Here is a 72,089-nt window from a genome sequence, read left to right as displayed (position 1 = left end):
GGTTTAAATTTAGAGCTTTAAACTTAACTAGTGGCTGCGCCCCTAGCCTCTAAGGGCCTTGCCCTAATAGGTTTGATCAAACTAATTTTTCGTATTTTAGATTTTTTTTTTTGGGGGGGGGCAATTTTTTTTAGGGTGGGGGTTAGTCGACCCCACTATTTAAAGGGGTAGTTTCACGAAATGCATTTGAACTTAATTTAGTGAACTGCATATTTTTTGCTAGTTAATGGGTTAAACTATATTTATATGGCATATATTTGGAAAAATTTCAATTTTCTACCACGTAGTTTTGAAAATATCAAGACTTGAAAATCATCTTTTTGTGATATATGCAATTTAAAAAGACGATTTTCAAGTCTTGATATTTTAAAAACTACGTGGTAGAAAATTGAAATTCTTGCAATTATATGCCATATAAATGCAGTTTAACCAATTAACCAGGAAAAAATATGCGGTTCACTAAAGGGGTAGTTTCACGAAAGACATTTGAACTTAATTTAGTGAACCGCATATTTTTTGCTAGTTAATGGGTTAAACTATATTTATATGGCATATATTTGAAAGAATTTAAATTTTCTACCACGTAGTTTAGAAAATATCAAGACTTGAAAATCGTCTTTTTAAATTGCATATTAAGAGATATAAGTTTTCCGGAATTGTAATGTAGGGAGTAGATTTGAAATCTGCATCAAATTTTAAGGATTTTTTATAAAATTAGTTTTTTTTGTATAATTCTTTATCTAAAAGCGGAAATACAAATTAAGTTAATTAATTTTGGCATCTGTGATTGGTGGATTTAAAAAATCTGCGCTCTGATTGGATGTCGTACATCATTCAACCAATTAGAGCGCAGGTAGTTTAAAATCCACCTATCCTATTGGTCAAAATTAATTAACTTAAAATGTATTTTCGCTTTTAGATAAAGAATTTTACAAAAAACCAATTTTATAAAAAATCCTTAAAATTTGATGCAGATTTCAAATCTACTCCCTACATTAAAATTCCGGAAAACTTATATCTCCTATTGCATATATCACAAAAAAAAAACGATTTTCAAGTCTTGATATTTTCTAAACTACGTGGTAGAAAATTGAAATTCTTTTAAATATATGCCATATAAATATAATTTAACCCATTAACTAGCAAAAAATATGCGGTTCACTAAATTAAGTTCAAATGCATTTCGTGAAACTACCCCTTTTAGATTTAAAAAGAAAAATTTTATTTGGGGGGGGGGGATTTTTCATTCTTGGGGGGGGGGGGTGTACCATCCCCCAAGCAAATAGTTATAAACCTTCCCGGGACCTATTAGAAGCTACCCTGTCAAGCGGAACCCAATCAGTTCAGTGGTTAGCGGGATCTTTCGCTACAAACAAACAGACATCGTTCCACTTTGAGATATTAATATCAGTAAAAAAATTATTACTAATGCGATAATATGTATACATTGATCTAAACCGTGGCTGAAACACATTTCGTGTGAAAACTATCTCTTCAAATATATTGACTAGGAATATGTTTCGCACCTCTTTGATAAATAGATGGATTTTAACATTATTATAATTACAACAAAAGAAAATTAGGCGGCTACTTTCAATAAATAGAAATGAATTATGAAAATTAAGTAGCCTATTTAGCACAATACAAAAAAAAATTATTTTACTTAATTTACAAAGTTTGACCATTCTATGACTTCCTGAAAAAAATGTATTCTTCGTTTTTTTATGCTTTACCCTAGCGGTAAATAAACTAACTAATTTTACTACTACTATATTAACCCTTTCGTGACGAATGTAAATAATACTATTAATTAGGTTGTTCTACTATAACAAATCTTGTAATGCAACGGAGAATTGTCCCTTTCGTTTAAAATATTAAGTCATAATAAGCGTAGCAACTATAAAAACATTAACAGAAGGTTCGCATATGTTTTTTCAATCCATACAAATTTATATAATCTATATTTGTTAAGGTTTGTTAGTTCGACTGTCAGGTTCAGCTTCAGTTTTATGTCAGTCAAAGTATCTTTCTCTCTGTCAGTCAGCTATGTACTTGGGAAAATGTGATTTTCTCTGCTGCTATTAAAGATAGATTTCCAATACTAATTGGCTTTTAATATATATTTGATTTGCCCCGATTGGTCTGTCCGTCATTCTACAAAAATATAAAACATATGTGTAAGGTTTCGTGATTTTTATGTGGTTGGTCATCCTTGTTTCTACGATGTAAACGGAAAGTTTTCCCTTATCTTGGAATTATTTTCTATCATTACTTACCAACTTTTCTATCTTTTTTATTTTGTGTGTTCAAACAAGGATGGGTTCGTCTGATAAAAGAAAAACGACAAAAAAATATTTTACAGTATGGCTTTAATACTGATTATTATCCGCTGGATTATAACCGATTCTCAGCCATACTTAAAAATGATGAATAGCAAACAATTTTCAACGAATATTTTTTAAAAATATTAAATAAAAACCAGCTTTGTTAGCTAGGACCTTTGGCCCCTGGGGCTAACAAAACTTATTTCAATCTCATCATTTTTCATTTTGATATTTAATCTAAGCTGTCTATAATACGAAACGATAAATAACAATTCTTGTGATATTTTTTCTTTCTCTCTATAACCTTTTAAAGTTATCTTAAAGCATCTTAAAATTGCCATGTAAAGCGTCCATTCGCCCTATGGCTGCAGGGTTACCTAACAGGCAATCAACCTTTTAATTTAACGACCTTTGTATGTAAGTCATAACTTTTTATGGGCCAAGGCATTACCAACGATAACACGCGTCTAACTACCCTTTTTAAACGCCTTAAGTTTAACGTGGTGTACTCGACACCTCCCGACTGCAAGCCGACACGCTACCATTAGGCTAATGTTGCGGGTTACTACTATCATTACTGGCAGAAGATGTTTATTGTACCTCTAAAAAAATGTCGTCATACAATACAAATGACCAATAATAGGGCAATACACAGACTAATGGGAAGCCAGTACACATTTTAATTGACCAATGGTAGGCCAGTATGATGTCATTTTTGATAGGCACTATAAAAAGCTTGTTACTGACAGGCCAACTTACAAGAATACCTGAAGATTTGCCATGCTACGGAAAACCTTTGCTTCACCGTAATCCTTAAGAATAATGGATGAAAGTGTAAGGTTCATATTACCAGAGCTAGGAGACAGGTAAAATAACCCAAAAAAAACTCTGTAAATGTAAGGATGTCCTACTTGGCAACTCTGAATTCTGGTGAAAATTTAAATTGGTGGACACTACAGTAGTCATTTTCATATAAAATATGCAACATGTACCACACGTACGTCCAAGCTTTTCTTATTTGGGGTTAATATTTAAAAATAAAAATAAAAATTTGGGGGGGAGGGGATAATCATCCCAGAAATGTAAAGGATAAAAAGATCAAACTCGTGTAAAAGTATTGTAGTCGGCCCTGTTATGTTTTATACCTATGTTTAGCAGTCCTTCTGACCGTTAATAATCTTCAAACCTAATTTTTGTGATTTCTTATATTTTGGTTTAATTATACTGTATTACTACAAAATATAAAAAAAAAAACTAAGAAATAGGGGAAAAAAGTAGACAAAACCACAGTATTAAAGATTATATATTTATCTTTACAGGCATGGGCTGGATATAATACTTTTATCCAGGAATGATATGTGTTGGGGTTAGGCAAGGAGGACACTATGCAAATTTATCAAAGGTTTCAATAATTATATTTTAAGATGAGAAAAGTTCTTAATATCAAACTTAAGGCTTGACTTCTGAGACAGTAGTTTTATTATTATGCCGAATGACGTTTTGGATTCCTGACCCTGTGCCCAATCTAACCTAACCTATCATAGATTTAAACTATTTAGTTTAAACTGGAAACATTTAGCTAGTATAGATAGGCAATCAAAAATTTTCTGGGATGTTAATCCATAAAATCTGTTTCGCATAGACGTCCAAGGTGGGTGGAAGGGGTTTTACCCACCTCAAACTTTAAAAGTCCCTAATTTTAACCTCTCAAAATTTTAACAAATACATTACATTACCCCCTTACACCTCTGGAACTCTTCATTTTACCTCCATCATAAAAAGCTTAGACGTCCTTGGGTGCTCAGGCTATTCAGGTTAAAAGGTGGTTCACAGATATTTATTCCAAAATTCCAGAAATAAACCAAAAAGCTCCACTGTGATTGTATAAAGAATGGAGGTGGTGGGATTATTGATGGAGAAAAGGTTAATATTATACTTTTTATATAAACCACTATTCTCTCTCTCTCTCTCTCTGTGTGTCTTTCTCTTTCTTTATCTATTTATCTTTCCCTTTTTTCATCTCTCACTCTCTAATTCTTTATTTTATACCATTTTACAACTTTCTTACGTTTTTTCTTAATGTTTTCCTTAATTTGATGATCTATGTACTATGGTATAAAAAACCTCAATACTTGGAAGTTAACAGGATGGAATATGGAGGGATTTTAACATTTTCTTGAAAATGAAGTTATAAAAAATTCATTTTTTACCTGCTTAAGGTGTAAACATACATTAAAAAAGCAGTATAAAGAAAATTACTAAATTTACTTTATATTCTTTTTAAAATTACTTTAAAATTAATTTATCACTTATCAGATCTATAGTTATCAAAATACTAAGCTACAGACAAAACCTGACTACTTTGTATGATTTATTCCTTTTTTTTCTTTAAACATTTTAACCAGCTTATCAGGGAGGAAGGGGACATTGGGTTGTTTAATACACTAGTCCCCAAAATTCATAATAATGTTTTCTATTTCCTTGGCTCAACAACCTTAGGGACTTTTATTGCATTTTGATTGGTTGGTCTATTAAGTTGACTATCCAAACGTTTCAACCACTAAATTTTAATCTACAGAAGGATTAATTTTGTGTTTCACCATTGGGGATGTACATCAATTTATTGGCCATTGTCTTATCCCTTAAGATCCCTTCTTGCTTATATTATTTTTCCCCGTGTTTGAGAAATCTGAGTAAAGCTTTTGCTTGTAAAAACAAACATACAGACAATCCCATGTAAATCAGGGATAGATGGATAGGACTATTGTAAATAAGTTGCAATTTGACCCATTCCTCACCCTAGTTTGCTTTTTTATTTTAAAAATCGCATATACATTTCTTGTCTTTTTGAGAATTTTTGAGGGAAAAGACAACAACCTGATAGCAAATTGATTTATATTTCCGACGCTATTGGCGTTTATTCAAAGTCCCAATTGAAAGTCGACACAGGGTCCCCACCACGTGTGTAGAATTAGAGCTCGTGGCCCTATTCTCTTAATTTAATATAGTCTCTATAATTTTAAAAGATTTTTTATGAGGACTAATCTTTTGTTTATTGTTCTATTCCTGCAATTTAGTATTTAAGAAGATAATTGCACTTCAAATAATCTACATATCTTTCTTCCCCATTATAGCATTGGCTACTAAATGCTTAATATTACACAGAGCAATTTAAAATGTTTAAATTATTATCTATTGTCGTATCCCTTTCTCCCTGAGTGTAAATAAAACTAAATGATAATTATCTTATTTAGTTTGTCAAAGTTAATCCAAACAAATGCTGGATTTCCCTCAAACAGAAAGTGGACCACAGAACAACTTTTTTAAAGAAAATATTTTTAAAGATTGGGTTAGGTTAAGTAGGAACCCCGCACCCTGACAAAACTGGTAGATTGTGTCGTTATGCAATTTCAAATGTTTACTGAAAATAATAGCCTAAAACCATCACAGGACCTATATAATAAGTTTACTAAGAAAGAGAACACATTCGGTTCAATAGTTGTTTAGAATTTAAGCTTCTGTCAAAGAAACCTTTATAACTTTTATATAATAGGATTATTTTTGTCGACAATATTGATTTTCTGAAAGTGGTTTTGACTGACAATTTATCGACCAAAGAACATTATTAAGACAATATAGGCAACATACATACTTACATAGATTGGTGTAAAGTAACTAGGTGTTGGAAGCCGCGACTAAGCCTTAAATCTAAAGCTGTTGGGATGCTTTGAATTTTTTTTTAAAGGGAATGTACACGTCAAGTGAAATTTAGAAATCCATGGCAAGAACTTTTGTAGCCTTTTTTTGTAGGCTACCTTACAATTTTGACTTTTCCTCCTTTTTGTAAGTCCCTAAAAATGCCCAGTAAGCTTAAACTGGGAAACCTCCAACTCCATAGTCTACTCCTGCCCAAAATGCTTGCTATCACTCAAACCAATCAACTCTAACAAACTGAAACTCAAACACCAAACCAATTTAAACATTATCATTTTAATTGTGTAGTTAGTCTTTTTAATGTTAGTTATAAATATTTTATATGTATAACTGCTAACCCTTAACCTACTAACACGTATCTAATTTATCTTCTTTTTGTATTTTACTTATATATGATGTATGATTATTGCTGTAAAACGAATAAATCATTTTGACAACAACAACAAAGGGAATGCCATTTATGGGTCATGATTAGATTTCCAGCTGATTTTAAAATTGCAAAAGGTTAATTTCCATGAGGCTTGCAGGCGGCTTCTGAGCCCTGTCAATAACTACAGAATTACATTTTGAATTTAGATCATAGGGGGTAGGAGGCTATGCTCCACTTTTCAATTAAGGGAATGATTGTACCCAGTAATTTGTTTAATGTTTAATTTGTGTTTTATAATTAAATTAAAACTAGATGCTCTTAAGTACTGCATAAAATATTTACAGAAATTTATATGACATGGATGATGCACCATATTTTTATGTACTCTGATAAAGTACTAATTTTCCACTGCCATAATATCACTAAATGTATAAGTATAGATGTATAATCCAAACAACTACCTGGATACAGTGTTGGGAACCTTTTCCGTCCGCTAACAAATTGCTTTCTGCTCTTTTGTAGCGTCTTGGCTGTGTTAATATTTCCGACGCATTTGGCTGATATTTTAAGACCCGATTAAAAGTCGGTGCAGGGTCCACGGGGTGGGGACATACAGTTATTTAACCCCTTCCCCCTCTATAGTTTTACTATGATATACACGTATGTCCTAATTTTGACAGAATACCTCTGTCAAAAATGTTTACTAGTCTGTATTCTGTAGTGACCAGATGCGTGGGTGTACATCCGTGTGTCAAATAAGATATCGGACATTACTTTCAAAGAGGGTATTGGTTGGTTATGGGCAAGTTTTAAGCTATTCCTCAAACAAAAGCAATCTGTAAAATAAATTATGAAGGTAAATAAGAAAAACTATTGAAGCATGGATAAGGATTAAACTTTTACGAATATTCAAATACATAGAATAATCATAGTTCTATTCTAATTTCAATTATCAAAAATTTTATTTTTAAGACGAGCGACTTTGCCCCCTGGAGGCCTCCAGGGGCACTTGAGGGCAGGGAGGAAAGTCGACCCTCCACCTTATGTTATAAACCTTTTCAGGACCTATGAGCTATGAGCTTCAATCTGAAAGAGAACCATATCGGTTGATCGGTTAGTGATCCTTCAGTACAGACAGACAAACATCCTGTTACTTTTAGGATTTAATGGGGTGTAAAAAAAATTTAGACTTTATGTAAAGTTTATGCGAGTTATCCCCCCCCCAAACCAACCAAAAAAAGTGCTGAAAAAGAAATAAAACTAACATGATTCTAATGGATTGAAATTTCTGAATATTTATCTTCCATTCTTGATAAGAATCTGCATTCTTTGGTCTATGTGGTTCAGTTCGGTTGCTCCTTATTGGTTTGCGGTTATTTTACACAGAAAACTTATTAATAGAACTTTCACAATATGTGTTTTTATGTCATAGAATACTAACTTAAAATGATGATGGAATATTTATCAGGTACTTTATAATTATCACTAGTGGTTTTGCCTCTAGCATCTAGAAGGGAAGGGTAGAAAAAAAACCTAAAACCATCCCAGGACTTATGTGAAGCTTCCCTAAATTGGAAAACCAAATCGGTTCATTAGTTTCAAGCTACAGACAAAAAAAAAACCTTACTACTTTAGATTAAAGGGTAAAGATTATTTCGTCTGGGTTTGGTTGCTTCTTTTTAGTTTGCAGTTATTTTACATAGAAAATTTATTAATAGAACTTTCACAACGCACCTTCCATAACAAAGAATAATTACTTGAAAGAAGACTAAAATTCAGGTACTTTGTATGATTGCCACAAAAGATTATTTTGATTGGGTTTGGTTACTCCTTCTTGGTTATTTTACAGAGAAAACTTATAAATAGAAATTTTAAAAAATATAAACTTAATTTTTACAGTGTACAATTTATGTCATAGAATACTCACTTCAAAATTTTTACAAAGTTCTATTAGGTAGATTATATAATTGCCATAGAAGATTATTTCAGATTTGGTTGTTTCTTGGTTTAGGGTTATTTTCATGGAAAAATCAGGTAACCAAACCTTTCTTTTCTACCTATTATGAACTCTACCTTTTTTCTATGTTGGTAAAAGTATTCTGAGCTGGTAATTATGTAACCAAACCATTCTGTTCTACCTACTGTGAACTATAATAATTATTCTATGTTGGTATAAGTATGTCTAAGCTGCTAATTATGTAATCAAACCATACTGTTCTACTTAATAAGCACTCTAATAATTATTCAATGTTGGTTTAGGTATGTCTAAGCTGCTAGTTATACCCAATCCTTTCTGTTCTACCTACTGTGAACTCTAATAATTATTTTAAGTTGTTATAAATATGTCTAAGCTGGTAATTATGTAACCAAACCATTCTGTTCTACCTACCTTGCACTCTAACTATTATGAACTCTACCTTTTTTCTATGTTGGTAAAAGTATTCTAAGCTGGTAATTATGTAACCAAACCATTCTGTTCTACCTACTGTGAACTCTAATAATTATTCTATGTTGGTATAAGTATGTCTAAGCTGGTAATTATGTAACCAAACCATTCTGTTCTACCTACCTTGCACTCTAACTATTATTCTATGTTGGTAAACGTATGTCTAAGCTGCTTATTATGTAACCAAAGCATTCTGTTCTACCTACTGTGATCTCTAACTATTATTTTATGATGGTATAAGTAAGTCTAAGCTGCTAATTATGTAACCAAACACGTCTTTACAATATTTTTGCCAGTATTTGTGTTTTGGCAGTCAACAACTGTTTTCAATTTGATGTTGGCTCTTGTAGATTTTTATGTTTTTTTTATGTTTTGCTATGATTTTTAATGATATTTAAAGTTCTAAGCAAATTTTGTGAAATCAATTAATTGCATCTCTAAGCACTTCTAGTTCTAAAATATCCTTACAATATTTTTGTAAGATTGGGATAAATTAATTCTTAAACCCCTAGATTTCCAGTATGGCTTCGAAACCGATTAATATCCGCTGGATTATGATTAACTGGTTCTCATCCGCACTGAAAAATCATGCATAGTAACGTAGCGTAGACAATTTTCTACTAATAGTAAAATGAAAAATCATAAGATTATTACAAGTTTTAATCTTATAATTTTTCATTTTAAATCCGCGGAAAGCTGTCTATAAGACGATTCGATAAATAACTATATCTCCTATCGAACTGGCAGTTGCAGCCCTAGCATAAAGTGGTTCTCTGTTTGGACACAAAAATAGTCTAAATCTATATCAAGACCTAAATCTAACAGTGAATTGACTAAAAGCATCATAGGACTTTTTTACATTAGGTTCAATAGCTAGAGATATCTTAACGGGATATAATAGAATATTTGCACCATTACGTTTTTTTGGGGAGGGGGGAGGAATATTCTAGGAGCAGTTGTTCTATCCCTGCTTCTATGAGTAAAAAATCAAAGTATGAAAAAACTGCGAGTAAAAGTAATATTTGTCCGCTAAATGTATTTAAAATAGCCTTCATATAATCTACATATATGTATGCAATCGATATATTATTAATCGGATGTTGCATCAGATTTTTATATACTCTAATAAATTGATGATTGCAACTGGCTAGAATAACGATACCCCTCATCAACCCCCCTTTACCCCTGCTACTGGTTGAAGGAACTGACAATGAGGTCCATATTCACAAATGACAAATGAAGACAAATTTTCCCATGTCAATATATCCACGTATATCCTATATCCATTATGTATACATGTAAGCATAGTTAAGCACATTAGACCATGTAGAAATATTAAATACTCTATAAAATTTAGAATCTTCCTAAATATATATTTTGTGTGAGCAATGGCAATATTTTTTGGGTGGGAGGTGTCTTACTACTGGAGAAAATAGCTTCAAACCTTTGTATGACCAGTGCAGGTATTCCCTAAAAAGCATTCTAGCAGTTATGCGAGTTTTCAAGCTTTATCCGAACAGACAAACATACACATAGACTCCGTTCTACTTATAGACAAGCTATACAAAGATGTCAAACATTTTATTGTATCTGAAATTAACTTTTTGGTTGTAGCTATTAAATTCATAATGCCTACACGTTTAGAGAATCATCATCAAATATTATATTACTCTGGAACAGCTAATTATAATTGCAATATAAATTAAATCATCGTGCTTTCACACAATCCTTTACCTAACCTTAAAGGGTCCTATCCCAATAGAATACTATCGCTGCGTAATATATATATATTGTTTTCGTAACCTAACCTAACCTAAAAAAATCATCCAAAAAAAAAATTTCAACAAAAGTTCGTTTCTGGTGCAGATGCAAAACAAAGGAAATCAGCCAACTCTTTTAAATCATTTTAAGTCATGAATTTATACACTTACGTCGACTTAAACTTATGGCTAGTATTTCAAGATGTTACGGAAAGTGTCACGTGTGACGTCATAAAAATACGTTTAAATCCATCTCTTTATTAGGGGTTTCCTTTCCCGCTTTTCCTTTTATCCTTCCTTTTTAGACGTATTTTTATGACGTCACACATGACACTTTCCGTATTTCAGTAAATTAACGCAAGGATAAAACAAGTGAGGGGATCAACACCTCTAAGCTACGTCTTTATTTTGACGTGCAACTATTTTTCAACGCTTTTTTGCAAGCTATGTAATTATCGCATACATGTATGTTTTTAAAAAACAGCAACATTTTGAAATCAATTACGAAACCTATACGTGGTATTTAGCTGTCGTTGGGGGGCAAATTTCTTATCTGCCCCCACGTATCTTTTTGATTTATTTCGATTGTTGGCTATATGTCCTTGAAGAAAACCTTTTAAATAGATATTAAGGGTGTAAACCAGTGGCGTGCTCAGCAATTTGCCAATGGGGTATGAGCCTAAGGAAGTAAGAAAAAGAATGGCTGTTTTTGATAACCTAATGTCTTGGGGTGATGTTGATATCCCCCGTAGCCACTCGCAGGCCCGTGTTTTTTTATTATCATACTAAAACCTTATTCGCTTTCATGCAAAAAACATGTTGTCCTTATTCTTAGCTATTTAATTTGCTTTTATAAAATTTGCTTATATGAATAAACATCTAGCATATACTAACTAGACTTTAGTGTAAAATATTCATAAAAAGATTTATCTACAGTTTGTGGACAAAATTACTAAATATATCTAGATTTAGTATCTAGTTTTTTTTAAAGTGAATCTTTTGCACATAAATTATTTTTAACGCTTGTCGAAGCTATTTATAGTGCCTATGAAAAACGTCGTTATATGATACAAATGACTAATGATAGGCCAATGTACTTTTTAATTGACCAATGTTAGGCCATTATGACGTCATTTTTTTCAAACAAAAAAAAATCTATAAAAAGCTTCCTAGATCTATTTTTTTTTAAATTGAATCTTTTACAATTTAAAAATTTTTAACATTCGTCATAAAAGGTTGCTTTAAGTCTTTTTTTCATTAAACGAATTTATAAAATGTTTTGAAATGAATTAATGTTTCTCCCAATAAATAAAGTGTTATGTTTGAAAACTGTAAGGATCATTCAGGATGAAATAATGGATATAGAATACGTGGATATTAAGACAGGGGATGAGATGTGGTAAAGTCATAGGGGTGTGGGATAGGGTGTATTGTTATGATATCCAGCTGGAAGAAACATCAGGATGTGCAAAAAACTCATACAATATCCACGTATAATATATCCATTGATACAATTCATCATTGTATGATAAAGTATAGTATAACGAAAGACATACATACATTTAAGACATGTAGAAAATTTTCGCCTGGAAAAAAATTAGTTCATGATTTTGTTGTAAATTATTCTATATAAGTATGTATATATTTACAAAGTATGTCAGAAATATGTTCATTTTTAAATCAGGGATTGGACTACTAAACTGGTAGCCAAAGTTTATAAAATGCATGGTATTATGTTAAATACCTCCCCCCCCCCCCCCTCCATTTAAAAAAATGATTAATACATGTAATTTTTTTGGATTAACACAATAATTTTAATACTTTTTTATTCTTTCTTAGATCATCTGATTTTGAGAATATTGATTCCTAGAACAACAAGGTACAATATAATAAGCGAACCATCTCCATGATCAAGTCCTTATAATATAAATAAGTCCACAGTATCCTGTATTTAAGTAAATTTTTTTCTCATTTATATACAATTTTCCTTAGACTTCACTCTACAAGAGATTATGTTTTTTAGAGCTTCTCTTTCATAGATATTGTCATACTTGTTTCAATAGTCTTTGCGATTAAAACATGCCATTAAACAGTAATCATATGTAGAATTAGTTTTGGAGGACTTTTCTACAACAACAAAAAATGTTGTTGCATCTCTTTTGTCCCTGAAATTAGATTTATAAACTATATGCATGCTGCTGCATAATACTTTTTAACATTTTATGGTTTGCATAACATGGATATCTTTGAACTCATCTAACCTTTTGGAAACACTATGTGGAAATTAAAACAGTAGCTAACAATAGTGTGCACTGTAAAAAATAATCTAGGAATAATAGGTTCTATTAACTATAAAAAAAAACAGGGATCTAAAGAGATAAGCCAATGACCGATAAATTGGTGTACTTGCCCAATGTTGATAACTAAATTCTCTTTCTGTAGATTACAATAGCTGGTTTAAACGGTTGGACACTCAACTACATGAACCTAATTAATCAAAATTCAACAAAAGTCCCGAAATTTGTTAAGCAAACGAATAAAAAAAATGTTATTATCCAACTTTTGGGACTAGTGTGATAAACAGCCCAATGTCCCCTTATTTCTTGGATGAAAGGACAGTAATCTTTTTCATTTTCAAAAAGTTTAAGTTTTCATGAAAATCTTGCTTTTAATTTAAATTTTACACTACTTAATTTAAATTTGAAATATTTAGAGTGTTGTGTTGTTGGGAAAGATTAATGAGGGGATAAATTTCAATCTAAAATCAGATACAGTGTCAACACTCACTAGTTTCAAATTTAATAGCCGTTACAATAGAGATCATCTAGAGACACACTCTTTAAATCAGCCAAGAGGATAACAGTGAAAGATCAATCTGGCCATGTTATTAGTGGAAATGTGTACACATTTGGTACATAGAGGGCAATTTTTTTTTCCTAGTATAGTGTGAAGCATATGGCAAACTATATGATTTTTAAGTTTGACGGATTATGGGACCAGTTTGGCCATCTAGATAAATTATATCTATTGCCATTACTAAAATATTTTATTTTTTCACACAACACCAAATTTTACAATATTTATGAATTCTTTCATATTGTGTGTTTTACTTTTTCAGGAATTTAAAGGGATAAGACAAAGGTCGATAAGTATACATACATTCCTAATGATAAAACACTAAATTAACGATAAATTTATGTACTTTCCCAATGATAATAACTAAATTTCCTTTATGTAGATTACTATTAGTGGTTGAAACGTTTGGACACTCAACTTAACCAATAAAATTTCAATAAAGGTCCCCATAGTTGTAGAGTTGTTATCATAAAACTTTGGAGACTAGTGCAATTAATAGCCCAATGTCTCCTCCTTCCTAGTGTTTTTGGAATGGTAAGTCTAAAGAGAAACATCCAATAATAAAAGTTATACTTAAGGAATTGATATAGAATTTACGCGGATATTATGACAGGTGAAAAATTTGTTAATTTATCTAGTAGGAGGAGAGGAGATGAGGTAGAGGGGGTGGATGATATGTATTGCAATTTTAGCCACCTAAGAGTTTCACTTTATAAGAGTTCATGATAATCTGGTGAAAGATCCAAGTAATTATAAATCCATTACTATTGGTTACGGGCGAAAAGGATAGTTTTTACCTAAATGTCAGAGAAATATACTATAACTGTTATACATTATATTTTTCTTTTTTTGTGAGTTGTTACTATTAGTATATAGTAGTGGAGCTATTCTTCTACTAAATCATCCGTACGTCAGTCTGCCCGATAGACTAAACAAAATAGGAATTGATTTTTTGTGTATAGCTTCCCCTGAACCAGAAAAACAGCATAAGACCGACCGCAAGACTTAATTAGCCTAAAACCATTCTAGAAAGTATGGTGGTACCATCCCCCAAAATAGTTATAAACATTCTTAGGACCTATGAGAAGCTACTCTATAAAGGAGAAGCATATCGATTAGCGAGATCCTTCAGGATAGACAGACACAGATTCTGTTACCTTACCTCGTAATGGCGGGATTATCCTTTGATTTATAAGTGATCATCTAGTGAATCCAGAGCATCATCTGCTTGTAATGGGATGCGATACCCTAACACCCAAGGTTAAGTAACATTCAACAGACAACTAACCCTTTGATTGCACGACTTTTGTCTGAGATGTCCCAACTGTGAATAGTAATGAGTTGCGCATTCCCCCGTCTACAACTATTTAGGCCGCGCACCTGACATAGCTGCAGTAGGAAACATTTTTAACGTTTTAATATTCAAGAATTATTGCATATCTTAGCGGGTTTTTCATCCGAGTCTTAACTTGTGTTCATAAAGGGGCAGATAGCTTATCATACTGACTGTAAATATCAATATAATTATTTTGTTGCTGTGTTACCTACAGATATTATTATCCTTGTTATTATTATAATCTTCCTAATGATGTTATATGATAAATGATAATTGTTACAGGATACGAAAATAATATTTATACGGATAGGTAAATCTATATCCTATTATGTATGTATTGATGCTAAATGTATGTGTGTATGGTAAGATCTCGTGAACAGCTTGTTCCGTCACTCAACAATTATTAAGTTTGGTAATGGTTCACTTCTGATTTTATTCTATTTGGATTCTCTTGTATTTATTTAATCACTACCGGCTACGCCCCTATAGACCTATAGAGGTACTCGAGGAGAGAGGTGATTACTCTTGGGATAGTAAAGATATCATCCCCCAAAATGGTTATAAACCATCCCTGGACCTATGAGAAGGAGAACCATATCAGTTAAACTGTTAGCATTACTAGCTATAGTTATATAGTATTGCAATTTTAGTTAAAAATATAGGTTTGGGTAACTTGAAAGTAGATTCGTATTTGCAAATTTAAATTATCTATTTTTTTCTAAGCTTTATTTTACTAATCTAATGAATGGTTTAGAGGCATGTACTTGTGACAGTGGGGTGCTGATTCCAATTTAATTCTCCTACAACCCTCTAAAATAGTTTCACACCCCTTGCATTAAACAATAAAACACTAAAGGGGGGTGTAAAATTCCTTCGGCAAAACCCTGTGCACGAGCCTATTTACATGAAAATATTTTAGTTCTTTAGTTCGGAAAGTTAATTAAGCTTTAAAAGCACATTAAACACTGATGGGGTTGGGGAAGATTCCGGGGAGTGTAAAATTTTTGCCATTCCCTCGGCAAAACCCTGTGCACGCGCCTATTTAAAGGAATATATTTTAGTTCTTTAGTTTGGAAAGTTAATTAAGAGTTGAGCACAAAAAGTTAAACACAGCCGCAATACTTCACGAATAAAGAGTACTGGGAAACAGGAATAGATGGGATAGGACAATGGCCGATAAATTAATGTACATCCCCAATGAGAATACACAAAATTACCCCTTTTTAAAATTACAATTAATGGTTGAATTGTTTGGACACTCAACAAAAGGAAACAAGCAATCCAAATTCAATAGAAGTCCCAAAGGTTGTTAAGCCAACGTAAAAACATTTTTGACTAGTGCAAGAAACATCCCAATTCCTGCCCTCCCTGGGGATCTTTAGTGAAGAGACAATGGATGATAAATTGTGGTACATACTATTGATAAATCAAAATTACTACTTATATGAAGATAATAGATGAAAAGTGTACTAGTTTAAACCAACCGACCCATCAAGATTCAAATTTGTAAGCCAAGTAATGAATGTAGATGTTTTTTAAAACTTTGGGTAACAGTATAATTTACTTCCTTCACTGATAAACAAGGACAATTATGTCTATGAGTAGCTCAACAAAAATATTGTAAAAATTTAATAATATTTTTATTCTTAGAAATTAATGTCTATATGATTCTTTATTTTTAAGTGTATCTTAGTTTGCATGTTCGAATTAGTCTGTTTGGCATGTGTGTTACTTAGCAAATTTATAATTGATGTAGGCAATGGTGATTAACGGACTTGCATCGTCGTTGCTGCGCTACACGCAATTGTTCAGACAACTTTTATTGCTATCACTTTATTTCTGGTGCCAATATATTAAGAGCGCGTCACATAAATTGTCCTTGCTATATTTTTATTGTTCTCGATGATAATAAAAGGTTAAAAGCATCCATTTATTAATTGTATCATCTTTCTGAAATAGTATTTAAATAGCATTTAACTTTTATATTTTCGGCAATCCATCCACTCTTATCATAAAAGATTGATAATGACAAACCAAATGGTCAACAAAATCACAAAAAAACTCAATAATTCCGATGCTAAACTTTCCAATACTCTGTACAGGAATAATTATTTCCAGTATGACTTAGAAACTAATTAATATCCGCTGGATTAGAACTAGTTCTCAATCATACTGAAAAGTCATGTACAGCATCGTATTACAGAAAATTTTCTACGAATATTATATGAAAAATCAAACTTTTACCTGTTTTGTTTGCCCAGGCCTTCGGCCCCTAAGGGCTAACAGAACTCGTGTTAATCTTAGATTTTTTTATTTTAATATTCGCAGAAAGCTTCTATGATACGATGCAATAAAGAACTATTACGCATTTAAGTTGTGTACATTTTAGTTACCACACACCGTATAATATAGGATATGAATTATTTTAAAGATAAAATACTTTATGCGGCAGTTAGAAGTGTTTCACTCCTGCGGATAAAGGAACAGAAACATTTATAAAAATTTGCCCACTGACAGTTCTTTCAATAATCCACCATATATTTACAACCACCAACTGCATTCAAAACCCTGACACCTGCCCCTAGTCCCTGCTATTTTTAAAATAATGTAAATGAAAAAATAACCTAATTAAAATAAACCTTCAACACCTTAACTTAAGCTATTCTGATCTCATGGGTGCAATATCTTATAAAAGCTTCTCTGCAATTTGCGTTAAATGGATGAATTTTTGACAATATACACAGGATGTATTTAAAGCCTAGATGTATTATACAAGTTTTATTCATTTTGACAATAAAACAACTAGTTTCTTGATCCTATATCCCCACCAAGCCCAAGGCGCACCGTACCTCAACAACTAAAATTGAAATTCAAAACCGATAGTTTGCCAAATCGATTGCAATTGAGTGTAAGCATCAAAGTGTGCAAATTAAGTTGCGCAATTTTTTGGCAAGGACAATTGTGGCCATAATTATCACAGAAATAACTAACAAATTAGTCATTAAAGCAGTTTAAAGTATAAGAAAATTTAAATAAAAAAATTATCTCAATTTTATTATTTACTAAGTATATTTGCGATAACTTTTATTTAATGAAATCTTCCAATTTTTAACATGTACAAAACGGCGTGCTTAATTGCTTCAAGATCCATGTCAGATCTATATAGGAAATAAATGTCTATAAACGAGCTCAAGCTTTCCAAGGAATATTTGTTTAAAACTCATAGTGCTCCAACAATCCATAATAAACTCTCATTGCCCAGAACGATAAGACCCATTATTTTACTTTATTAAAAATAAATTCCTTTTTTTAATTTCATGTTGCTATTTACCTTATATCAATGTATTTAATTTCTAATCATAAAAAAGAAAATTTAAATTTATAATATAATAAATTTAAGAAAACTCTGTTTTAAAAGAATTCGATTGTGGCGACACTTTGTGTGTTCAAATATTAAACTAAAATTGTAATCATCATCATTAACCCTTTGGTGATGGTAATGTAAAGAAAAAAATATAATTTAAAAAATCTTTTTAAAATCATTTAGATTATTAAATATTTACTTTCTTTTAGATAGTAATGCCGGGTGAGGAAAATAGATTTATTGAGAAATAGATATGCATATAGAAAACTAGCCAATAGGGAGATAATTATATCGAGCCAACTCTAGTTTTCAATATTTGATTATTACAATTAAGAAGAAAAATAATTTTTTTTTTGGCAGATACTGAAATTGAGCAGGGATTTTAATGGATAAGGTAATGCACGACATATTGATTTTGCAATGGTGATAAACAAAATTACCTCTTCTGAAGATATAGGTCATATGTTAAAAAGTTTGACATTGCTAGTTTTAACCAACTAATCAACAAGTTAAAAGAAGTTTTAAGTCAAAGAATAAGAGAAAGTAATATCAATAAACATTTCTAGTTTTATAACTATTTTTGGGGAGGATACCACCAACCTCGCAAGGAAATAAACCCCTAGAAGAAAGAGATCCCACAAAAAGTTGTATACTTTTTCAAAACTGAAAATGAGTTGATGTCGACATATCCTAATCCTGTCAGTTTCAGTACTTCTGTTTTAACAAATTTGAGCAGCAAACATTATTTAGTGCATACGTTTTTAATGCACTTTTTCACTAAGAAATAGTTGAAAAATGATGCCTCTGTTGGAATCACAAATCACACATAGTATACACAAACAAATACTATCCGATGTTTTTAAAAAACTAGCGGTTGCGCACCCAGCCTCTAGGGCCTCTATATTTGTAGGGAAAGAGATGGAAAAAAATAGCATAAACTCATTCCAAGACTTAAAAATGAAAATGAAATAGCCTAAAACCCTCACATTACCTTTGTGAAGATGCTGTACGTATTGGTGCAAAAAATGGGGACAAATTTCAAATTGTTTTGGCGTGTGACGTCATACCCCCATCTCTTTTCTAGGGGGTTTCTTTCCTCCTTCCCTTTTCTTTCCCCTCACTTGTGACGTAAATAAACAGCCCCGTCAAATCAATTTAAAAATTGTCCCCATTTTTTGCACCAATACGTACAGCATCCTTTGTGAATCTTGCCTAAAATAGGGAACTCTTAAGCTTCAGACAAAAAAACATTACCTCTTTAAATATGATAGGATGTGTTTGTTCTGGGCTACTCTTTAATTTATGCAGGATTTTTAAAAGTTGTATTGAGGCAGAAAGTAAAATGCAAATGACTAGCATACAATAGCAAGCTTTGGTTTCCTTACTGAAATCGGAATAAATCATCAAAGGATATCTCTGATCGTTAATTTAAGTATTTTGAAGTCTCCTTCGATTTCAAGCTATGCATGATGATTCCTCGTACAATTTAGAAATCGTTGCATCTTTTTTTGACTATTTGGCACCATGTTAAAGGCTAAGAATCTCTCTGTCAAGTCTTTAAATGTAAGTATGTCCATGTTAAGCAGAAGTAGTTTTATTAATTAATAAATTTTCCACAACAAAATGAATAGCAACCATGGTTCGAAACCCTGCCAACAAGAAAATTAATTATTTAAGACAATCGAATGGAATAGGGGCGAAGCCAGCAATAAAATAAAGTACTTAACAATATAAAACATGTTATGTTGTAATTCAGTATCAGTAATAAATTATGAAAATGTATTACCATAAAAAACTTGAGATTATAAACTAATATTGTTGTTAGTTTTATGCAGAAATATAATAGGACAGTCAGAGTTTCCAACTTTTGTAATACCTTTTATGGTAGAGTACTTAGACTACGTTTAGTAATATTACTGGAAAAAGTTAGCGTTATCATTGTTTCAAGATGTGATAAGTCCATTTCAATTTGTAAGTCTTTATTCTATTTTTTTTAACGTAAGTGCCACTATTAATATAAATAAATTAATTGTTGATGTTCTCTTTATATTCAGGGATTATTGTAGGAAGAATTTAAGAAAACTAAATACTCCCTTTATTCTAAGTTTTTACAGTTCTTAAGTAGCAATGGATATAGAATATACGTGGATATAATGACAGGATAAAAATTATCGTCAACTTAGGTTGCTACAATCTTTTATTGGTCAGTTCATTCATCCAGAGTGAGGGGAGGAGATGGTAGTTTGGGTCGTTTTACTTTATTAGAGTACATGATAAGATCCAAGTAATAATAAATCCATTTGAGTAGATAAAAAAATATGGAATATTTTCTATCTTTAATTTGCGTGTCTCTGCACCCCTGCTTGATATCCTCGGATGTTGCAAAAAACGCATAATCATTAATTTCTCAATGCTTGTTAATAAATTCAGGATTCTGCAGGACGCAAAAAGTAATGATATAGAACAAGAACATTTATGTGCGAATAATCAAAATTATCTGATCCTTATTTAAAAGTAACCGACACTTCTTTACAGTGTAGCTTCTCATGGGTCCTGTGAAGGTTTATAGCTATTTTTGGGGATGGTACCAATGGCGCCACTGTTTAATTGACTTCCCTTTCAACAAAGGTGTCTACACTTATTATTGTTAAAACTACAATTTAAAGTGTTGGGAGGGAGGGATGGCGACTTTTCATGAAGATTCCTGTGATGATAAGATACCATTCTAATAGCGTACAAACAATTAAAACCCTCACTAAATCGTACCCATTACAGAAATCCCCATGCCAAGTTTGCTATTGATTAGACAATTTTAACATGCCTAATTCAAAGATAAAAGCTATCCGTTACGGAAGGACATACAGACCAACCTTTTCAAACGGAAATATTGGGGGGAAAATAGAATAACCACTCTAACCACCTTATTTCTTACTCTAACCAATTCTTCTGTACAATAATAAGTCCCTAAAGACAATCAACAAAAGAAAGTTTATTTTATCTCCTATTGTCCCATCCCTGTTTACCAAAAAATATACTCCAGTTGCTACTCAGGGATACAGGGAAAGGACAATGATGTTTAAATTAATCTCCCTGTAATTGCTATAAAGAATATTCTACTCTATAAAGAATATTCTATATGATAAGGGGGGGGGAGAAATAGCTTCATATTAGATTAAAGATTTAACGCCATTGTCCTTTCCCTCCCTGATCCCTCCAACAGATTACCTAGACACGACTTTAACCTCTTCAATTTATGTACATAAGTATAAATATCAGGGAGTAAGGGAGGGGACAATGGATCGAATATTCAATTTTTGGGAGTCTCAGACTTTGGGGACTGGCCTAAAGGGAATTTGCAAGAATTTAGCAGTTTCTGACTGAGTTTGGGGACTTGCGCATAGAATGCCGCTACTCGTTATGTATGTTTTGAATATTGCAGACGGGGAGAAGGGATAAGGGAAGTGGGGGCAAGGGAAATAAACACTCGTTGTGTTAGTTTGGAATGTAGCAGACGGGGAGAAGGGAGAAGGGAGGTGGGGGCAAGGGGCAAGGGAAATAAACAGAATAAAAAGGGGCAGTCATATTCTTGCTAGCAGCTGGCCGGGTCCAATAATCTTTTAATATAAAAATCACACCAAAAAACCTCTATATATTTCATCAAAAACAAGTTGTGATTTCACTTTACATGACGCTATGGAAATCTATTATTCAATTAACAATCCCTTTATAATTTCCTACAAATTTATTGGATTAAACTGGATTTCATGCCCTTTCTTTGATAACTCTTATATTGAATTAATTGCCCATTGTCCCCTCCCTTACTCCCTGATAAATATGCAAGGAAGTTCCGCAAATTTTAATGGACAGATTGATTCGCGCCATGTTTACCAATATTCACAACAAAACAATTGATGTAGAATATACTTGGATACTATGACATTGTCCTTATGATTACAGTAAAAGTTAGGAAAACTCATTCTACGCAATTTTAAGAATCAATATTTCCATTGAAAATTTGGTAAATATAAGATTTTCTGCCTTTATTAAAGCAAAAGATTTAAATACAATATCCTTTTTACATTAAGCGACCTCAGTTGAAAACTTTGAAGAAAAAAGAGATTGTTATTAACAAGAGCAACTAATTAAGAAGTGAATGCGATTCAAACAATTATAAGTAAATATTTTCCCTCAAATCTCTTTCCTTATTTCTCCCCTTCATATCCACTTCCCTTCAGCTACCTTAAAAAAACAAGTTTTACGCCAACTCTACGCCAAAAAGAATATTTCAATTTTTGGCAATTTCAAATGGAATTAAATGGCTGAATAGCAAGCAGCCCCTACTAATTATCATGCATAGTTTGGACTTCATGATAAAGGTCGTGCCATCAAAGGATTGATTGTTACTTTACCAAATTCCTAGGTTGTGTTAGACAAAAATATTGCTATTAGTAGAATTGACATTGTCCTAAACAATCATTTGTGACAGACAGAACAGTTGATCGGACGAACAAATTTCCTCTTTTATAGAATAGCTATGCTTTTTACGACCAAAAAAGATTACATACAATATCTTATAAAATTGATTCTTAAAATTAAATTTTAGTCTAGTTATATCTTTTTCCAGTAACGCTTCTAAACTGATCAATATCCGCTGGTTTAGAACTGGTTTTTAGCCTTACTGAATATGTTTAGCATCGGATTATAGACAATTTCAACAATTGTAAAAATAAAAATAATAAAATTATTTTAAGTTTTATTCTCATAATTTTTCATTTTAATGTCCGCGTTGAGCTCTGTAAACTATGATGCGATAAATATCTATTGCAGTTTCGTTTTCGCCCAAAAAGGGGTCAAAGAATAACCAACTAGGATAATATTAGATTGTTTGTATTCATAGTAGCCAGAAAAAAGGGCAATAAAGTTTAAACACAGGACTAGTCGGCCGCAGAATTTTCTGGCAGTTGGCGGTAGCTGCATATTATTAAAGTAAGAACTACTCTCTGTTACTAATTATGAAAACAAGCAGTGTAAGAAGTGTAAACAGTTGCAACAGCTAAAACTTAAGTGAAGTTTGGCGGTGGATTTCTGAATTTTAAATCTGTATAAAATTTTATTTAGTGGTGGATTAGCAGAATACAGATTCTACTTATTGTTTGTAGAAAAAAAAATAAGGATTACAACATACCTATGTAACTCAGCACAAAGAATCTTATATTAACAGACAAATTGATTTAAAGAGAAGATGTTCAATGGTCATAAATTAAGAATTTATTCTTATAAAAATCACGAAACTCTACATGCATGTCTTAAAGGATTATACTTCATGAATAGAGGACCAATTGACCAATCAAAATATATACTAAATGGTAATTTGTAAGCTTATCTTCACACAGAAATCAGCAGTCTATCTTAACCAGCAGCCGTGACGGACTAGGTGTCTTATATAGTAGCTTTGATACTAAAAACAACATTCATCTACGGTCTTCTATGGCTTAGCATGCGGCTGCCGAACACTTTCTAAACGTGTGCGCATAACAATTGTAACTATAAAAGATTATCTGCAGATCATAAAAATTTGTCTAAGATTTCCCAGTCTTCTCCACTTCCGTGTTTTGGTTAAAGACAAGGAACGGTAATTTACCTCAAGGTGTCTGTCGAGCCCAGAAAACCTCGCTTATTTACAAAATATGTATGTAAAGGAGGATGGGTAGTTTATATGCATAAACCTTTCGGGGGTCTATACCAGGTTTGTATAAGGTATAACCAACAAGCGAAATAAATATAAAATAATATTTGGGGGGCAGATAGAGAGGTCGTCAATTTTACGATGTGCTGCCTCTAACCACAGCTGAAAAACACGTATAGGTTTCGTGATTTTTTACCGAATTAATTTCATTGTTGGTATAAGCCGAGTCTATACCCGTGTATATTATGTAAACAAAATAACCTAGGGTAACAAATCACACCAGATTAAAAATAAGATACTTCTTCAATATAGTTACAGACAAAATTTTTATAAAGTAGCTACGCTACAAAAGAAATAGAATTGGTGCATTTTGAGATTATCCTTCTAACAAGGATGACGACATCCATTAAGCGTACATAATCTTTTGTAGAGTGTCAGACTAAATAAACAGAAATTAAATTTATAAATTTAGACAAAAACAGTATATTTGTTTAAAAACTGATAACTACAGGATACTGTTTACATACTTGCAATAGAGTACTTATTTTATTGAGAAGCTTTCTGAAAAATGTACTTTATTCCTAGGAATCTGCATTCCAAAAATACAAGAATTGTAGAGTAGCCAAGCTTTTGGAATTGTACCCAACTAACTCAGGCATCACCACATCTAATGATAAAACTATGTAAGCCATCCGTTTCGGACGAGCAACGTATCCCAGATATAAAAAAATTAGCTTTTAAAAAAATAAAGGTTGCCAAAATTAATTCAATATCTTTATTTCTAATGAAACAAGTCACGGAAACATAACAATTACTAGATTACGTTAAAATACTAGAAAATCATAAATTTTGTTCAATATTTAAAACTGGTTTTACTCAGTTGTGATTATTTTTTTGAATATTTTCTAACAACTCTGTCCCACTGCCCGGGATATTCTCGCTTCATTTTGTTAACCACAAGGCGGACCTAAAATAAACAGGTATGAAAACAAGAATGAAGGACAGGACAGATCTAGTGAAAATATCTACCATATAAGCTTTAAAAAAATAAAATATTTGGTTTAAAGTTTAATAAATAAATAATCATAAACATAAACCCATTATGTCCTGTTAAAAAAAGGTTAGGCTGTGCTAGCTAGTTTAAACGTAAAGGACAAAAGAATTCAAAGTTAAATTCTTAAAAACGCTTACCCTTTCTGTAGATTTAAAAGTTGAAAAGTGGAGCTGTTGAAAAAACTTGTAGAAACTAATCCAATATTATTAAGCCAGCGAATAAGACAAGGATTTACAAAACTTTGGACACTAGTGTAGTTTTAAGTCCAATGCTCCCACACTAGGTTTACCTGAATTTGATTACAGGTACAACTTCTGCCGCACTTGCCACTTCGGACTGCATCTGGTGCCTCATCCTTCAATTTGGTTCCTAAATTATAATACCTATTGTAAGGAAAACAACATAAAGGGGGAGGTCATTTTCTAGTAAATTCCGTAAAAGTGTGTAAAGGTGTGTGTGTTATAAGGCCTAAAAATAGTAGTAGAACGATAAGGTGCTCCCTATTGTTCTATTCAATAGGGAATACAAATATATAGAGCACCTTATCGTTCTACTACTATTTTTAGGCCTTATAACACACACACCTTTACGGAATTTACTAGAAAATGACCTCCCCCTTTGTACAGGATTTGAAGGGATTTTGAAAAGGATAACATACAAAATTGCTCCAACAGGAGTTTTAATTTGACACTTCTGGTTTGAACCAATTAATTAAGATATAAAAGTATCCGAAGTTCATAGAAGTTTAGGTTTAAGTGAAGTGTAACTGAAGTTAACAAACTATTATTCCATAATAAATTAAATAATGTAGGATTTGAAAGAAATTTGCTATTAAAAGGATGAAAACATCCATAAGTAGCGAAGCTCAAAAATTATGGATAGACATCGGGAAAAAAGGAACTATAAAGCTGGGTCATAAAAAATTAATAAATCAGCCTTCTAGCTTGAATAGGGGAAGAGAATCATGAAAACTTAAAATCTAGGAATCTATGTAACATCGCAAATAAGAAAATACGTAAAAATAATGAACTTGTTAAACAACTAAAATTTCAGTCATCTTAAAAAGGAGAGAAAATCACGTTTCCCCCTAGCGTAACAGACTGACTAGCGGACAAAGTGAATTATACAAACATAGAATACAATACAGGATTTTTTACAAGAACGAGTATTAAAAGCAGATATGAAATCTAAAGGATACCTAAAGAGTCACAAGCGCCCACCCCAACAACACAATCCACATTTTTGGACACAGCTGTGGGGTTGAAATTCTTCAATATAAACTGGACGTCTCTGTCAACCTAATATAAAAAAAATATCATGGGACAGCGTCCATTTATTGCGAGGCAATACCAAATTCTATTTTGGGTAAAACTTGGGAATCTTAAAAACTTTAACTAAATAGGGTAGAAATAAATAGATTTTAAACAAGGATGACGATATCCATTAGTAGCGAAGCACAAAAAATCATGTAATGAACACACAGACTTAAAGAATTATATAAAAGATACTAAACAGTCATAAAAGAAAAAACAATATGCAAAACCAACATGAAAATCACATAAGAACAAGGATGACAACATCCATAAAAGCGAAGCACTGAAACGGTAGTACAAACGGACATTAACACTTGTATAGTGTCTAAACTGAATAATCAGAATATAAAAGTATAAGATTCGAATAATCAGAATATAAAAGTATAAGATTCGAAGCAAAATTGTAAGTAAATTTTTTGAAAAACTACTCGATACAGGATAATGTTTATGGACATACTTACATTTTAAGGACTTGATTATAGAGTTGCTTCGCTTATAATATTGTTCTTTGTTGTTCCAGGAATCAATATACCAAAAATCAGATCAAACGGATAATTAGATCACATAAAAATTTGTTGTTAAAAAAGTAAAAAATCAACATGTTTAAAATGGACATACGGACATTCTGGTAATGATTATAGAGTTGCTATGCTTTCTAAATCGTACTTATCTCCTACAGGAATCATCATGCAAAGTTTGAAATCGATAAGGACAATTCTAACATGCCTAAATAACGAATAAAAGCTATCTATCTCGGACGGACGGACGTACGGACGGACGGACAGACCCTAATTATAGAAAAGCTTCGCTTTTAAAAATAAGGTTTTAATCTATTAAAGTATGATAGAAAGGGTAGAAATACTACACACATCACAGGACTATTTATTGAAAATAAGAGCTATCAATCATGAATAGCATCCAAGAAACTAATATTTCCTCCAGAACCTTTCTGAAGTACAAAGTAAATTATATAGAAAAGCTCCAAAATAAAAAGGAAACGTTGTAAACCAAAAGGGGAAATTTATCATATTTCTTGCAAATAAAACCCAAAATAATATGCTTTTATACTAAAACATTTAAAATCTTAAGAGGAAATTTACTACTAAAAATATATTAACTTACCGAACATTTCATGGAGGCAGCGGCACCAACACAGATCAGAACAAGTAAAACCTTCATTTTAAAAATTTAGGATAATTAAAATACTTTATTTGACAGATAATAATAATGAACTAAACTTTTAGTCTTACAAATCTACTTTTATTTAAAATTTGTATCCTATAACTTCTAGTGTTCAAACGAAAACACTTTACATTCTTTTTTAATTTATAAAGAATTACAAAAATATTTAATTAGCCTAATATTTATTTAAATTTTCTTAGCACATTTTCATAGTAAAGAAGAATTTTTAATATCTAAAAAATTGCTTTTGTAGGATTTTTACAGTGTTGTTCGAACTAACTGAGGTTTTTTTAATATTATTTTTCATAATATTTTTTTTTAATTTTCAGATTTCCCATAACGTTGTTCGTCTAGGAAAAATAATTACATTGATATTCAAAAAAAAAAATTTTAAATGTGTAACATTTGATTTTATTTGTCAAAAACTCTTGGCGGTTTAATAGTTTATAAATATTTAGTACATATATTTTTAAAGAAATTCAAAGTGTTGGTAAGGATTAACCATAATATCTTGCTAATTGCTTGACCGATAGGGCTCTGCTATTAAGGGAATATACTTACAAACATTTTAGGCTTTTTTCTGGGGGGGAGGGGGGTAAGGTACATCCCCACTCCCCATAGTAATTTTATAAAAATACAATAGAGCGGGGTGTATCCACCCCCTTAACCCCTCTTAGCACGCCTCTGCTTTTAATATATCGATATAAAACAATAATGTTTGGTGTGTTTGTTTTATTAATGTCCATTATACAATACAGTTTGTCATAATAGAATCGCTTTATTACATTTATATCGTTACAGAGATAAATGGATTGGTAACAAAAATATTAATTGCGCAGTGTTAGCTGGCAGGGATCTAAAGGGATAGGACAATACCCGATAAATTTATGTACATCCCCAATGATGATAAACCAAATTACCCGTTCTGTAGATTACAATTAGTGGTTAGACACTCAACTTAATAAACTAACCATTCAAAATTTCCCCAAATGTCCCCAAAGTTGTTAAGCCGACAATTAAGAAATCGTTACTATAAAACTTTGGGGACTAGTGTGTTAAACAGCCCCATGACCCCTTTCTCCCTGGTAAGATGGGCTCTAACTTGGCTGACACCAATTAGACAACTAGCAGGTCTTTAAAATTAGAGATTTTAAAAGTTAAAACAAGTAGCAACAAACGCTTTTGAATTGAAGAGTGTTGTCTGTAGGGTGTTTATTAATTTTTATCTTTTGCTCAGATAATCGTGTACTTTAAACAAGATATGAATATAATTTGATAAGATTTTATATTTACTAAATACGTCTAAAAATCATAAAAAAAATATTACCACACAAGAATCCTATTATATAAAGTAATTAGCTTTTTTGTCTGTATCGAAGAATCTCGCTAACCGCCGAACCAATATGATTCTCCTTTACAGTGTAGCTTCCCGAAGGTTCTAGGAGCGTTTATAATTATTTTGAAGGAGTGTACCACCACCCTCCCATGATAATTAACCACAAGAAAAAAAAATTCTTTTTTTTTCTCCTCTCTCACTTTAAGTGCCCATAGGGGCCTGTAGGGGCGTAGACGCTAGTACACTAAAATTATGTTAACTTAATAATGTTGCGCTACTTATTAACAAAATTGTCCTTACTTTTTACCTGTTCCTTTATTACTGTTTGTATTATCCTAAGCTGTTGTTATATGGGTATAGTTAAGTAGATTACAATGATTTATACTCTGTTTTAATATACAAAGGCGTGCACAGGAAGAAGGAGGATATTATCCCTCGCCCACATGTCAGACCATTTCTTTTCCCCGAAAGAAACACCCAAATAATTAAATTGAATAAATAAGATAGGGGAAGGGAGCAATGAAATAATTTAGACCCTCCACCCCCGCCCACATAACATCGCTTGTTGGGGTACAAACTTCTCTATGAGAAAGCAAGGATAAATTCCCCCTAGCATGAATCTTGTACACGCCTCTGTTCTAATATACATAATATATTTATAGACCTTTTTAATGCACTATGGGGTTCATCTGAGACAAGAATGATTTTACACAAAGAAATCAATTTATTCCTAGCTTTTAATCCTATTTCCCTAAGGGAGTAATAAACGGATAGACAGAAGCAAAAATTAAGTTATAAATAAAAGCTTACTGTTCATAGAAACCTTATTAAGAAACTCCTATACAATAAATCATATAAACCATTCTTCTTATAGTGCTACAGACGGATGTATATTTGTCATAAAAAAAGACTATCTCAAAAAGCAACGTTATAAAAACTATTTCTGAAAATGAACTATTGAATTTTGATTGGAGGGAATTCTTCTATAATTTTTCAGCTTGATAAAATAGGTTAATCTCTACATGCAAAGAGAGTAAGCTATACAGTTGCTATGCTTTTAGTAATAAAATATTTACTATAATATAAAACAGTTATATTAGAACAATGTGTAGGTATTAAAATGATACATTTATATTTTTTTGGCCACTAAAGGATATAGGGATAAGACAATGGATAATGATATAATCGTCTCGCCATTTCTTAGGTGTAACTAGTTAATAAAGAGATCATATAAGATCATAGTTTTTCTTCTCTTGTTTAATTTCATAGACGTCCAAGGCGTGGGGGTGAAGTGGTGTTTACCCCTCAACCTTTTTGAATCCCTGATTTACCCCCTCAAAATCGAAAAATACATTGGATGACCGCCCTCAAAAAATTGAAACCCATTAATTTACCCCCCTCACAATAAAAAGCTGCGACATCCCGTCTCTCGCTCATTAAGTTTCCGGCTAAATAAATTTGAAAATCTGGTCCCGAAAAAACCTTGTTTTGTTAATTTGAAGGCAGAAAAATGTAAAGAACAATAACCAAAACAGAGCAGCTTCGCTACTAATAACAAAATTGGTCCTAGTAAACGTTTTCGATTAAAACTCAAGTGATGCTAAATTGTTTTGTCTTTCAAGATTAGCTGTTTTAACACGGCATTTCAAATTATTTAAACAAGGATGACAACATCCTTTAAAGCGAAACTCCAAAATCTAACGGTGGGATATCAAGAATTGTAGAGTCAGAAATTAATAAACAGAATATAAATATATAAGTCTAAATAAAATTTATGTATTTTTTGCATAAACACAGGATAATGTTAAAGGATAAACTCACACTTAGGACTATATAAATATAATAATTTAAATATTGTGCCTTGGTACAAAAATCATTATTATCAGATTATCGGACTTTCTGACTTCGATTATAAAATTAAAGTTGCTATGCTTTCTACCTAACTGTTTCAGGAATCATCATGCAAAATTTGAAATTCGCAATAAAAGTTGTAGAAATGATTCGCTGATAAAAAAGCCTAGCAGGTGTTTTACTTCAGAGGCAAAGCTTTATAAAAGTAATTAACAAAATTTTGATAGTTTTTTGTTTTTATTTGAATACAGTGTATTTTCATTTCCACATCTAATAATATCTTACACATAGTGTCAAAATTGTAAACTAAAAATACAATATACAAAATATAAAATAATTGAGCAAACGAACTCTATTTCATAGATAAATAAAAATAAGGGAAAGGGTATTACTTTAGGTTTGGTTAACCCGTAACCCCGTAGGATTAGGGCACCTTTGGTATAGGCCCCGCAAGGTTAGGACCCCTCCCCCACACAGGTGTAGGCTTAGGAAAAACTACTAACTTCCCTCCTTATATTCATTTTATTTATAGTATAAGAAGCGGAATTGCAATTGCTCGACAGGCACTTTGAGGGAAAGCAACAATTGAAGGTAAATTGAGGACATACTTGTGTTTTTTTAAGGATTTAAGTTTTGACGGTTTTATATTTGATACATGTGCGTAATTGAAAGCACATTTATGAATGCAGCCTTAATTAAATCTACATCAAAATTTTAGACAGATTGTTAATAAAGTTTTCTAACAAAACAACCAAAAAAATTTAGAGTGTTAAATAGACTATATTATAATCGTTTATGTTTATAAATAGCTATTAACATATGTGGCTATTGGCTGCCTATAAATTCTTTTGGCCGGGAGGAGTTGGGTATATTTTTCCATAGGCGATTTCTCTTGGGGGCATTGAGATAATCTTCCCACAAATAGTTATGAATCTTCGCTTGACCTACATGTATAAGGAAGAACCATATCGGACTAGCGGTTAGCGAGATTCTTTGCTAAACAAAGCCACACGGACAGACAAACAGACATTCTATTACTTTTGTATAAGATTGATTTTGTTCTTATGTTGATATATTAAAAACAAAAAATTAAAGAAGTCTACTAAAACTTTTTAAAGTAAAATATGCAATATTATTGTTTGTTTGGATTACTACATGATTGAACAAATTCATATTGCTTTATTTATAGCTTTATGAAATCAAATTTATTGATTTATGAGAGGAAATATTAAAGAGGAAAAAGTACATCTACTATAAGCAAATTTTTCTAGATTTATTGATTGCTATATTTTTATCATTGATACATTAAGCTGCTTTGGAAAACCTCCCTTTAATAAAGCTTCTTTGGGTGTGCCCTTAAATCTTAAAGTAATCAGTGCAAACCTTAAAAAAATATAAAATTAGCCAAAATAAAATCTAAATTAGTTGGATGTATATTTGTCAATTAATGCATAAACATGGGTTCATTTACATATTTTTGGTTTTAATTGAAGCTTAGCAGTTGTTGAATTTTTTTTGTGGGGTGGGGGGGAATATCAAAAAGTATCAATAAATGGGAAAAAGATTCAAATTTGGAAGCGTTACATTTTTTTACAACCCCCACCCCCTGGATGTCCTTGCTATAAGTGTTAAAAAAAACCTTAAACAGGACAAATTAGATGTCTCATTAATTCAGAATTCGAAAATTTTGAAGGTTTTATGGAAACACTAATATTTTGGTTATATATTTTGAAAGGCAAAATAAGAAAAAAGTTAATTTAATCATGTTGACTTTTTCTGTAATTCTAAGAAAAAATATTTTGATTCGAATTTAAAGAAGAACACAAGAATAATTACGTCTTGTAGTAGAGCTTTTTATGTAACAAGATTTCCTCGCATGTTAAAAGCTTTGCTTGCAATTGATACTGTTGGCTTTTTTGACATTAAATATACCTAATAGACCATAAGATTTTTTCTTAAATTCTTACTTTACAGTTTTCGTTTATAGTTGTTCTACGTTCACATACATTTGATCAAGATAAGAAATAACGACCAAAGTTTGTTATTAAACAATCGATTAAAAATTTCGAGCGTGACAGGACTCGAACCTGCAATCCCCAGATCCGAAGTCTGGTGCCTTATCCATTAGGCCACACGCCCTACATATATGTAAAGATTTGTAGATTCATAATACAAACTCAAAAGTGTTCAAGCTATCCTAAGAATGTATAAACTTTGGGGACCAGTATGAATAACCTTACCAATTCTCCTCTTTAATTATCTAGTAAAAGGTTGTTAAACTTTTCGAGCGTGACAGGATTCGAACCTGCAATCCCCAGATCCGAAGTCTGGTGCCTTATCCATTAGGCCACACGCCCTTCTTATATTGATATATTTTGTTTAATTATTAGTTAATAAGACAATTTAAAAGTCTAACGGTTTTAAATGGTTTTTAACCAACAAAGGAGGAAAGTGAACTTGGACCAGTGAAATAGAAATATATTTTATGATTTAATAAAAATTAAAACTACGAGCATGACAGGACTCGAACCTGCAATCCCCAGATCCGAAGTCTGGTGCCTTGTCCATTAGGCCACACGCCCCTTGTATAGCATGGTATTTATGTACTAGTATTATAAAACTAATAATTTCCCTCTAAAACATTTAAGCAACGGATGTGAAAATTTATAAAAACTTTAAGGGCCAGTGTAATTGGCAGTTTAATGTTCTCTACCTGTCTGGTTTATATCAAAAAAGATTTGAAAATTCGAGCGTGGCAGGACTCGAACCTGCAATCCCCAGATCCGTAGTCTGGTGCCTTGTCCATTAGGCCACACACCCTCCTTTCTGTAAGAGATTTTTTTTAGTAAATTAAAAAAAAAAAAACATAAATACTAAAAAGTTTTCCACCTAGCTAGTGATGTAACATGATTACAAAACAAGACGCCAGTACAATTTGCAGTTCAAACTCCCCCTTCTAACTTTTAAAGAATAGTAAGAGTTGTAGTGGCTGATTTTATGCCCGTAAAATAGCCTAAAATCTAACACATCAACAAACATTGATAAGTGTCATTCAGCGTCATTTTGCTTTCGGGATTTTGAAGGCTCTGAACAACTGGATGTTAACATCCTTGTTTTTTTTGTATTTTTAATCTAAAATTTCATTGTCTTGTTTTTCGTGTTAGGAATAAGAGCTAAGGGCTTTAAGACTTAAACTGCATGCTAAAAAATAATTTAATTGTAATTAACGCTTTTATATTTAGCGTAAAAACAATAGAATATAGATTTATTTTGCTCCTATACTTTAACATTTGATAACAGGATTATGCCAGAACCATACAAAAATTACCTGTCTCAAGTCGTTTTGTTGACTGCAAGAAAATAAATGATAAGATAATCTCTGCAATGACCCCAACCCCCTAAAATAAGTATATATTATAAATTATGATATGGGGGGGGGGGGTAGTTATTTCCTTCCTAACCACTTTGCGGGAGACCCTAACCAAACAGGGCTCGTACCTTAGATGCCTTGACCCAGCAACGCTACAAAGCAACCAATTTTTCCTCATCTCAAATGAGCTAAGGTAATAAACAAACGATAAAATGCCCCCTGATATTTTTAAATTCAAAATAAGAGTGAATGATTCTATGATTTATTAGGCACTGTGAGGGAAAGCGTCAAAAATCTATTTCTTTTTTAATGCTAAAATTTAAAAGAATGTTTGTTACAAAATTATTAAATTCTAATGTTGAATCTTTCAAAATCCTAACTATATTCACACAAAGCTAGAGACATTTTATTACATTATTCAGCTATTTCAAAATCCTAACTACATATATTCAGACAAAGCTAGAGACATTTTATTACATTATGCAGCTATTTCAAACTAGAAAACAAGAAAGAGCTTTTGTAAATAAATTAAACAGTTGCATTGTTCAGTGGTGAAAAATTTCCTCAAGTCACCATTGTCTGTATGTCTGTCCGCTTGTAAGACTCAAAATACATATACTTAAAACTCAAAAGAAAATAGCTATGAGTAGTGTAACGGATTTAATTCCGATGAAACCAGTTCCTAATGCTTTCATGACATAAGTGAAACATTGAAAGTTAGATTCAGAATCTACAAGAAAAAAAAGAAAATACATCTGGTTACCCCCCTCACACCCTTGAAACCCCTTGAAATACAAAGCTTTGACGTCCTCAATCCCTGAAAAAAATCTCTCCTCCTCCCAAAAAATGTTAGAAGAATTAACCCACCACATGTAGAGGCTATCGACGCAACCGCTAGTATACATGTTATTATGTTAATTGACAGGGAAAAAAAGAAAATACATCTGGTTACCCCCCTCACACCCTTGAAACGCCTCAAAATACAAAGCTTTGACGTATTCAACCCCTGAAAAAAATCTCTCCTCCTCCCAAAAAATAATTGGAGAATGAATACACCATATGTAGAGGCTAGCGACGCAACCGCTAGTATACATGTTATTATGTTATTCGACAGGAAAAAAGAAAAGATAGACATAATAAGACAGTGCCAATTGTATTTTCATCATATCATTATCTGGATGAAGGGATGGTACAATGGACAATAAAAAAAATCTTTCCACTAATAACACTCCTAATAGTTCTTTCATTATCTGGAACACAGGAATATGACAATGGACAATAAAAAAAATCTTTCCCCTAATACCAGTCCTAATAGTATTTTCATCATCTCATTTTCTGGGAAACAGGAAGAGGACAACGGGCAATAAAAAATCTTCCCCCTAATAACATTGCTTTTCATCATCTCATTATCTGGGTTACAGGGATAGAACATTGGGAAAAAATATTTACGGATGAGATATTAGTATTCTGTTTTGGCCACCAGGAATATATGTTTAGTCACAAAAGTTAAACCGAATTTTTTGGCTAATTTTGAATATGAGATGGAGTGTTTTTATTGTAAAATTATAATCAGTTAATGACATTATTATTTGTGCACAAAATAAGCACAGAATTTAGCTTCTAGCTGGTGTAATTTAACAGTGAAATCTTTTATATGAGGTCTATAAAAATGTTAAAGATTATCAACTACCTAAAATGTCATTTTAAGATGCCTATATTTTCGTTATTAGGAGCTGGAGGCATCAAATTTTTGGCTTTGGGTCTACTTGTGACAGTCTTACAGCAGTTGGAACGAAGTATGTACTGCAGGCTTTCCTTAAATAATTAAATAATGATAATATCACAAAAGAAACACAGACAGTTTGTCATTGCTGGGCTACATATGGTCATGATTACCCTTGTCAAATTTGATTTAGATATGTAGTGTAGATTAAATCACTATAATAAAATACAGTGAATGATTAATATCATTTATCAGGGCAATACAATAATGATATTTCATTAAAACACTGCTACACTACTTATGAACATAATTATTATTCTTAAATTTTAATGTGTAAATCAAGAGGCGTGCATACAATACACTCCCCTTCTCGCACCCCCCTTGGAAAATTTTGTGCACGCCACTGTTTAAAACCTTGAACAGGCCAATAAAAGAATAATATCTCGCGAAAGCATATACATAGTTTTAGTGTTTATGCAATATGTCTGTCAAATAAGATCTCGATAAAACCGAGGGGCAGATGGGTTCTTGAAGACACAATTAATAAACAGTCAAAGATGTGAATTTAAAACTAAAATTATTGTATAGGGTTCAATGTCACTTGAACGAGTTTTTTTCTGACAGATATAATTTTCATTATTAAAAAACATTTTTTGACTTTCTACAGCTTATGTACAATGTTTATTTTTATGCTGTACTTAAATTCAAAGCTTTAAAAAGCATAAAAGTTTTTAATTACAAATTTTTGGCCTAACTTTTACAACATTACTAAAACATCCCTATCACCTCGTTTTAGTAGCGTAGCAACTTAAAGTTAGACTGTCTGTTGGTTCGAAAATATTTATTATGACACAGTCTCTATACAATAACACTCTTTACACAGCTTTTCTATAAATTCTACCTATTTCAAACTGATACACATTTACGTAATCTTCTATAAGTTATCATAATGGATGTAGAATATACGTGGATATTATGACAGGGAAAAAATTGTCGTCAATTTGGCTTGCTAGCATGGAAATCTTTTATTGGTCAGTTCGTTCATCTAGTACAAGGGGAAATATGGGGTATAGGGAGTGTAAGGAGGTTATTTTGGCCCACTGCAAGTTTCACTAAATTAGAGAAAATGAAAATCTGGTGTAAGATCCAAGTAATAAAGTATCCATTGTGTAATAAAATAGTCCTAAGATTTCCAATTAGAAAGCTTGTTGTTACTGCGCTAATGGATAGAATTCTCCTTGTTTGAATATGTATCCGTGAACGTAATAAATTTAGTTAAAATTACATATTCTCTGTCTAATTTGAAATGTTTATTGATCTGTGCATACCACGGAGGGAGGGGACATACTGCTTCATCCCCAAAGTTTTTTAACTAAATTTTCATATTCGTTGGTTTGATGACTTTGGGGAAATTTTGTTAAATCTTGAATGGAGTACCGGTGTTAAACTTTTCCATCAATACTATTAATCTAAAGAAGGGGTGTTTTTATTGTTCATAATAGGGTTGTACATCAATTTATCGTCCATTAGCTCATCCCTTAAGATCCCTGGTACATACCCAAGAAAAGGGAATAGAATTCAAATTGTCAACTCGGGTAATAAACAGCTTTCACTTCTGCAAAAAGAAAGTTTAATAGAATCGCTAAAATCAGAATATTTAAAATAAAAAATTTATAAATTCTATGAACTTCAACTAACAAATGATTAAATAACCATAAAAAAAACATTAAGTTATCGCAACAGCAGTGATATTTTAAAATCTATCAATTATATTATACTTCAAAATGAATCATGATAGGATAAGGGTGACAACATCCATAAAAGCGAAACTCCGGAATGGTAGGACAAAGGAACGTTAACACTTGTAGCGTGTCAGAACTGAATATGCAGAATATAAGTGCATAAGTCTAAAAAATTGTAAGTAATTATTTTTGCAAAACTGCTTAAATACAGAATATTGTTTCCTAAATCGTTCATAATTGTTATACAATTCTAACATGTCCAAATCAACAAAAAAGCTCTCCCGGACAGACGTACAGACGAACGGAAGCACCAACCCTAGAAAACCTTCGTTTTAAAAACTTAATTTTCGGTAAACCCAAGCATTTTGACAATATAATCGATTATAGGCTTTTAAAATTTAGCAGAAAAATATCAATTTGTGGATTAGAGATTTATGCGGAATTTGTTGTTCACCGTCTCTAATATCTTGTTACTAGCAAAGCTACTCAATAAAAAGTTTTATATGTCCGCCTGTACAGGACCCAAAGAGATAAGACAATGGCCGATGAATTGATGTACTGTACATACTCAATGGTGCTATACTAAATTATCCATTCTGTAAATTACAATCAGTGGTTGATCTATTTGGACACTTTACTCAAAAACAAAAAAAAACAATAGAAGTCCCAAAAGTTGTTAAGCCAACAAATAGGAAAACGTTAAAAAAATTTGGGGACAAGTGTAATAAACAAGCCAATGTCTTTTCCCTCCCTGCCGCCTGTATCTCTTTGAATGAAAAGAAATATAGGGATAGAACAATGAATAGATAATGGTATATACAGCTAAGTCTGAAGTTCTGTCTTTGGTGGCTGTTAAACTTAAATTATTAAACCAGCATTTACCCCTTTCTCCCTGAAAGAAATAAGAATAGAATTCAAATTGTTAACTCTCACTGTCTCTACATTATTGCAAGAAGAGCAGCTACTCTAAAGATATATATAATACAAAGTAGATTTATGTCTGTCCGTCCATCTGTCTGTCTGTCTGTCCGTCTGTCTGCCCGTCTGTCTGTCCGTCTGTTCGTCCCTTAAGATCTCGGTAACCACTGAACCGATCGGATTCTACTCTTTAGGGAATATACCTACTGGTCCTGTGGTGGTTTTAGGCTATTTTCTTGGGGGGTGGGACACCCCCAACCCCCCAAAAATGAAAAAAATCCCCCCTCAATTTTTTTTAATTATTTTAAATTTGTGGGGGCATCTCTAGAGGTAATTTTTTTCTTTAATTAGGGCGAAGCCGCTAGTAAAAATATAAAATTCTTTTGAATTGATTGAAAATTTATTTAAATGATTTAAACATACATATATCACAAAAATACTGAGTTTTAATATTAGATAATCTATATTATTATATTTTATATATCATTCGATTGCTTAGAATTATTTATTGTTTTAGATTACAGAATATTTTGTCCAGTATGGCTTTGAAACCGATTAATATCCCCTGGATTAGAACCGTTACTCAGCGATACTAAAAATCATATATTGCATCGTGATACAGACAATTTTTTACGAATTTTAAAATAAAACCCATAAAATGTATACCAGTTTTGTTATCCCGGGCTTTCGGCTCCTCGGGGCTAACAAAACTGGTTTTAATCTTATGATCTTTATTTCAATATCCGCGGAAAGCTGTTTATAATCCGATGCGATAAATAACTAATAATATTTTCACAACCAAAAAGCCTTCATATTTTTATTTTTTTTTTAACTTTTTACATAGGGTGAGGCGGGGCATTACCGGTAATTTTTTCGGTTTTTTGAAAAAAAAATGGGGTAAATATTAATATTTTTAAATGGGACCAAGACCATTAGAAAGCTTACGGAAAGGACTATCAGGTCCTAATAGGACGTTATCCTAGGACTTTTAGAAGTTTGTCATAATTGGACTCAAAGAAATTACCGATAAATGCCCCATGGTGGGGCATTGTGGGTAACGTCTTTTCAACCTAAAAAATAACGATGAAAAACGGCCAAACGGCCAGTCAAACATAAATAATCATAATTAGTATAGGTTATAGGGATTATCCACAAAAATTTTCACAAAGATCGGAATATTCCTTCTATTTCAAAAATCATTTTTTTTTAAAACGAGAAATTTCGATTTTTTTTTCACAAAAATTTTCTTTAAAAATAAAATTTAAATTTTTTTATATAAAAAAACCTGTTATATTCACTTTTTGGCCTAGTTCTTAAAAAGCCCATATTGAATTTTAGATTTTATCAAAGAAAACCTGAAAATTGATCTTAAAAATCGAATTTAAATTTTTTTTTCGACGTTACCGAAAAATACCCCACTCGAACTTTGGTCATTTTTGAAAAAAATATTAACTCTACATTTGAGCTCTCAATGGATTTGGAAAAAGCGGGCAATTCTTAGTTCAAAAGGTTTTTACGGATCAGTTCTAGGTCTTACCAATTTTTGTGTAGGTCGATCTTTATACACCTAGGTGAAAAATTTTTTGAAAAAAATAATTTTTCGTCCGACTTTGAGACCCAAAAAGTACCCTTAAAATTCATCTCACAAAAATTTCATTTTATACTTTTTTGTAGGCAATTTAATAAGGAACAAATTTGCTTTTATGTTTTTTTTCTGTCAGTCGATTAGAACATGGAGAAAAATGTCATTTTCTGAGGGTGGGTAAAAAATTACCGGTAATGCCCCTTACCGGTTAATGCCCCGCTTGACCCTATTATTGTTTGTAAAAAAGTTTTGTTAGGTTTTTAAGAAAATTCATTGTTATCTGGTTGAAAAGAAAAAATTGTTAATTAACGAAAAATAAAATAATAAATCAACAATCTTTAAATAAATTTAACAACAAAAATAGAACAAAGAAATTCAAATCATAATAAAATTTCTAGAAATTTTATTGATACAGAGTGTCAAACAAAAAACTGAATACGGACAATATGCAGTCAAACATCTGAATTGGTCGAACGCTCTGTTACCTAAGCTATGTAAGATTTTTCTGGATTTTTTGGGACACCCAATAAATTGAGCATGAAAAAAAATACATAATTTTGGCGGTTTCCTCCAAAGTGCCTAGGCGAGCACAGAAAAAATGAAATAGGCCTATATAGGTTGACCATTAAGGAAAAAGGGTACTCCCCCCCCCCCCCTTCCCTCGTATTTTTTTTCTGGAGGGGGGAAAAGATTTTATCAATCGTTTGGCGCTTTGGGGTAAAGCATTAAATATTGCCCTATTTATAGTGATGTGATAGCCAGTTTAAGCATCATATGCTGAAGTTTTGACCCTCTAAAGAAGGGAATTTGAGAGAAATAAATTCATGAACCTAGAATCTAAGTTTAAGATCGGTTAATTAAATGAATCAACTAATTAGCTTCATGAAAGTTGATAATTTAAACATCTAATAATTAAATATCTTAATTTGGCGGCAGTGCAGTTGATCCAGGGATAAAGGGATAGAACAATTGACGATAATTATTTTATCTGCATAATTATATCGTCGCTACCATTGCCTTCGGCAAATTGAGAAATTGAATCAAAGACCAATTTATCGAAGCTCTTTATAGTGCCCATAAAAATGTCGTCATACAATACAAATGACCAATAGAAGGCCAATACACAGACAAAATTACCAATGACAGGCCAGTATACATTTTAATTGACCAATGGTAGGCCAGTATGATGTCATTTTTTATAGGCACTGTAAAATCTTTCAATTTATCTTCTATTCACTGTTCTTCCCTTTTAAAAATTTTTCTTTGTTAAAGTTATAAAAGAATACCTATACTCAATACTGATAGAATTAATTTCTTTTATGTGAGCAATTTTCTTGGTATTATATTCATATTTCTTAATTTAATAATGTTTATTTTTTAGATGTAAAATGTAAAATAAATGATACAAACTTTGAATTATTCAGAAATAAAGGAAAGTGTCATTTAAAGAAAACTTTATTTTCCCCAAAATTTAATACCAAAATTATATTTTTTTAATTTTATGTCATTAATTTAATGATTAAACATTAATCTTACCTAAAAAAAAATCTTATAAAGGAAAAAAAAACTTTGTATTGTTTTATCCCTTAAAAAAAATAATTGATATTTGTTGGCTAGAATATTTTGGCCCTTAAATTTATTCAAAGTAATAACAGAAAAATTAACTTGAAATTAAAGAAAATATCAATATGTAAAATCAAACACTTTTTCAAATTCAGTCTTTGGCAAAACTTTATAACTACTCGCTCTATAAGTTCAGAGGAAGTTGTGTGAAGTTACTTAAAATATTTTTAAAAAACATAGATTGCTTTAAATCAAATTACACTATATGATTAGGTGCAATATATTTATATAATTTTAATAAACAAACCCTTTTTTTAAAAATTAATTGTAGCTACTTTTGAATGCTATTGTCCTTGAAACTCAATTTAAATCAGAAATTAAACTTATGAATTATATTTAAACAAAAGTAACAATTATTCTAAAGAATTTAAGTAGATTTTTACATCATTATATTGCTTTATATTCTAAAACAGAACAATTTTTATTATAATCATTTTATTTTAATATTCAGTGAAGAGTTGCGATTGACTACAGTATAATTAAGCGGCCAGTCTACAATTTCTTGGAAAAAAACTTTTTTAATACATGTTTCTTGAATTAGATTGATTGGGAAAAGTTGAAAGCTGACAAATTTATCAATTGTATAAAAGAGGTTTTTCTCATTACCAATAGTACCTCACTAACAGAAAGAGCACTTCAGATGCTCCTAGAGGCTATAAACGCAGATGTCAGTCGTTTTAAAGAAGCAAGTAAGTTGATAGATCTATCTACGAAAACAAGAATCTTCTTAAAGCTTAGAGAATAAGAAATCAGAGCTGCTTTAGTATACCATAATCAATTCAAATCTTCACTGAAATATGTAATTTAGAATCGTGAAAATCAGCTTTGTTTGCGATGCATGTTGCCGCCTCCTTGATTACTGGATGAAGAACACGTGAATATATTTAAAGAATGTTCACTTTGTCCGTGGGAGATGAGGTCCCAGGCGCTTTCAAACACGTTTGTACATTTTGTACACTTTAAGTACACTTGTTTGCCTTTACATGTTGTATTGCTGGTACTTGTACTTCCTTGGCCAATCTTCTCCTTACATTCTGAAAAAAAAATATTTACAATTAGACATTTGGAATACATTTGTTATTTAGGTGTATCTTTTTTGGGCTATCTACATATTGATTAATAGGATCTGTGTTTGTCTGTACCGAAAAATCTCTTTAGCCACAGAACAGTTACAGTTTAGCTTCTCATAGACCCTTAGAGAGTTTACAGCTTTTTGGGGGCAGGGTATCATCAGGAGAAAACACCCCTAGAAAGAAATGACCCCATAAAAAAGAAATGGCCATTAGAGGACTCTAAATGAAAGGCCGCCTGTTTTATAAATTATGTAAATTAACAGAAATTAGAAAAAAAATTTAGGCTATGTAGGCTATTTACAGAGTTCAATTTTTCAACAACAAAAAATGTAAATTTGCTATTTATTTGTAATAGTAGTTTTGACTTTAGCAAAGCGGAACCTTTCAAAAGATTCAACTACTAATCTATTTTTCAACTATTTTAATAATATTCGTAATAGCATGGGTGATAAAATAAAAAAGAAAGGAACCCCTTGAAAATGTTTAATAGTAAAAAGTTAATCAAGATTCATACATAGCACGATAGTTGATAAAAAGATATCAGAAAATTTATGAAGAAAAAAATTTATCTTCGAACTTTGAGAAGATTATGAAAACTTTTTTTTAGAATTTGTGATAAAATGAATTTGTATAAGTTTGTTGAGATATTAGTGTGCCTATAGTTTCCCACAGTATCACATCAACATAGTGTTTCATATTCGCAAAAACATAATAGAAAATTAGAAAGGATGCTGTAATTGTTTTTGATAAGAGAGAAGGGATAATAATAGTTTCTAATAGTTTTGAACTGTAAATTTTTAAAAGTACTCAAAGTTATGTAAGTCCGGGCGCCCATACTTTGGTTTAAAAATTAAAACTTTTACCAGAAGCGTCCAAGCTTTTTTATTTAGGGGGGGGTAAAATTTGTTACGGGGGGGTAATTTGTTTTGGGAGGGGTAAAATTTTTTTACCCCCCTCCCAAATTTTTACCCCGGGGTTAAAATTTGCTTGGGGGGGGGGGGGTAATTACCTCCCCCCTAAAATCTGTTGGCAGGGGTAAATATTTTTTACCCTCCCAAAATTTAACCCCGAGGTAAAATTTTTGGGAGGGTAATTTAAATACTATTAAATATCTAGTAGTAAAAATGAACGCAAAGCTCGCCAAAAAAAATTTTGTTAAGGATTATTTTTTTTTTTTTTGGGGGGGGGGTATTTATCCCCCCAAAATTGTTTGGGGGGGGTAAATCCCCCCTCCTAAATGGTTAGGGGGTGCCCAAGATAGGGGTAAATTTTAAAAGGGGGGGGGGTAAAATAAAAAAGATTTTGCCTACGGCACCCCACAAATTCGTTTGGGGGGGGGTAATCCCCACTTTACCCCCCCCTCCCCTTGGACCTCCTTGACTTTTACTCAGTCTTGATTGGTTGGTTCAAACTAGCAGTGTCCAAACTTTTCACCAATATTTAAATCTACAGAAGAGGTATTTTTTTTAAAGATTATTATGTACATCAAATTATCGTAAATTGTCCTATCCTTAAGATCCCTGCTTTATAGCTTCAAAACTTTGTGAGCTTTAACAATTTTAGCATTTTACCATAAATATTTATCTCGGTTTGTTTGCATCAAAATCTATATTTATACTGTGGTATTCGGCAACCGTGAGCCATGCCTATGGCACCCCTGAACTGGGGTTCGGTGGAGGGTCAAGGGCCCTCCCCCGAGTCCTGGGGAAGGGGTCTGACGACCCCCTCCCTATGCTTAAAATTAATGATTGAATCTGTCATGTTTATTATGGTTAACTGTATTCTTAATTCTCCCCCACCCTTTCCAGGGATGGGGGATCATTATTGCCCAAACTGACTATTGTATATGTGTTATAATGCTTTTATGTTATGATTATTTATTCCTATCCATGTATTTATTGTTTGTTGTATATAGCTTTAGTATCCTTTAAACCTTCAATAAAGTGACAACTGAAATAGATGTTGATTATTATCTAGTGAATGCTAGAGAAGCGTAGCTTCTCTATAGTAAGGTGTCCACGTCTGTCACACTGCCGTAATCTAATTGAACTCCGGTGTCTGCCATTTATCCTCGGCGGATACCACAACTTTTGGTGACAGCTGTGTGAGATTACGGCGAACCACAAGTGTAGAGCAGACGCGCATCTGAGGCTAAGGTACTCCCAGCAGTGAAACTGGCAAAACTGACGCAAGCAACCTGAATTACCCACCCTGGACAGCAAAGTTTAACTCTGCATCCGGCAGTTGTGGAAGCGAGACAGCGAAATTTGACGAAGAACCGCGAGCAGCGCCGATATCTAACGGAGAATTGAGCGCTCAAAGGGCTGAAACAGGCCTGCGGATCGGCTGAAACAAGCCAAATAAGTGTAAACGGCTGAAAATAGGCCAACTTTACTGCAAGAAATAGCAGGATCCGAACCAGTGGCGCTAGCAGGACGGGACATTCCCTGCCGCCATCAGCCGGATTTGGATCAGCGGCGCTAGCAGGACGGGACATTCCCTGCCGCCGATAGGCTGAAACACGCCACATAGCTGCAAGCTGCGAGCCAACATACGAGTGTAGTGCACCAGAACAGAGAAAAACTACGTCAACTCCAAGTATCCTGAGAGGCTACAACGCAGCCACCCATCTAGAAAAACAGATATTATGTCACATTGCAGGGATTACCACCCTGGTGTGATGGCTAAACAATAGATTTATGAGCAAAGCTTGGCAAACAAATTGTTGTGTTGTGATAAAGCTAAAAATAGAACAGGCTTGGATTTATTGTGTATTGTGATAACAGCTAAAAATAGAACAGGGTTAGTAAACAAATCTGTTATGCAATTGTGATAAGGACAAAAATAGCAGCTAGATGTAATATAATAAAGACCCTGATATACAATCAAATCACCTCAAGCCTACAGCACAACAACAATACACCCCTTATTCCAGGGGAAAGGGAGGAGCCCCTCTCCATTGAAGGCAAATACAATCAGGGTGATATAATAGATAAGCCTAGGATTAAGAAGAAAAGGCACTATTACACCAGCACACAGTTACCCCCCCTCCCTCACAGGGGGAACGGACGGAGTTACCCCCGTCCCCTCACGCGCTTCCCCCTTCCTACCCACACTAGACTAAGTCCGTCTGTAGTGTGGGGCTAGCGACCGGGAACACAGAGCGCCATTCACGGGTAGCGCAACAAAGTGCGGAAAATATCATAAATTCAACGGACAAAGCGGACCAATGAGAGAGCGAGTTGAGGGATAAGTGCGCGTTTTCCCCGTGTGCGCGGATTTGACGGTGCGTACGCGCGTTGCAAGGACAGGAGATTTCACGCACACCCACACACACACACACACCGGAGCGGAGCTACTCCATAGCATTTAACAGGGGTATTTTGAGCAAATAAAGAATTACAAGCTTCTCTCCTTCTAGCTCCAGTGTGATAAAGGAAAACCCAATCAGTTCCTGACAGCAGTTCAGACCCTCAACATCTATCTACCCTACAACCTCAGCACCTAACTAGTGATAAGTACAGCTAAGTTATACCTTTGCAACTAAACTACCAACCTAGTGATACAAACAGTGTTGGCTGTTAGGCTAGAAAGCCTCAAGTGACAAACCATTCATTTTTAGTACTGTATAACTTTGTGCCCCGCCGTTGAACCGTTGACCCGATGGACCAGCCGCAAGCCCCAGGAGGTGATCAAGCCCCAGGATGGCTCCAGGATGACCCTCAGCCAGCCCCAGCCGAGTACCGCAAACTGATGCTGAGCAATCTGCCGGAGTATAGAGGGCCGCCCAAGCAATCCTGGTCGTCACATATCCGCAGACTCGAGATGTCATGGGCGGCTTACCGCGTGCCACCTCATGATTCCCTCAACCGCCGCAACGCCCTCCTACTGTCACTGGTAGGGCAAGCGGCGGAAATGGCGTCCCATCTGTTTGGCGAGGCAGGCCAAGCCTTGACCTACGAGCAGGTCAAGGCCGAGTGTGAAATGCTATTTCGTCCTGCTTTTGAATCCCAAACGCTTAAACAAGCGTTTAGGGATTACAAGCAACACTCGACAGAACCGATACAGGCGTACATATCCACTAAATGTGCCCTGTATCGGGACGCCTACAGCCATGAGGATCTTGAGTTGTTGGTGGACGAATTAAATCGTGGAATTCGTAACGCCAATGTAAAACGCATCATGATGGGACATGAAATTACGAGTGTACCTGAGTACACTCGTAAGGCCATGTTTACCGTCACCATGATCACAAAGCAACTGAAAGAAGGTGTGTGCCTAGTGGACTCTACCGACGGGCTGACTGGATCCGCCAGCATCCAGTTGCCCCAGTATGATGATTCGGAGCCAATGGAGATTGGCGCCTTGGCTCCGGGTCTCCACCAGATGGGGAAGGTCGCTCCAGATGACAAGGTTCCAGGTCGCTGCTTCCGCTGCCAGGGGAGAGGCCACCGAGCTCGAGACTGCCCGACGCCTGTGGAAGTTAGCCTAGAGGAGAGACGCACCCAGCCACGCCGTGACCGTTCTGCCAAGTGCGAGCGTTGCCACTATGACGGTCACACGGCGGCCGATTGTAGAGCTGACTGGGCCCAGGTAGCCAGCCGCAGGCGCACCGCCGATAAGGGCGCCCCTCCAGGGAAGCCCAGCAGAGTGGCCCACATGGAAGGGAGCGCGCCCCCAGCACCACCGCAGCAAGCAGCCGCCCCCAAAGCTGCGGACCGAGCCGATGGGATGCCGCAGTTTGGGACTGTCCCAGCTAGGATCAACGTACTGGGCGGCGCGGCTGAACCCAACCGGGTTGGCCTAGGCTTCAGCCTCAACCACCTGGGGCCAGAGCTGATACAACCCAACAACATCGCCGAGCCAGAGATTCTGAGGCCCCAGCCTTTTAGCCTCAACATGATGGAACCTGCCCGACTGAGCCTACCCAGCAAGAGTGGAGGGGCGCTACCCAGCGTCCCTGAGACGGTGTACGGGGAGGCCCTGGCGGCCGCTGAACGAGAGAGGCAGGAGGCGCTAGCCAGCGCCTCAGCATCGATGTATGGGACGCCACCCGGCGTCGCCACCTGGGATGACGGGGGGGTGCTATCCAGCGCCTCCCACCTGGTGCCTGGGGCGACAACCGTCGCCGCCACCGAGATACCTGGATCCTGGAACGAGCCAGCCTCCAACCTGATGTCTGGGGCGACAACCGTCGCCGCCACCGAGATACCTGGATCCTGGAACGAGCCAGCCTCCAACCTGATGTCTGGGGCGACAACCGTCGCCGCCATCGAGAGACCTGAGTCCTGGAACGAGCCAGCAGTCCCAGAGGAAGGGGTGACACCCGTCACCCCCAGTCAGCCAGCGCCACCAGCCTGCAGGGAGAGCCCAGCTACATGCCATCCAGAGCCCCCTGCCAGCCGAAGGAACCCAGCTGCCCAACACCAGGATAAGTTGAATTTGTTAAATGTGTTGTATCCAAGATATTGTAAAACCCCAGCCTTGCCTGTGCCCCCTGCACCAGAGGCTGGGGAGATTGAAATTTGGGAAAATAAGGACTTGCCTGTGCCACATGCACCTGAGTTCCTAGGGCAGGGGAGGGAAGTGAGTAAGGGCGAGCCTGTGCCACATGCACTTCAGCCCCATGCCACTGGGCATGCCTTGGACAAGGGAAGGGAGCACTTGGGGCTAGGGGAGCCGACACCCAGGCAAGCGCCAGTCGCTTGCCAGTCTGTCATTGGGGAGGGTATCGGGGTGCCCCGGCCGCACAAAGATAACGCTCAATGGAAACTTGTATCTAGCCAGGAGCAGCCCAGCCGTGTCCAGCCACAAGAAGCAGCCGTGACCAGAGCTGAAGATCCCCAGCCGCGTGTGCGAGGTAGATGGTTGCCTGGAAGCCTCTCCCATTGGTGGATGGTCCTGTGGGGCCTCCTGCTGGCAGCCGTGTGGCCTACAACCAGCTACGTCCTGGTGGGATGGGACTGTGCCAACCCCACCCACGTCACATCCTACAATAAAGAAAAGATGTGTAACACGGAGCCCCTACACCAGGAGGTGCCCCTGGGCCATGAAGTGCACGTCCTGCAGCAAGTCAAGGTGAGGGAAACAACCGGGTACAGTTGCCAGCTCACCGTGTCCCAGTGGACATTCAGGTGTGGGGTATGGGGTCACCTCAAGGTGACCTCGGTCCCCACCCTCATGAGGCCAACCAAGATAGACCCAGAAGCGTGCCGAGACCTGGCCAGGAACCGAGTCTACACGCTGCCAGGCAAGACCCAGCCACTGACGTTCCAGCTGAACCATCCCCTGTTCTTCACCATCGACATGGTGGGCGCGCTCGTCAACAGCCCCGAGGGGGTGGGTTGTGAAGGGGAGGACGTCCACTTCGAGGGCCAGCTGTACCGCAATGAATTAGTGCTCCAGGAGCGACGGCTGCTGGTCAAGGAAGAGACCTACGTGGTAGAGGATGGACGGGTGGAGTCCCAATCTGACCACCTGACCCTGGAGTGTCCCCATTCTGAGCTGTCCTGCATCACTGGGGAAGCAACCTACGTGTGGGACCACCTGGGGAGAGATTGCCCCTTGAGGCTGATCCGCAGCCTCCAGCCCAGCCTAGTGATGGATGCATACCTGGTTGACCATCAGGCCCAGTTTTTCATCAACATGACCAACCCCACCTCGATTGTGAACTGCGACTTCGAGGCCCATGCCACCAACCATCCAGCGTTGTTCGTGGCAGCTGACCCAGCCGCGGCTGCGCTGCCCAGAGTGTCGGCTAGGGATGTTGACGTCCCCCTACAAGCCCAAATACATGCAGGTTATATTGGGTTTACCCTGGAAACGCGCATGAAAAGCACAGCAGCAGAAGAAGTAGCGGCCAACTGCTGGAAGCTCCAGCAACTAGACCCGGCCCACCCGGTGCGTGTCCAGGGGAGCACGTTCTCGGTACTGAGGGGAGACATCCTGCTGCAGCTGACCTGCCAACGCCATAAATACGTTGTCCGCGAACACAAGGAGTGTTGGGACAAAGTGCCAGTAGAACCCACAGGATTTGTAGACGCTGTGACACGAGTATATAGTGAACACGCCACCAAGATTCCCTGCTCCTCCACATACCCCCTGACTGTGCACGCGGAGGAAGGCTGGATAGAGTTAACCCCCGCTCCTAAGAAGAGGCCACCCCCGCTGGATACGCCTAAGCAATTGTTGACAGAGCCCTTAGATGACTTTAGTTCAGGGGGCTTGTATTCGCAGGCTGAGTTGAACGACTGGCAACAACTGCTGGCGTTCCCAGCATACAAGAGCGCCATGCTGACCGGCCTATCCTATGGCTCCTGCGTTCAGCAAGGCAGCTGTTCGGCCATGGGATAGTGTCCTACAACATTGACCGACTGGCGGAGGAAGGAGAGGCCGCCCTGGATGTCTGGGCTGGATTTAGACAAGCTATCCACGAGTGGGGAGATGGCGCAGCCATACTGTGCTTGCTGTTGTTGATCCTCAAACTGCTGGGGGACCTAACCATCATTTCTCTGGCAGCAGCACAAGGAGGCGTCCGAGCAGCCCTGAATGCGATGTCACAAGTGTTCCTGTACCATCCAACTTTGTATAGGAAAGCTCTGGCTAGAGCCAGGCTCACCCATGCCAAGTCCCGGGACTTTTCAGTAGACTGGGATGCCATTCCCATCGGCAGGGAAGCAGCCGAGGAGATGGTGTCTATGCAATCAGCTGATAGCGGGCATGACCGCCCAGGTAGGCCAGGACCGCCCTCTGGCAGACCCCGCGGCCCCTCAGGAGGACAGGCCGCTGCCCAGACGATCAACCTGGCAGCCAGCGCCCCAGCCGCTGCCAACAACAACCAGCAGGCCCCACTGCTGACCGTTCCAGCAACAACGGTGCCACCTGCCAACCTGACACCTGCCGGCGCCGAACAACGTGTCCAACCAAAGCCAGCCTCTGCCTTCTATCCCACGTTGGGAGCCCATCAACCCTGAGAAAACACTCACCACTAGGATTCCATTGAATCATTATCGTTTGTATATATCTTAGCCCTAAGGAGCGGACCGAAGGCCTCAACCACTGTCGGAAGTCTGGTAGGGAAACCCTCTCCCAGCCTTCCGAGGGGAGAGTTGTGGTATTCGGCAACCGTGAGCCATGCCTATGGCACCCCTGAACTGGGGTTCGGTGGAGGGTCAAGGGCCCTCCCCCGAGTCCTGGGGAAGGGGTCTGACGACCCCCTCCCTATGCTTAAAATTAATGATTGAATCTGTCATGTTTATTATGGTTAACTGTATTCTTAATTCTCCCCCACCCTTTCCAGGGATGGGGGATCATTATTGCCCAAACTGACTATTGTATATGTGTTATAATGCTTTTATGTTATGATTATTTATTCCTATCCATGTATTTATTGTTTGTTGTATATAGCTTTAGTATCCTTTAAACCTTCAATAAAGTGACAACTGAAATAGATGTTGATTATTATCTAGTGAATGCTAGAGAAGCGTAGCTTCTCTATAGTAAGGTGTCCACGTCTGTCACACTGCCGTAATCTAATTGAACTCCGGTGTCTGCCATTTATCCTCGGCGGATACCACAATACCATAAGCAAGTGATAGATGTCAGGCAATTTTTTAAATAGACTCATAATGAAAAAGAGTATGTAAACTACCCGGTAATATTTTTTTAATATATATATCAGCTTAATGAAGGCAAAACTGTATCTTATGACATAAGAGTAGGGAGTAAAGGGGCTGGGCAATTCGATCCAAAGACAAGTAATACATATAATCTCTAACTTTTATGCCAGTAAAAATATCAATTTTAAGATACTTTTTAAGGAATCTTAGATTACAAGACAATTATCAATAAATCTATGTACACCCCTGCAATGGTGATAAAAACAAAATTACTTCTAATGAATATAAATATTTTGATTAGAAAAGTTTCGACACTCTAAGTTGTACAAATTTAGATTTTATAAAAGTTCTCAAATATTTTAAGCCTAACCTTTCTGACTTTATATGAAAAACTAATATCCAAAAACATATTTTTCTAAAAGTTGGCAATTAAAACATTTTTTCTGCAGATAAAATATCCCTCCCTCCCTATTTGAAGGGCAGAGGCTAATCCAAATTTTAAAGTTGAGAAATTTAATCTTTGTGTTAAAGTTTTTAATTAGCCCTTCCTTATCAAACTTTTCAAAATAAGATTATTACAAAATTCATATCAGGCATTTTTATTACAAAGTAATGACATCAATATATACATAGATGTATACCCCGAATAACTATTCTTTGAAGTAGGGAATTGGTTGTGTTAATGAATTCGCCGATATTGGCTGATCATCAAAAGTCGGCAACGCCGGGTCCCCGCACCGTGGGTAGAGTGGAGACATTGCTTGTGCCCCTCTGTTCTATTACTCTAATATTGTATATAAACATAAGTAATTTAACTTAAGAAGACAAAGACAAAATTTCTACTAAAATATTGCTTAAAAAGCTTCATCAATATTTGGTTTTAAGAATCTCTTTGTTTTGTACATTATATTACATAATTAAATTATATTCTTATAACTCAAGAAAAATATGAACTGTACGAAATTGGACCCTGAATTAACCCACCCCCTACAACCTAACTTCTCACCCATGGTATTTAAGTCGGAAGGATATACATTAGGTAAAGAGTAGCTGCTTTACTAAAAATATTTTATATTTTACACAATTTTTAATTTGTTGTTAATCTTTTAAATCAACAAACAAACATATTTACATTTTTGTTTATATTTGATTTTATTCGAAACATGGTTGGATAATTTTTTCTCGTATTCATTCGAATCCGGTGGATAGGAACCGGTTCTCATTCACACGAAAAAACTATGTCTAGCATCGTATTATATCCAGCTTTCTACGAATATAGAAATGTACAATCATAGATTAAAACCAGTTTTTTAAGCCCGTGCCTTTGGCAACTCGGGGCTAAAAAAAACTAGTTTTAATCTTATAATTGTACATTCTATATCCGCGGAAAGCGGTTTATAATACGATGAAAGAAATAACTAGAATCATAAAATTTTAAATAACATGTCAATTAGTTTTAATTAAATGAGTTAATTCAATGAAGGCGCCATTCATAAAATCAAAGCCAGCAAATTAACAACCAATTGCTCCACATCTATAGAGTGGCTACTATCTTATATACCTTAACCTAATAAATCATAAAATTACTTAAAATCTGATGATTAATGTTTAACAAACAAATGATTAAAATCCATGGATTGACGTTATGACCGTCAAACACCATTTACAGAAAATATCTGCTGCAAACAATTGTTTTCTTACCTAATGAGGAAGCTGTATTGTTAGACCCGTTGTTATTGTTCACAGGAGAAAATGCGCTGGATGTATTTTTACCCGCAGGGGGGGCAATTTGTCCGCCACCAGCAACTGCCGCCACGGGGGACGAATGTCCGCACGGGATTTGACCGTGACATTTGCACGTGAATCTCATTTTGCAATAGTTTTTCTTGTGGTCCAGCATGTCAACTAAGTCATTGAAGAGTTCCTTGCAGTTTCCGCAGATCAAAATATCTGGATTACCTGAAATGGAAAAATAAGGTCAATCCTATTAGAAGAAAGTTGTAAGGTTTTTTGACCTGTGGAAATTTCTTTAAATGAATCGAATAAATTTGCAATTTTAGTGAGGACTCCATGGAAGGATTCAGGCTATTTTTTTTCATTTCTTAGCCTATTTGAATACAAAGCAAATATGATATTTCAGAAAAAGTTAATATCTTGTGAACTTTTAGGAATAATACTAGAACAAACGACTACGATCCTACCGGACCCTCTTGAGAAATCAAGCATATCAAATAGATAACAAGGTGAAAACCTGCCCAAGACCAATATAAAACTTTCCTGAAATTTATCGAGTTTGGGCTGGGAGATTACTTTTTCTTGAAGGCAAATTTGTACATATCGGACTAATACAAGGCTTTATAAAATCATGGTCCCAGCGTTTACAAGATATTACCTAACACAAATTTGTTTAAATTTTATTTAGTATATGCATAAGTGTTTTATGAGATCTTTAATATATTTATACAATTATCAGGGAAGCTTTGAATAGAAAGATAATTTAAAACTACATTAATAATAAACAATAAATTGCTTTAAAACTTTTACTACTTTAGAATTGCTTAATCTTGTTTTTAATTTTTTACCCCCAATGATTTTTCTTTCTACTTTTAGCTCTGGGGATAAAAAGTTAAATAGAATTTGAAAGCAATAAATCTCCGAAACTTGGGTTACTATGTCACTTTCAGGGTTCGGCACCCGCGTTTTAATAATGCCGTAATGGACAGATAAAGCTTCCATTTAAATCAACAGAAACCGTCGATTTTATAAAATATTTAAACTAACAGAACTAAGTTCTGCCGCAGTCACAAATTTTTATCTATCATAAGATCGTGTGCAGTCGCCATTAAATTAATCACCCAAAACCTAGCTACCAAATTTCTGGATAATTAGCATGTAATTTCTAAGTCGGCGTTAAGTTTGCCTTACAACTGCAGCCGTATAAGATAATGCACTTTTGTAGTTATAAGTTTTGCGGCTGCCAAGCCCTGTTTTCAACTGATTAACTTTCAAATCAGAATTTTTAACTTTGTCAACATTCAAAACATGTTTGCTATTCACTTCAAGTATATCAGCTACTTAAGTATACTTTGTTTCTTTCATCTTAAAACATTTTAAATAAAATGTTGGAAGCTTTTTTAAAAAAATCCAAAAGCAAAAAAAAACATTATAAATTTCATTAAGTGAAATTTTTTCACATACGTAATGATTTGTTTTTGTTAATTACTGTTACTTTGACTTTAACAAAACATATAATAAACCATAGCATCAAGCTTTAGTACCTTAAATCTTTTAAAGTTTTTAGACTTTTTGTACATTTTAAGTTTTTATTTGTATAAGTTTAAATCTACCTAAGAATTTTTAAAAATACATTAATGACCCCACGCAATCCTTTGAAAACCCCTCATTTTACCTCCCTAAAAAGAGCTTGGGAATTCTGGGTATCAAAAAAAATTTATTTTCTTAAAGTTAATTAATTTATTTCTGTTTAGCTGTGGATACCTCTTCATTAACAGAATCTAAAGGGATAAGACAATGACCGATATACAGATGTACATTCACAATGATGAAACACAAAATTACCCCTTCTGTAGATTATAATTAGTGGTTAAAAGTTTGGACACTCAACTAAATGAACCAAACAATCAAAATTTAATTAAAGTGCCTAAAGTTGTTAAGCCAACGAATAAGAAAACGTTATTATAAAACTTGGGGAACTAGTGTAAAAAAACAGCCAAATGTCTCCTACCTACCTGGATACAATTAGCTATCACACCAAAATGATGTTAAGTATATCTTATGTACCTTAACATTAAGATTACCTCCTGTTCCAATAACTGAAGTGGGGTAAAAACTAAGTAAAAGTAAGCACAACGTAATTGAGTTTAGCAACAAAACTTAAAACTAAATCCCATAAAAGTCAATATATCAACCATTATAATCCCCCCCCCCCTCAATCCTTTTATTGAAGTTATTTTTAAATAATTTGATATTTTCTCGGTCTCAGGTTTAGTAGCGCCCAACATCACTAAAGGTCCTAACACAAAAATATTCTAAATATAGGAGGAAGGGGGGGGAATTTGTTAGATTTTATTGTACAGGTTTTTACCAAACTTAATGCTTTTAGACTTCTCAAATACTTTAGACATTTTACTTTTTATCTATAAATATTAAACTTTTCACTAAAAAATACAGTTATTTAATTAAATATATACCCAAACTATATTTGGTTTTTAAAATGCATTGTTTTAATCGGGTTTCATGTAAAATGATGCTCGCTTGTTAGGCGCTTTTAGGCCCGACTCGAACCCGTGACCTCCTCTTTAACAAGGGAACATGCTATTAAAAAGGTACTTACTGTAAGTCTTCAAGTTTCCAAGTTCTGTGGGGAAGGGCTTTGGAGTATATTTGGCTGATTTGCTGCACGCTTTGAAGGCCACAGGTAACTTTTTAGCCTATAGGGATATTTAGGTTGTCAGTAAAAATAAGGCAGTAAGAAGTTTTATTTTAATTTCTTTATCAAATTTTCTTTATTATGTTTTGAGTAAAATTTGTTTTTAAAAATGACACTGTTAAGTATCTATCTATTGCCTCCTTCATTTTCTTTCTATCAATCTGACATAGTCTATCTGACTAAAAACATATCCATCAATATCTATCTATTTAGCTATCCATTTACCCATAGACCTCCAAGGGTGTGGGTGCAAAGGGGTGTTCAACTCCCTCAATCTTAAAAACCCCTCATTTACCCCCTCAAAATTTTTACCCAATTAAACCTGGGAAACCCTTTATATTATCCCATTCAATAAAAAGCTTGGATGTCCCTGCTTTCCTCCATACATTTATCCATCTATCAATCTATTTACCTATCTATCTATTTAAGTATTTAAGTCTGTGAAAGTAAATCTAAGTTGTTTGTGAATTGAAGTTTTTTTTCCATTCATCCATCCGTCCATTTGTTCATCTATCTATTCATCTATCCATCTATTTATCTATTTAAGTATTTAAGTCTGTAAATGTGAGTTGTTTGTGAATTGAAATCTTGTTTTCAAGTTTCTCTTCTAAACAAATAGACACAGGAAACTTGGAAGTGTCACATATATCGCTAGTGGACCCTTAATATGTATCCAAGTCAAATTTGGAATAAATGCGTTGCAATACAAGTTTAATGTTTTGTCCTTTAAATGTCGGATATCGTTACTAACATAAAAAATTATCTTTAACTAGAGGCTACATTCTAGTCTCTAGTGGCATTTAAGAGAAGGAGGGGGGGACTACACGGTAATCTTTAGGGCGATTTCTTTTGGGGGAGGAAAGTACACTACACCAAAATAGTTATAAAAGATAACCTTCTCTGGGCCTATTAGAAGGTTCACTTTAAAGGGAAATTGTTCAGTGGTTAGTGAGATACTTCGCCAAAGACAGACAGTCCCAAAGTTATCCTGTTACTTTTATATAATTGGACCCAGAGTTAATATAATAACGGCACAAGACGTTGACATAAAAAACGAAGGGGGGGGGGAGGGTAACAATTGTTCAATGGCGAAATTAAAGGGATGCTGCTCAAAACTTTTTTATTTTACTTTGAGATTTGAGGAAATTAGCAACGACATAAATGGGCAGGTGTGCATTCACTATCTGCAATTATCTATAATACAAAGTAGAATGATGTCTGTCCGTCCGTCCGTCTGTCTGTCCGTCCCTTAAAATCTCGGTAACCACTGAACCGTTTGGATTCTACTCTTCAGGGAATATACCTACTTTTCCTGTGGTGGTTTTAGGCTATTTTCTTGTGGGGTGGGACACCCCCAACCCCCCAAAAAATGAAAAAAATCCCCCCTCAATTTTTTTAAATTATTTAAAATTTGTGGGGGCATCTCCAGAGGTAATTATTTTCTTTCTTTAATTACCTCTTGGGGCAAAGCCCCTAGAGGCTAGGGGCGAAACCGCTAGTTTTATATATTTCAATAGCAAGACACAATAGCAATTAAAGAGGGCCTTTTTCCGTATTTTCCGTAAAGTTAAGTGTTAGCGTTTAGTCAACTGCACTTATTAAGTCAAACTGTTCTTAATTTTGACAAAATGAAAGTCCATAATTAATAACATTTTGACTAGATAGGCGCATTTGACGAAACAGTAACACAAACTTTACGGGGGGAAAATGAAACTCTTATATATGTTTTTAATGATTAAAGATAATGGGAAGGGGCAATTTGTGCTGTTGTAATAATATGTGGATCTGTATATTTATGCGGAAGGGAAAGCACACCAGAAGAGCAATATTTACTTTGAAAACAATATCAAACTCAGGTCTTAATTGCAAGACAAGAAAGGAGAAAACAAATATAATTGGGCAAATGTTTATCTATGATACAATACACCTACAATCGATACGTGGATATTGCACCAAATTTTAATGTATTCTAATGAAGTGTTCTTGCCGCTGGCTAAAATGGCGATGTTTTCCATCATCCCCATTCCCTCCTATTGGACGAACGAACTAACCAGTAAATGAGGACCATATTAACAAACCAAATGACGATAAATTTTTCCCTGGCAATAAATCCACGTTTTATATTGTCGTAACACCTATACACATGTTTATAGCTATAAAAATACAAATTTAAAAAGGGGGAAACTTTTTTTAATAACTGTCATGTTACATTAATATTCCCTAAAAATAGTGCGACTTTTTTTAACAAAGCTACTCTACAAGTACAAATGTCAGTCTATCTTTTTTGAAGAGAAAGATTTCTGAGCATTTTTGAAAATTTTCTCTCTGTTTTGTGAGCTTATATTTTATGACTCATAATTTCACCTGTCTCTCTAAAATTAGGCATTTAAAAATTTCATGTTACCTATATTATAGGCATTTAAATAACTCTATAACTATACAAAGAAAATATGAATGGGGACCGTAGGAGCATGCTGTAGGATCAATCCGATAATGGCAGATATTTTTCATTTGATTAGTTTAAATAGTTAAATTTCTTTGGACAGGGCATTGCACGTGTAAATTATATCGTACATAAATTTCGTTGCTCGTAATAAAAAAAAATCTATAAGATATTTATTTTTAAGTTTATTCATTTTTATTTATACTTCGCTATTTATCGATGTTGTCATATTAGTTATTCATAAAAAATCATTCCCTACTTGATGTCTATAAAAGAGTTACTACACGTCCAAATCTATGTAAAGCCAAATGTAAAAGCAAACAAATACTAAAAGCCTTAATAATAGAAAATCATCAATATAACATACTAAATGTTTACCTAAGAAAAGAATCCCCAGTTTATTCATCATTTTTTTATAACTAAAACCCAATAATTTTAAATTAATCTACTGACAACAAAATATTCCTGAAGATTTGTGCCCGGAGCTGCCAGCTTGGATGGACTGGCCTTGGATACCATCACAGCCTGTTGTTGAGCAGACAGATTGAGAGCGGCTGCGCCGCTAGTTTGACACGCCGCTCCCATACTGACAGCCGCCGGTGAAAAGGTCGCCAGCCCATTGGTCAGGAATGTTGTGCTAGTCGGCTGGCCGTTTGCGGCTGCTTGTGATTGTAGGTTAGCGGCGGATAGCTGGCCGTTGGCGGCTGCAGATAGTTGACCGCTGGCGGCTGCGGCCGTCTGATGGAAGTCAGGTAGTACAAGCTGGCTGGATAAATGCGCAGGATGACCGGGATGATTCCTGAAATAATAAGGATATTATTAAGTCACGTAAAAGTTACAATAAAGGGAGGGAGGGGACATTGGGCTGTTTATTTTACTGGTCCCCAAAGTCTTCTTTCTTATTCGTTGGCCTAACAGCCTTTGGGACTTGTATTGGACTTTAATTGGTTGGTTCATTAAGTTGAGTGTCCAAACCATTTAACCACTAATTATAATCTACAGAAGGGGTAATTTTGTGTATCATCATTTTATCGGTCATTGTCTTATTACAAGAAATGTGAATATAATGCGTGTGCTTCTAATACTTCACATATGAGTCTATACAATAAAAATGAAAAAGTACAAGTACGACAGCATAACATAATAAATTTGATTACTTTTATTAGAATAACAACTTGATATATCGCAGGTCACAGTTAATAGACAGTAAATATAATAGATTACAATCTATTAGAGGAACAGTGTTCAACCAATCTCGCCCAAAGACTCATATAATTAAATTATTACTACATGCACACAATTTTTAGAGATAGAGGGGACAAATAGCTGTTTATTACACTAGTCTCCAAAGTTACTTAATAGCGTTTTCTTATTAGTTTATTAAGTTGAGTGTTTAAACGTAAAGCACTAATTTTACACTACAGAAGGGGTAATTTTGTGAATCATAATTCATCGGTCATTGTCTCATCCCTTTAAATCCCGAAAAATTCCCTGTGCTGCAATAATATTAATTGGAATTAATTTCAATCTATCTACTTTTGTTTTTCTTTGCGAATATTAAACATTTTTTAGATATGACAATATGCTGAAGTTATGGTACACCAAGTGTTTCATTTAATGTCAACATTAATGCATTAACATAAACATAATTATTATACTTATAAGATTATATAGACTAGATGTAAGATAGATAGTAAAATAGTAATATTTCCTAAAGCAAAGACGACTTTTGTTTACAACATCTTAAAATAATTCAATTTATTCATTTCCATGGCTTTGAAATCGATTAATAACAGCGGGATTAGAAACGGTTCTCAGCCATACTGAAAAATCATGTTTAGCATCGTATTTTAGACAATTTTTAACGAATATCAAAATAAAAATCATAAAATCAATACCAGGGCCTTCAACCCCTTTTATGCCAACAGAACTGGTTTCCTTGTACGATGCGATAAATGACTATTCCAAAATCTCTATTTTTTCTTTATTTAACCATAAAAGATATTGTCACTGAATATTTTATATTAAAAAGGAAAATCAATATTCTTTTTTTTTATTTACCCTTTTTTTATTTAATCAATAAAAATACAAATTTGGTTTATTGTTTATTCCTATAATAAAATACAATATTTGTAATATAAATAGATCCACAAGAACCATTATTTCCACAATTGGCGTAAAATTCACAATGATTTATGAAAATGAACAGTTAATTAAGTCAGTTTCTATGACAAACAGACAGCCAGAAATGGATGTAGAAAATACGTGAATATTATGCAGGGGAAAAATTGTCTTCAATTTAGGTTACAAACATGGAATTCATTTAATGGCCAGTTAGTTCATCCAGTAGGAGGGGAGGGGATGCGTTAAAAGTAGTGAAAGGTGTGAAATCTTAGGCCGCGACGTGTTTTACTTCATTATAGAACATGAAAATCTGGAGTAAGATCCAAATAATAATATATCCATTCAGCCATATATGTCCCATTTATAGAGTAGCTGCGTTACTAAAGAATAAAAATATAGGTAGAAGATTATTATTATTACTAATGTTTACCTTACCATTGTAAAGTAATGTATAAAGAGTAAAGATCCATTAGTAACCAAGAGGAGGGAGAGGGAGCGGACAATGGCAAGTAAATCTCAAATGTCTTTACAAAAAATCCCCTTCTGTAGATTACAATTAGTGGTTGAAACGTTTGGATACACAACTTATTAAACCAACCAATCAAAATCCATTTAGAATCCCCAAAGTTGTTAAGCCAACAAATAAGAAAACGTTGTTGTAAAACTTTGGGGACTTGTGTAATAAACAGCCCATTGCCCTCTCTCTCTCTCTGAAATAACATACACAAAATAATTGGGAAGTTTAATTATTTTCCATTAACCTCTCCCTAATTCCCTGTTAGGTAACATTAGTAACATATTTATGTCAATACAGTAAAAGGCATATCTGTATATACATTAGTTATTGTAGGAGGTAGGTAGTGAAAATCTTTTTAGTAGCGAAGCTACTCTATAATTCACTTTGTCCGTCCGTCAGTCAGTCAGTCAGTCAGTCCGTCAGTCCGTCAGTCCGTCAGTCCGTAACGCTATGGGGGAAATGGGATTTACTCAGCTCCTATAAAAGATAGAATTCTGAAATTTTTTGACAACATTCCCATCATTAAGGAGCACAATTGACTATAAAACATCATTGGCGGTCGGACCGATTTTTAGCAGGTTTTAGGCTATTTTTATATTTTTCACATTTTTCTCCATATCTTCAGTGTTTATGGTCCGATTTTCAAAATTTTTTCAGTTACAGACATCAAAATTAAATTTCCAGTCGTTTAAAGAAACAACCATGATGGCCAGACTGCCATTTTAGCAGGTTTTAGGCTATTTTTATATTTTTCACATTTTCCTCCATATCTTCAGTGTTTATGGTCCGATTTTCAAAATTTTTTCAGTTATAGATATCAAAATTTAATTCCCGTCTTTTAAAGAAAACAACCATGACGACCAGACTACCTTTTAGCAGGTTTTAGGCTGTTTTTTTATATTCTTAACATTTTTCTCCATATCTTCAGTGTTTATAGTCCGATTTTCAAATTTTTTCAGTTATAGATATCAAAATTAAATTTCCCGTCTTTTAAAGAAAATAACTATGATGGCCAGACTGCCTTTTTGGCAGGTTTTAGGCTATTTTTATATATTTAACACTTTTCTCCATATCTTCAGTGTATATGGTCTGATTTTCTAAATTTTTTAAGTTAAGGATATAAAAATTAATTTTTTGTCGTTTTAAGAAAACAACCATGGCGGCCAGACTGCCTTATATCAGGTTTTTGGCTATTTTATATGTTTTACATATTTCCCTATATCTTTGTTTATTTTGATCCAATTTTCAAACTTTTTTGGGATATCAGTATCAAAATAATTTTTCTCATTGTTATGAACATCTTTAACATAATTTACTTTGACCATCGTCATCATACAAAATAAAACAAGGTTTCATATTTTATCTAATAAATCTATTCTTGATTTTAGTAGAAACCTTTTAAATCTACTTGTACGTATTCCCATCTACGATTTTTTGTGCTTCGCTACTTATGGATGTTGTCATCCTTGTTTTCAGTAAGCTTCGAAACCGATTAATACCCTCTGGATTACAACCAGTCATACTGAAAAAGCATGTATAGCATGTCCCTCGGGTCTAACAAACTTTTTAATTTTATTTTTTTTCATTTAAATATGCGCGGAAAGATGTTTATAATACGTTGCGATAAATAACTATTTTAGCTTATTCTAAATTTTGTATTTTTGTTTCAAGGGACAAAGCTTTTCTTCAGTGGCGTGCGAACCGAAGGGGGCATTTGGGGCAATCGCCCCCCCCTAGCGACCAAAACGCCCCCCCCTGCCCCCCCCTAGCCACCGCCCCCCCTGCCCCCCCCTAAATGTTGAAAAATGCCCCATTTTGCCCCCCCCTGGTCAACAAAAATGCCCCTTTTTGCCCCTTCCCTACAAAAAGCAAAATTATCCCAGTTTCCAAAAAAAAGATCAAGAAATACTCAAAAAAAAATTTTTGCGCTTCGCGCCAAACAGACAGTTACTTTTCATTTAACCTTACCAAATTTTTTAATTAGTGTAGAAATACTCAAAAAAAAAAATTTTTGCGCTTCGCGCCAAACAGACAGTTACTATTCATTTAACCTTAACAAATTTTTTAATTAGTGTACAAATTAGGTTATAATCTTTTTTCACTGAACATAACAAACTAGGTAATAGGAAGTATTTTATTTTGTATAATATAAACTTTTTATCAAAGAAATTTTGTACATCCCCAATGATGATTACACTTATATAGATTACAATTAGTGGATGAAATGTATGGAAACTCGACTTAATTAACCAACCAATCAAAATTCCATTAAAGTCCCCAAAGTTGTTGAGCCAACGAATAAGAAAATTTTATATGAAATATTGGGGACTAGTGTAATAAATAGCCCAAAAACCCCTCCCTCCCTGCATATTTAAAGAAAAAATTTGCGCTTCGCGCCCTTCCAAATGGTTTCTGCTTTTTATTTCATTGTATATTTTGTTTTTATTTCTATAAAGCAACAAATATTTAATTAAAAAGTTATTTTATATAAAAAAGAAACAGCGTTGATATTTATCTAAGCCTTTTTCTCAACACTGTATGTCTGTCTAAATGAATAACTATATATGATGTCATATTATTTTCAGGATAAGTTTATCATTTTTTTTGTGTACATACCCTTTCAAAAAGACATGTTTTTTTATGGCAATTTTCATTAAAAACCCTTAAAACTAACTACACTCTATATTCCTAACTTGATAAAATACGCCACTCTTGTTGTCTTTAATCGATTTTAGTTCAAAGGGGGAGTAAATATTTTTAGGTGCGCTTCATGCACTTCCCTTATAAATCATTGGAAACACCACTTAATCAAAAATTAACAGAGTTTTAAAGTGCCATTTAAAGAGGGTAGGATATGTTGATATAACTTTTTAGCTTCTCTATAATTCACTATGGCTGTCAGTACGAAATGCTAAGGGGGAAATGTGATTTTTTCAACTGAAATTAAAGATAGAAGGCTAAAACTTAATGTTAACATTCCCATCATTATGGAGTATAATTAACTATTAAAAATTCATGGAGGTCGGACGTCGAACTTTTGGCTTTTTTGTATCTTTTAAATTTTGGGTATAGTCCCTTTTGTGACATTGCCTCTTAAGGTGCATTTCGTCGTATTTTCACAGCAGCTTTTCACCTATTTATAGCTCCTGCGGGGCCAATTGCCTAAGCCTGCGGGGAAATCACCTGACCCAACTTAACCTAGAATAACCTATTAAAAGCTACTATGAAAATACGACGAAATGCCCTTTAAGAGGCATTGCCACAAAAGAAACTATACCCCAAAGTTTTCCATATTTCTAAGAGATTTTTATATCTGTAGATGAAAGGAGAAGTAATTTTCTTTATATCTTTGGTTTTTATGGAACGATAAATTTTTTTGTGGATTATAAGATTAAAAAAAAATTTCTTGCTGTTTCGAGCATCCAGTATGTAATTTACTTTGACTGTCATCACACAACATACAGAAAAAAGGATTTGTGACTTTTTCTATCTAAAATATATATTGATTTCAACAGATGCTCTTTAAATCTTGTCTGTATTCTTATTAATGATTTTTTTGTGCTTTGCTACTTATAGATGTTGTCATCCTTGTTTAAAATCAGTTTTACATAATAGGTAAATTTTAAGTAAATTATTTCCAAAATGAGTGTTTTTATCTCCCCCCAAAAAAAAATTTTTAATGGGGTTATTCATCCTTCCTGTTGAGATTTTATAACATCCCCTTCCACCCATAAAAAAATGTTTTGTGGTGGGGGGGGGGGGGAAGGTAAATTATCTTCTGTACTTTTTTTTCGAAGATGCTTTCTAGCTCCCTTCCCTTCGGTCATTGCAGGGTGGGGAGAAGGGATGGGGGAGAAGAGATGGGGGATATAAATGGGAAATAGGGATGGGGGAAGGGATGGGGAAGAAGGGATAAGGACTAGAAGGCCCATAGTCAAATAATCCCACCCCTTAAAACGCCCTTATTTAAAGTTAGTATATATAATCAAAATGCCCCCCCCTAAAGCAAAGTGCCCCCCCGGGGCACTTTGCTTTAGGGGGGGGCAAAATTTTACAAAATCTTCAAAATGCCCCCCCCTAGACAAAGTGCTTCGCACGCCACTGCTTTTCTTTAACTATAATAACTCTGTATTAATACTCAAGGAGGGCCGGGATTTTGAACTGAAAATTTCATTTGTACCCCAAGTTCTATAATTAAGTTATCTTATTCTCAAAAACGTTTTGTCCACATATTATCAATTTTTTATATTAGGTGGATGTTTGGGAGAAGATTCATGTATCTAACCAAGTAAGTTATTTTGTGTCTAAGTATTCATTAATGCTACGCACAATGGTTTGAAATAAATTTTATTTGGACAAAAAAATCAGCGAATTTTGTTACTACTCTGTAACTAAGGTATGTTCGCGTGTCACTCCGTCAAAATGGATGCGTAATTGTGTTTTTATAAATCCCAGTATAACAATTTTCTGGGTTTTTTTTTAATCTAAAATATTATTTTTTCTGGGTTACTTGAAGAAAATTGCATTTATTTAATTGGTAAATTTGTAGACGTCCAAGGGCAAGGTGGGGGAAATGGATGTTTACTCCCTCAAACTTTGAAACCACTTATTTTACTCCCCTCAAAATTTAAACATTATATGAAATTAACCCCTCAAACCTTTGAAACTTCACATTTACCCTCTTAAAAAAAGTATTTTTTTTAAACATTTTTTAAAAATATTTTCTTGTTGTTAATTCTATTTATGTTCATCTGTGGGTCTCTGTTCATTTAACAAAGTTTATATTAAGTTTAATTGGTGGAGGAATTTCAAGGAATGAAACAATAGAATAAGAGAGCATTATTCTCCGAGAGAGAGGGGACAATGGCATAGGCGTCCAAGGGGGGGGGTAATGGGCCATTTGGCACCCCCAAACGATTTTGGGGGTGCCGTAGGCACCCCCAAAATTTTGTGAACAATACCCCCCCCCAAAAAAAATTACCCCTACCTTGGGGGTGCCGTAGGCACCCCCAACGATTATGGGGGGGGTATTTACCCCCCCCAAACCATTTTGGGGGGGTAAATACTCCCCCCAAAATAGAAAATCTTTAACAAAAAAAATTTTTGCGCGCTTCGCGCGCATTTTTAATACTAAATTTTTTATAAAATTTAAATTACCCCCCCAAAAATTTTACCCCGGGGGTAAATTTTGGGGGGGGTAAACAAATTTTACCCCTGCCAACAGATTTCAGGGGGGGTAATTACCCCCCCCAAGCAAATTTTACCCCCGGGGTAAAAATTTTGGGGGGGGTAAAAAAAATTCGCGGCGCGCTTCGCGCGCCATTTTACCCCCCCAAAACCAAATTACCCCCCCCTTAAAAAATTTTTACCCCCCCCAAAATAAAAAGCTTGGACGCCCCTGGACAATGGCATGTTTATTACACTAGTCCCTAAAGTATTATTATATTAACGTTTTCCTATTCGTTGGCTTAACAAATTTGGGGAATTTTATTACATTTTGATTGGTTAGTTAATAAAGTTGAGTGTTCGAACGCTTCAACCACCAATTTTAATCCATCATAAGTGTTAATTTGTACATTATCTTTGAGGATATACTTCAAATTTTCTGCAATGGTCTTATCCCTTTAAATCCCTGATTATTCTGTTTTAGTAGCAAATAGTAACTAGGATAGCAACAAAGCAAGTTAATTTATATTTTCTTTAATTTGGTTTACGTCAATAAAAAAATCTTTCTACCAAAGAAGTTTTATTGTAAGTAGAAAAGTTAAATGGTGAAAATTAGATTGTGTCAATGCAAACTAGAATTGCACAATTCATCTTATTCCACTTATCTGCCCTTTTGGATCTACTGCAGTTCACGGTAAAATATTGCTGGTAAGCAATATTTCCAAAAATCTATGAATTTTAAAGGCTGCTAGCTGCCAAACGGCTGAACGTACAGATCATACCTGCACACCATTTTAAGCGGCATAAGAAGGCCTACAAATAATCTGGAATAGCCTAGATCCAATTATGCACATGGAAAGCTTCATTGATTTATGTCTATTCCAGATTATTTGTAGGCCTTCTTATGCCGCTTAAAACAGTGTGCAGGCATGATCTGTACGTTCAGCCGTTTGGCAGCTAGCAGCCTTTAAAATGCAAAGATTTTTGGAAATATTGTTTACCAGCAATATTTTACCGTGAACTGCAGTAGATCCGCCCTTTTTAAATCAGAAATTTTTTCAATAATTTTTTTTCCATTCAATATTCAATAGCTTTTCAGTTACTGTGCCAAAGTATTGTTTTAGATTTATAAAGTTCTTAATTAAAGTAATAATAAAAATTATTGGCTTAGCTTTCACTAACAAGTCCTTTAATTAATGTAATTTAACTTTTTATCTACATACCAATTACAAGAAACATTTTATGGATAAGATTCTTTTTATTTAAGTGAAAATTAATTGTAAGAAGAATTTTAAGTTATGAAACAATAGAATAAAAGAGTATTATTCTCTCTAAAGATCACAGCAAAAACTGTCTTTTGTATTTTGTTTCTAGAGTTAAGAATCAGGGAACTAAAGGGATAAGATATTGGCCGATAATTTGATATACTCCCTGACAATGATACGCAAAATTACCCTCCTGTAGATTACAATTAATGGTTGAATAGGTTGCACACTAAACTTAATGAACTAACCAATCAAAATTCAATTAATAGTCCCCAAAGTTGTTAAGTCAATGAATAAGAAAACAACAAGAGTTGCGTTATCTCTTTCCCTTGATGGATAAGAAATCAAAAGATATGATTTTTGGGACACTCAGTGTATTTATACTTTGTTTACAGAAAGTTACACAATGTAACTTGTATGCTTAATAATATGTAATACATAAAAATATATTCTATACAGTGGTATAATATCAACTTTATCGTATGGTAAACAATGCATCTTTGTATAAAATATGCTTAATAATATGTAATACATACAAATATATTCTATACAGTGGTATAATATCAACTTTATCGTATGGTAAACAATGCATCTTTGTATAAAATATGCTTAATAATATGTAATACATACAAATATATTCTATACAGTGGTATAATATCAACTTTATCGTATGGTAAACAATGCATCTTTGTATAAAATATGCTTAATAATATGTAATACATACAAATATATTCTATACAGTGGTATAATATCAACTTTATCGTATGGTAAACAATGTAAATTTGTATGAAATATGCTTAATAATATGTAATACATACAAATATATTCTGTAGAGTGGTATAATATCAACTTTATCGTATGGTAAACAATATATGTAGTTTGATTTATTCTATATTTCAACATTTCTCATAATTTATTAGACCAAAAATCATCAACCAATAAAAAGGGGCAGCGGTCTAAGTATAATAATTTTGGCCGTACAATAAATATATATTATACATCGTAACATACATATTTACTGCATACATCCTGTGAGAGATATATAATCTGAATACAAACTGTTCTGTAACTTTACTTTCTATCAATATCTATTAAAATTTTCTTGAAAAAAATACGTTTTAATACCAGGCAATTTAAAAAGATAATTTATTGTTTTTATCAGGTTAGTGTTTATAGACTCTTAAGCTGTTATTGTTATCAACATGAAAAACACTATATCCTTATTTAAAAGTAACAGGATCTGTGTGTGTGTTTGTCTGTACCGAAGTATCTCGCCAACTATTGAACTGATATGATTTTCCTTTACAATTAGCTTCTCCTAGGTCCTTGAAAGGAATATAACAATTCTTTTTTTTTTGGGGGGGGGGGGGAGACCACCACTCTCCTAAGAGAAAACACCCCAGAAGAAGATCGATTTAAATCCCCCTCCCCAATACTAGGGGCGTAGCCGCTAGTATTGGTTAAAGGTTGGAAGTAGAGTATTTTCCTTATACTAAATATCCTCCCACCTCCTCCCCCCCCCCCCCCCCCCAACTCCTAATCAAACATAAATATATTATGAATAAGGAAAAAAACTATAATCTTATACGTAGCAATCTGTATCTGTTTAATCTGATGTCGAATTCTTGGCTTTTGATGGGGTTGGTGCTTTCTTCCTTTTGAGAGATTTCTTCGCAAATAGATTAAAACCTCTTATATCAAACATTGATATAAGTCAGATAATGCCAAAAGTTATACAATTTTGCTTGAAAATAAAAATGTTTGATCCAATTTAGAAAATCCAATGTATAATATGTAAAGCACTTTACTTAATTATACCAATACATACAATACAGTGGGGAATTTATTTGAAATGCTGATTACTTAATCGCTATTTCTACTTTTCTTGTTTTCATAGGTTCAATTGGTGAGTGATAAAAATCATGTTTTAATAGAGATATTTACTAATAAATTTAATTTCGATTATTAATATAAAATTATTCATTTAAGGCCTTTATTAATACACATACTACAATTATAATTATAACATTTTACTAGAAATAAACAAAGATGACAACATTCATAAGCAGCGCAGCACAAATAACTTGGATGGAATTATGGGCAAAGCGAGCTCAAGAGCAGATGTTAAGTGGTAATTAATCAAAAATACATTTTTGATGTTTTAATTTTTATATTTCTGTATTATGACTGACAGACTAACGGACAAAGTAAATAATATTCAGAGCTGGATCTTTAAATCATTTGGTGGTTGGCCGGATAGGGTTGCGCCAGATAGGGTTGCGCCAGATGTGGTCCAGGTTAGAGCAATGCTCATTGATATAGAGAATCTCAATAAAAAATCATTAATCTTTAAAAACAGCCGAGAAAATCATATTATTCTTTGTGTAATAGACGGACAGACAGCAAAGTAAATAATAACTACTTAAAGTTAAGAATCTACTTAAGCTCCTCACTAAATCCATAAAATATGTATGGGTGGAAACAAGTAGAGTAGAGTAAGGTAAATTTGTTTTTCTATTGTTATATTAGACAAAGAATTATTTATTACAGATATAATCAGGCATTCATGTTATCAATCCATTATCTTGCATTCATTAACATATCACAGGGAGGGATATGACAATGGATTTTCATTTAATCTTCCCCCATAGGTTTGTTTTATTGCTTGTTAGATTAGAAGGTTACTGAGGCACTAAAAAGCTGGGCTAAGTTTAAAAATCAGCTGAAAGACTGATCCTGACCCAAATAAGACAATCCCTTTTTTTCCAAAAAAAAATTCAAAGTATCCAAATTGGTTTAAATTTGAGGCTTAGTCGCGGCTGACGCGTGACTGCCGAGCCCAGCTAAAAGATTTTAAGAACAATAATAACTTTAAGGTTTAAAATAACTCCTTTGTCAGTCTCTGTAAATACTGTACACTTTAATATGTATGCTACTTTAATATTAATTCTATCCCAGTCCTCGTCCCCATTTTTGTTCTATTTTAGGGTGGTGTCGAAATTAAGCACAAGTGGCACAAGTTTCGGCCAGCCTAATGCATTCCCTTAAATACTTTTAGTATACTTTTACTAGGGTCATGACTTACAGACAAATAATAATATAGAGAAGCTACTCTTTACTTAAAGCTTACCTTAAGACTAACATATCTTCTGGTTGCAAGGTTTGTAAACTGTAAAACGCCGGATTGGCAAAATTCATTTGAAAGTCCTCAAAACACGTCATGTTTAACATTTTTAACTTTTTTATGTATATTAATCTTCTATTTGAAATATTAAGTAAAGCAACTGTTCATGTTATTTTAACTTATAAGATAAAAATAACTCGTTTTCACTGTTTAAAATTGTCGATTAACAAATATTCTATTTTTTTCTTTATAAAATCCAATTTCACAGTTCAGTGTCGGAAGTTCATTTTTTTCTGTTCGCAGAAATCTGAAAAACCAATAAAGTATTGAAATAACAATTTTCAATCTTTTACATTTTACATTTTTTATTATTAAAATATCCTTCCTTTTAGTTTTCTGAGCATTATTATAACAGTTTTGTCCCTCTACATTTTGAGTTGACTATTATCTTGCAAAATAGTCTGAAACCTGCTTAGAAACTGTAAAAAACTTTTCCGAAAGAAAAATACAAACTGTTAAAGAGTTAGTGAGGTCTTTAGAGGCATAAAAAGGTTATAATCCTTACGGAGAAAAACTATTTGGTTCAATTTCCTTTATAGTTAAAAAATAACAGTTTTTTATTGGACATGTTTTTTTATAGGCAATTATCCTTGCATGCTATTGTACAATTAGATGCTAAAAACGTTTTATTTTAACCAGCAAAACCTCCTAATATATAAATGAATATATTTCTTAAATATTTTGTACATTAAAATGTGAAAAGCTCAAGATCTTTTTGCTTTAAAACTGTTGAACATTAGCATTTGAAATTGTTGTAGCTATCGTTCATAATATGTTTAGCAGTCCAGCCGTATAATTTATGAAATTGACTTTAGTGTACATACGAAACAAAAAATATCTTGAATATTGCTATTTAAATTCTAGGATAAGACACATTGCTTAAATCAGTGAAAGGGGGATAATATTACAGAATTCAATGCGTAATTGGTTGATTGGTCATTATCTTGATTCTTTCTCAAGATTTAAATATCATAGGCTAACTGTATCTAGTCAAATGCTCTGTTCAAGTCTAAAATACACAAATTAACATATTATAAAAATATATCTAACTAAAAATGCATATTATTATGTTAAATCATTTTAAAACCGAGAGTCAAGGGAATAGAATCATAGAAAAACATCCTGACAAACTTCTCCTTAAATACACCGACAAGAAATCAAACATTTTTCTTCAAGTCGAAATATGGTACTTTTTAGATGGGTATTGCAACTAAATTGATAGCACAGGCGAGAGAGATAAAAAAAATACAGGAAAATTATGATAAAAATTTATCTTCTTAACTTAAATCAGATAATTTTTTTGTTTCAATACATTAATTCGTTGTTCTGTGGGCACAGTATTTGACTTTCCTTAACTGAAAGAGTTAAATGAGGTTGTCTGTTTTAGCAAATCTAATTATTTGCACCGACAAACACAAAGACAGACACACAAACAGACAGTTACACACAAACTAATAGACATACATATGCAAAAAAAAACTTGACAACATATTAAAGATGCTATCCAATATTTGAAAGTAGTAGGATTTCTATAAATATGTTACCTAAAATCTCCTGAACGGCAGAACCGATTGCTGCACAATCTTAAGGTAAACTTAATATTTGTATTAGTGGTATTTGGTTTAGGGGTTTTTTAACACCTTTAAAGTTTGAGCCCAAGAAAAAAAGACTAGCTACAAAAATTGAATCATTATCA

The 72,089-nt window shown here is 34.0% G+C and overlaps 2 protein-coding genes and 4 non-coding genes across 6 annotated transcripts; all 6 read right to left on the bottom strand.

Annotated features, from left to right (window-relative positions):
• Positions 1-24,617: 24,617 nt before the first annotated feature.
• LOC145322190 (uncharacterized) lies at positions 24,618-27,633 on the bottom strand. The gene is made up of 4 exons (XM_080164031.1): positions 27,346-27,633; positions 26,109-26,208; positions 25,200-25,279; positions 24,618-24,823 (listed from the first exon to the last, which is right to left on the bottom strand). The coding sequence occupies exons 1-4, from the start codon at positions 27,400-27,402 to the stop codon at positions 24,743-24,745; spliced, it is 318 nt and encodes a 105-aa protein (XP_080020157.1). The 5' UTR covers positions 27,403-27,633; the 3' UTR covers positions 24,618-24,742.
• A 5,025-nt stretch (positions 27,634-32,658) lies between these two features.
• Positions 32,659-32,731, bottom strand: TRNAR-UCG (transfer RNA arginine (anticodon UCG)). The gene has a single exon. It is a non-coding gene; the product is annotated as a tRNA-Arg (tRNA).
• Positions 32,732-32,876: 145 nt separating this feature from the next.
• On the bottom strand, positions 32,877-32,949 carry TRNAR-UCG (transfer RNA arginine (anticodon UCG)). The gene has a single exon. It is a non-coding gene; the product is annotated as a tRNA-Arg (tRNA).
• A 152-nt stretch (positions 32,950-33,101) lies between these two features.
• TRNAR-UCG (transfer RNA arginine (anticodon UCG)) lies at positions 33,102-33,174 on the bottom strand. Its single transcript has one exon. It is a non-coding gene; the product is annotated as a tRNA-Arg (tRNA).
• Positions 33,175-33,339: 165 nt separating this feature from the next.
• On the bottom strand, positions 33,340-33,412 carry TRNAR-ACG (transfer RNA arginine (anticodon ACG)). Its single transcript has one exon. It is a non-coding gene; the product is annotated as a tRNA-Arg (tRNA).
• Positions 33,413-41,186: 7,774 nt separating this feature from the next.
• LOC145323024 (uncharacterized) lies at positions 41,187-70,642 on the bottom strand. The gene is made up of 5 exons (XM_080165410.1): positions 70,340-70,642; positions 58,591-58,936; positions 55,599-55,695; positions 52,946-53,203; positions 41,187-42,587 (listed from the first exon to the last, which is right to left on the bottom strand). Exons 1-5 carry the CDS (start codon positions 70,438-70,440, stop codon positions 42,373-42,375), a joined length of 1,017 nt encoding a protein of 338 aa, XP_080021536.1. The 5' UTR covers positions 70,441-70,642; the 3' UTR covers positions 41,187-42,372.
• Between the last annotated feature and the right edge of the window lie 1,447 nt (positions 70,643-72,089).

This window comes from Acartia tonsa, chromosome 6 (assembly GCF_053477335.1).
Source record: "Acartia tonsa isolate MP-2025a chromosome 6, ASM5347733v1, whole genome shotgun sequence".
NCBI classification, from domain to species: domain Eukaryota; kingdom Metazoa; phylum Arthropoda; class Copepoda; order Calanoida; family Acartiidae; genus Acartia; species Acartia tonsa.
Note: the sequence above shows the minus strand (reverse complement) of the source record. Positions and strands in the feature narration are given on the sequence as shown.

Bases quoted from the DNA above. Each gene is read 5' to 3' on its own strand.
- LOC145322190 (XM_080164031.1), bottom strand. From the start codon at position 27,402: ATGAAGGTTTTACTTGTTCTGATCTGTGTTGGTGCCGCTGCCTCCATG. The intron at 25,280-26,108 runs GTATCCTTTAGA...ATTATAATTTAG, and splicing joins GGGCGCTTGTGACTCTTTAG to GAACCAAATTGAAGGATGAG. The intron at 24,824-25,199 runs GTAAACCTAGTG...TGTTTATTTTAG, and splicing joins GTACCTGTAATCAAATTCAG to GTCCGCCTTGTGGTTAACAA.
- LOC145323024 (XM_080165410.1), bottom strand. From the start codon at position 70,440: ATGTTAAACATGACGTGTTTTGAGGACTTTCAAATGAATTTTGCCAAT. The intron at 55,696-58,590 runs GTCAGTAGATTA...ATATCCCTATAG, and splicing joins ATCTTCAGGAATATTTTGTT to GCTAAAAAGTTACCTGTGGC. The intron at 53,204-55,598 runs GTAAGTACCTTT...TTTCCATTTCAG, and splicing joins TGGAAACTTGAAGACTTACA to GTAATCCAGATATTTTGATC.